Here is a 52,352-nt window from a genome sequence, read left to right as displayed (position 1 = left end):
TCAGTAGCACAGGAACAGAGCGGGACGGAGAGAGAGAGAGCAGGGACAACAACGTCACATTAGAAAGGTATAGTAATCATCCACAACTATTTTCAGTTGCAGATGATAAAGGATTCAGAAAGTTTATTCATGCAGGCCCATATGACAGAGAATGTGCATCTTCTTTTTGTTTTCATATTATAATTTATATTTAATTGTGTTGTGGTTTGCAGTGTTTTGTGTTGTTTCACTTTAAATTTGTAAAAGGAAAAAGCTAAAAATTTAACTAGTTAAAAGTTGAAATGTGACTAGTTAGTTTTTGTATTATATGATTTATTTATTACATTTTATGTGGAGTGAATAAATAAAAGTATATTTACGGTGGTCCCTACAGACAAAGCACGTACGAAACACAACAGAAGTGCTCCAGGATGCTGGGCGCAGTGTTGAGCTTTTGTTACCTAGAGGCTACACAATCCAGCAAGTACCAACAACCGGATTTGGTGTGTGGTAGTAACAGGTAAATGAACATATTTTTTAATATATATGAGTGCTTGTGTATAAATACACAAACAATACACACATGCTTTCATGCTTTCAATTGTGTAATTTAAGTGATCTGCTCTGCTTTGAAGTTCAGTTAAAGCTAGAAATGTGTTTTGGAGTTTGCACGTGCTTTGTGTCGTGGTCCTCGTGCCTCGCTGGCTCACTCTGTGTTTGGCAACATGTTTTGTGTGTTTTGTTTCCTTTGTGCTCTCTCTCCTCTGCTGGGGCGGTGCTCATTACGGGCCCCGCCCCTGGCCCACGCACCTGTGCTCACCGTCACACCTGCAGCCGATCCCAGCTGATTTGGAGCACTATTTATGACGGCGGACCTGAACCTGTATCTGTGAGTTTGAGACTATCCCTAACCTGGACGTCTTTCTCTGTGTGTAATATATATCTATATTTTTCATGTAAGATAAGTTCTTTGCTAAACAATGTGAATGGGGACAGTTTATAATTGAATTATAGTATATAATTACATAATTATTAAGGAAAATTTATTTTTCCATGTAAAATGTTTAATCTAATGAGCTCTGGGGGGGTTTGACACACTTTATACCTATTTTTTTGTTCCAAAACAGCAAAGCTGCAACCAGAATAAGATCTAGAAGACCCAGAGAACCCAGAGCAGCTACAGGTGAGATGATGGAGGAGGACGATGTAGAAGAAGGGGAATTGAGATTGGTAGCTGTTGTTGGTGGTGGTTTGGTGGCACTTGGTGAAATGGTGGTGGTGTCATAGACGTCTGCAGGAGAGATGATAAAACTGGGTCATTGAATTTATTATAAGCTCAGCAGGTTTGCTTTAAACAGGAAGTGATGTCAGTGTTCTGACCTCTGACCCTCAGAAAGCTCTGAGGAGATGATCCAAACTCATCAGTAGAACACCAGTAGAGACCTTCATCAGACTGCTGCACGTTAATGGTGATGTTTTTCTCTGATTTAGGTCCAACAGGACGTCCATTAAAGTAGAAATAAGCTGCAGCTGTGCCACCAATTTTCTTTTTACAGCGTAGTGTGACATCACTTCCTGTCCTCACAGGAAGTGCAGGGATCTCCAAGATCACTTCTTTATCTGAGGAAAAGACCCACAGAGTGATGTAGAGGTGGTATAACAGTCTGCTGTTAGTCTGATGAAATGAATGACTTCATTACCTGATACAGTGATGTTGACTTCTTCACTCTTCTCTCCAGCTTCACCTTCACACCAGTAAACTCCACTGATTGGCTCGCTTTGCTTATCAAGCAAACAGGATGAACCATTTAACCTCCCGAAGCCCCGCCCACCTGCTCCACATGACTCAGTCCCACTTCCTGTGTCCCTCTTCACTGTCCATCCATCAGAGCCCAGCTGACCGTCACATGTCAGAGACACTGAGGCTGCTGTGAAGAACTGCTGAAGGTTTGGACTGACGCTCAGAGAGACTGGAGGACAGACGGACAGTTTCTATCAGTGTTTACACTCAGTGTTTGTCCTGGACCATGGTGCACTTCATCTACTCACCTGCACAAACAGTCAGTGCAGACAGCAGCAGCACACACACACCTGCAACAGGAGGTCAGAGGTCATTTAAAGAAAGACTGAGGCTGCACAGTTTTTTTTTGTTGTTGTTTTTTTTCTCTCAGGAAACTTTTTAATCTCCTGAAGTATCTGCCACAATCTAAGCAGCTTGGAAAGAAAAGCATCTGGACTTCTTTGAGTTGCTTGAAGACGTTTCACCTCTCATCTGAGAAGCTTCTTCAGTTCTAGGATCAAACGGTGAAGAGACCCACATTTAAGCTCTGTGGGAGTTTCCCACTGAGAGGGACAATGGACCCCCTGATGATCCTCTACCTAATCACATGAGCCAAGGTGTGGTAATGGGTGTGGGTCACAATCAGCCAGGGTTTTACTGCTACTACTTTGTACGTTCTTACTTTGAGTACTTCCTAGTCTGTACTTTTTTTTACTTTAACTTGAGTTAATAAGTTGAATCAGTACTTCATCTTTTACTGGAGTATTTTTGAACAGTAGTATTTGTACTTCTACTTAATTATGGAAGGTCTGTATTTTTGCCAGATCTGTGAGCCACGCAGATTAAACTACACAAACACCACCGTGCACTGTAACAGGAACAGGAAGTTATAAAATACCACCGAGACAGCAACGCAGGTTAGCCTATCTTTTCCTGTTTTCTATACATTTTTTGATCAGATGGCAATCAACGGTAAACATCACAGTGCACAGCATTGTAAACAATGGAGAAGGAACTGTGCATGGATGAGCTTTCATTCATGTGCAGAGAAGAAAGTGTGGGACTAAGAAGCCACCCTTCAAAAGCACAGTTTTTATTTTCAGATTTGCGGCCTGTTTCACTCCCACACTGCTGCTGTTTAAAGGTCATCATGTCAATGGGAATGGGAACTTTAACAGTCAAAACCGTCTGTGGTTGTTTGAATACACTCAGTCCTCTTAATGGAAAATTGGCTGTGAATAGAGGAAGTGAAGACTAGATAAAAGAGGGGACGCAGTCAGAGGACCCTGTGCTTCATGCAGTCAGAGGCTGTGGTTTCCTGACTGAAGAGATGTTTGATGAAAAGAGGTCAAGTCTCTTTTGTTCTTTTGGTCTTCATGTTACTGACACTTAGCTGGGCAGAAGGTTTAATCGCTGACTTAGTCCAGACTATATGGTGACTTTCCTGCAGGATTCCAGGTTAAACTGCTGAGAGTCTGAACCTCTGAGAGGTTTGCAGTGATGATGAGATCGATTTAAACCGAAAAACTTTCATCATGCATGTTTGAAACCATTTTCTATCACTCTTCATACATTTCAGTTAAAACTGTGAGCTCCATTATTCAACATTAACATCACTTCTTGGTTCCTGCCCAACTTCACAGCCACCAATCCAATGAAACCAGAAAGACATAAGAAGGAGAATGAACTGTTCCTCTCGCCTTGACGAAACTTTTCAGAATTTTTACATGAACTTTAAAGTCAGTAGCTGCAAGCTTGTAACTGCTGAAAGGTTGTTTTCCTGCCATATTGTTTGTTGGAGCTGTGATAAATAAATCGATGATTTTAGTGTTTGACTCACCGAGGAGCAGAGAGACCGGTGCAGTCTTCATGTTGTCTGGATGACGACTGAACGTCAGTCTGAGCAGCAGAGAGACGCCTTCAGCTTCAGCACTTCCCCGTTAACAGTCTTCAGTATGTCACGCTGCTGCTCCATCACAAAGAGGCAGAGCAGCTTCTCCAGCAAACGTCAGTGAATGAGATGTTCCGTTGGGTAATTCAGCTCCGAATCTATAATCCTTTTAAAAAACAAATTCCCTTTTCCCACAAAATGTTAATTGAACTCACATGTAGTTATAAGGAAAAACAGACTGTATGTGTCCAAGTCCAAACTATAAATGTATATCATCACTTTAGCCCCATCTTTGTAGAAGTAGTCAGTTTAAGTCTGGTTTTACTATCTTAGAAAACATTATGAGTTGCAGCACTTTATAATAACTAAGAAGCTGTAAAATTAAAGGTGTTGAGGTGGCAGGCAGGATGTAGGACCCAAACGCAGGACCCAGAGACAGAATGATTAACTAAAGTGGCAGCTTTATTGCTGGAGAACACTCGAATAGAAATAGAAGAAAACAAAACTAGAAACTCAAAACTTAAGCCCAAACTAGTGTTACGAGTTCAAATTGGGGATGGACACAAGAGAAAAACCCACAATAGCAACACTGGTCCAGCCGGGTCGAGTCAAACGATGATTTTAATGATCACACACGTGGGAGATGGACACTGTATGCAGACAGCCTCAGATCTCAATGGTGGAGCATTGCTCAAACTCTTATAGCCTCTGGTGCCTCCACCTTATCATAAAAAGCCTAAACACTCACATGCTTTCTCTCACACAGCGTCTAAGCTACAACCTTGGCTCCCTGTTTATCTGCTCCTGCTGAGATGGGGCAGAAAACTCCAGTATATTCTGTTCTCTTCTAATCAGACAAATAAGGCGATGACTTTCTGCGAACAGTATTTCTTATAACTCAGCAGTATAATGCATCATAAAACAATATCATTCATTCACAATAAATCAGCAGTCTAATGTAATGCAAATCAGTTTAACTAATGCAATAGTTATCAGCTTCTTCTAATTCAGGGGAATAATGCAAACTAAAACTACATAATAATTCACAATCTTTAATTAGGGGTATAACATGGCATAAAATAATATTATAATCTAACACTAGAAACCCGGGAAACTAGAAAATCAAAACCAGGAAAGAGTGAACCAGAACATTACCAGAAGCACATAGAAAACAAAACACAGTACAGTTGTTAGATTTCTATTGTTGGTTGTCATTTATGCTTAGAAATATTTACTTATATATGCTTAGAGTTTTGTAATTAGTTGTAGATTGGTAGAGGTTTTGATCCTTGATAGTCTGCAAACTTTGTGTGTATTAGACAGCACTTTGGGAGCATGAGAGGTCATACCGTGTCTTATTGTTTTATGGTAGGATTAACGTAGTTGCGTCTGTTCTAGTCTAAGTGCTCTTTGTTTAGATGAACTGCAGGACTTCCTCACCGTGTTATCTAGGATGAACCATCTAGGGTGAGGGGGAGGCTACCCTCTTCCTGACCAAGGATGTTTGAACCTTTGATCAGCAGTCCACACACACACACACACACACACAGGCAAGGTACTCTTTGTGTGTATGTAGACGTCATATGTTAATGAACTTATGCATATTCATGTAACCTCAATAAAAGAACAGTGGTACGGGAGAACAGACGAGAGCAACTGGGGTCAAGCGAAGGAACGGTGCCTCCCGTGCACGAGAAACATGAAGAAGCTTGCCTACTTGTGTCTTGCTTTGCAGTGTAATTATATTGTCTTCAACGTTCCAGCGGATAGATTCAAGCTACAAACCTATCAACAGTGAGGGTACAACACAACAACTAACAGAGAAACACAGGGCTTAAATACACAAGCAGGACTACGAGAAGATGGGGAATAGGTGGTAACACATCTGGGACAAATCAGGCCTAATGACAGAAGGGAAGCAAAACCAAGCACACTGCACACAGGACAGGGACTATCAAAATAAAACAGGAAACACATGAGGCACAGACTTGATACTGAACAGAGGGAACACAGAGCACAGGGACAGGATTGACAAACTGCAACATGAGACACGACTGAACAAGAAAATCAGCATGAAGACAGAACTAAACCTTGAGTAAACATGAGGGCTACAGGAAGAAAACCCAAGTAGATTAGATTAGATTAGATTAGATTAGATGAAACTTTATTAATCCCTCGGGTGGGTTCCTCCAGGAAATTCAGTTTCCAGTAGCAAAGCACCGAAAGAAGTTGCATGTTACAGATACATTAAGGGGAATAAGAGTAAGGATATAAGCATAAATACACCACATATACACATATAGATACAGAATATACAATATGGATAAATAGGATTGCTCATTTGAGTGAGTATATTTCACCGTTGCTTTCGTATACATGAAGCGGACATACCTGAGTGGCTGTGATCTAATCCTGTTTACATAAAGTAAGCCTGCTCCCGAGCAGGTTTACGCTTACGGATCTGTTGCTATGACAGCAAGTCCCGGATGAGCTTCGGAGAACCGAACGATCCAGGATCACGTGAAATCGTCAACAATCTAATCCAGCTAATTTACGTAGCGAGGTACAAAGAACGGACCCCTGGTCTGACTGTTAGCTGAACGTGTGTGTGCAGGTGTGCGTCTCACTCTTTGTGACCAAGCTGGGAGGAGTCTGCAGGTGTACCTGGACTTAAGCCACACCCCCTACCCACCTGGCCTGTTGCCGGGTAACACTCTGCTGTTGTCTGGTGTCCAGAGTAGGCTGTCCAGGTGAGACACACATAGACAGGCTTATAAAAGTTTGGACTCTTTATTTGGACTCATTTCCAACAATGTCAGCCCCAATAAAGTTATGGATTATCTTGCATCAATAGGCTGCTGGTTTTCTTTACTCGTTTCAGGTGTTACCAGCAAAATAGTTGTTTAATCATCTGGAAATGTACCCAGATTTATTTATTTAGACAGAGATCTTGACCCCCCAATGTTCAATACAAAGTCACGCCGATGGTTACGTACCTGTGCGGTTTACCTGTGTGTGTGTTTCAGGACAGGAAGTGTGTACTGCACGTACTTACCTGTCAGCTCCATAACTGTGGTCTCCCTGGGAGACACCAGGTAAGTTTACAGGTAAAGTCTGGTTCACGTGTTTGTCGTGCTGTTGTTTATTTGTTTGTTTGATTTCTATCAGCTCGGCCCAGCCTCCTCCTCCTGCTCCCATCATGCACCTGGGTGAGTGGGCTCTGAGCAGCAAGCAGAGGTGCGCTGTGGGACAGGTCAAAGGTCACGTGGTGTGTTTCCTGTTCCTGCAACTGCAGTGGAGCTGCTCGCTGTGTGGCAGCGTGTACACACAGGTACTGCATAAAATACACACAGTGTGTACAGGATGTGTTTAGTTGCAGTTTCTCGGGTGCAGTGAAAGTACTCAGAGTGCTTCATGTGTTGTTAGCGTGTTGGTGGCGTGTTAGTGTTGGTGCAGTAAGTAAAGTGTCGTTTTGGAGGAAACTGCTCACGATTTCAGGTGTGTGTGTTTACCTGTTGCTCTCTCTCTCTCAGGGCTGCAGCAGCTCTCAGTGTCACTCGACCTCGTCAGTGTTTCAGTCCAAAGCAAAGTAAGAGCAGCTTCCTGTTGAGCTCACCTGCTGATACGTGTTAATCACCTGGATGAGTCAGGTGACAGTCACATGATCAAACCATGTGGCTCTGCTCTTCGATCAGGCTGGTGATCGATGACGGGACAGGTGAGGCTCACGTCTGCTTCTCAGCTGCTCTGGTTCCTGCTCTGCTGGGATTGGCTGATGCTCAGTGGGAGGGGCTTCAGAGAGCACTCAGGGTCAGAGGTCACATCAGAGTCTTCCCTCGTGGGCAGAGCCAGGTCAGTAGCACCTGTCAGGTGTGTATGTTTACCTGCCACAGGTGAGTCACGTGCTCATCGTCGTCTTTAAACTTTATTTTATCTTTAAAAATTTAAGATCGGGTCATGTTTTTATTCCTGAGGCTTTAACTGTGAAAGGGCACATCCTGTTTACATCCTGGTAACAGCTCCGTCTGCTCACACTTTACTGCTGAACTGGTTTGGGGGCGTGGCGTCAAACTGAGGGTTTTCTTCATATTTACAGTCGGTGTGAAAACGTCAGAAGGTTTGAGTGAAAAGAGAGAAAAAGATGTTTGTGAGGATTCACGTTGTGGATATCTGAGGTTATCAGAGTGTCAGGAAGGGAAACCTGAAGAAAGTCAAAGAGCCGCCCAGCACAGAACAAGCCTGTCAGAGCAAAGACTTCAAAGACTCTACAGGCTGCACAGGGACGCACTGTGAGCTCACAGAGCTCCACGTCTGCAGACACCTTCAGCCACACTGCTGAGGACGAAGACCTGCAGACTGAAACGTCCTGTGGTCAGAGGAGGTGAAACGAGAAGAAGATGCAGCTACAACCCAAAGAACAGCGTCCACACAGTGAAGCACGGTGGGGACGCTGTGGGGGGGCCACCACAGAGAGAAACAGGCGTCCTGCAGGACGTTTCCACAGGGCCGAGCCGTGAGTCTGCAGAGACATAACCTCTGTGTCTGTCTCAGGTGTGTGACGGGGACGCTGACGACTTCCTCCTCCACTTCCTGTTGTGTCTGTGCAGCAGTGATGTCATGATTCGGCCGCTCAGCCTCACCTGCAGGAAACACACCAACCAGAGACCAGAAGGTAACCCCACCCTCACCACCCTGACCAACCCTGACTGCAACCTTCAGAGTCGTGTGTGTGTGTTTCAGAGGTGAGGAGGTTCACTCGAGGAGACAGAGAGTTCCTGACCAGACTGGCTCCTCCCCTTCAGCTCACCTGTCTGCACCTCCACCCTGACTGAGCTCCACCTGCTTCGTTCTGACTTCATCTGTTCTACGTGTTCATACAAATAAAACTTTATTGTTCCTCCTGTCACATGGTATCTCACCTTCACTGACCCTAACGCTGGTGATCAGGGTCAGAGGTCACACGAAGCTCTCTGGGTTTAACCTCACACGAAAGGGGCGTCGCTGTCATCATCACAAAGGGGCCTATAACAGGTCATGTGACCCTTCTACAGGAAGTGATCCCTGTGGGTGGCGCCCACATCAGAGACGTTCTCAGATGGTGATTCATCAAACCTGCACCAGTAAAATCTGACAGTAGAAGGATGATGAGTGAAACTGGTTAATCTGGTGTTTGTGGCACAGAAGGTTTGACCTCCACTGTGTGACACGGGTCAGACTCCAGCTGGGCCTGCCGCTCTCAGCCTCACTCTGAGGAAGCCCACAGTCTGTCACAGTGGAAACTACACCGGGGGACCCCATCCTTGGGGTGGACCCATTTTTGTTGTAGCGTGTTTTGGGGTTTAAAAGCCACAGAGACGCGGTGCTTAGGAAAAATGCATTTCAGCTGTGCTGATGCTCCTGACACGTATAAGACTGGGGAAACCTGCATTCAGCTGGACCTGAAAAACACTATGTCCAGATAAACACAATCAACTTTTGGAGAAAAATAAAAGATTCTTCATCAGACTAACAACTAAAAACATGACACTTACCTTAACAGTATGGGCTACATCAAATATATTCAAGACCGACAACAACACTTCTCACTGCTGCTAATTTTAACAAAACTAAACAAAAAGTAGAAAAAGACAATTCACCAAGTCTTGAAAAGTAAAACTGAAAAATAGAAACACAGAATAAAGCATCCATCCAGATCTTTACCACCAACAACATAAAATCTATCTTAATTAAATGGCCAAATTCTCCAATAAATGAGCAATAATAAAGTAAGAAAAAATAAGACATTCAATTTATGGACGCTCAAATTAACAGAGCGACATTAAACGCACCTCATTGCCTGCCGTAGCGTTCTTCGCAGCTGCACTTCACCTCAAAGGTCGGTTAATACATCGGATTGAACTTAACCAAAGTCCAATTAAAGGAAAATAAATGTTTCTAACAAATACAATGAAGAAGATTAAAATAATTCACTGTCAGTTACTGTCGCTGTGAGTTTGACGAGGTCAGCTGCTTCATTTGGTTCTGCCTAAAGTTCTCTCAGTGATCCAGTGTTTATATGATAAGATACGTGTTTAATGCAGAGAGTTGGAATTACAAGTTGGTAAGAAGCTTTTTAACAAAGGTTTGATTTAAGCTTTAAGTTCAAAGGTGAAAGAAATTTCACGTTTGATGAAGGAAGATCAAGGCTAACAAGGACATGGGTCAAAGGTCAAAATAAGGTAAGGTGAGAAAATATAATAGATATATATAATCAATCAATAAGGTGAAAATATCAGATAAAAGGGTTTATTTGGTTATAAGGAATAAAGAGGTCAAAGGTCAAAACAAGAGTACTGTTAAATTAAAATTAAAGGGTCAAAGGTCAGATTAAACAGGTTACACAGAAAGGATCGGCAAAACTTAAACAAGGATAAAGAAATAATACATTAAACAAGGAAATAAATTAAAAGTCTGAGTTAATGAGAAATTAAACGTTTAAATCAGGTTAAGAGTTAAATTTGAAGCTTTTCTTAGTTAAACTAAATAAAATAATCAGAATAAACGATTGGAGGAAAAAAGCAAAGATGTTGTGATCAAATAGTTTGTACGGCAGAAAGAAAAACATGTTTCAGTAGATTGTATGTTGGAAACCACAGTAGACACAGTAGACTCAAATCATTGTTACTGAGGAATTCTGCCTTAAACAGTAAAGTGTTCTTTAACAGTGTGTGTGTGTGTGTGTCTGCAGCTGTTGTGTTGTTGCTGCATCGTTGCCTCAGGGGGAAAGTTGTGTGTGTGTTATGCAGACTAGCAGAGACTGCAGCTGTCAGCAGCCACACACACTTTCTATTCTTCAAATCAAATCACAGTGAAACATGTTCACTGACAGCTCAGCTTCAGCATCGTCTTCATGCTGTGACTGCAGCCGTTCAACTCTGTTTGTCTTTAACCCAAATCATCACAACATGCAAATATAATCATCAAAATGATGTGACTGGAAGGATGCAGCAGTCTGTGCTCCACCTTTCTCCTCCACACCTGCAGGTGGAGAACATGGATGCATGAATCTCTACAGAGTTCTTTGAATATTATCCGTCTCATCAGTTTTCAGTGAACAAAACTCCTCACAGAGCCAAAATAAGCAGTTTGTATCCAACATAACTCAGCTGGACTCTGATGCTCCGTATAACAGCCACACATGAGTCTGGATTCACTCAAAGCATTGAACAAACTTTATTGGAAATGAAGCTTTTGGACATTTGTTCTCTGATATTTGCTCTTCAGCTCGAGTCTCCATCAGTGGGAACATTTCCTGATTCAACTTTTCTTCTGTTCAAATCAAACTCCATGAGAATCAAAGTGTGAATCAGAGTCCTGATGATCAGATTCTATAGAAACATGGAGACTGTAGAGGATTTACACTCAATATGTTCATTTGTTCCCTTCAAGAAAAATCAATCATTCATCCAATAAAATCAGTCGTTGATCAGTTTGACAGGACAGATGATCAGAGGTGCAGAGTTTTTACCTCCATCATTGTTACAGGGACCGAAGTATGGGTGGAGTTTGTGAGTGAAGGAGCAGCCAGTAAAGGAGTAGATCAGAGCTGCAGCACCTACATCATAAAAGGAGACCAGACCCTCCTCATAATCCACAAACACCCCCACCTTCTCAGGACCAGGATGAAGACAGAGGGGGACTGAATACTTAGCACCAGCTATGTACTCATTTCCATTTCTCAGCATCACAGTCCAGAAACCATCCTGAGGACTCGCTGTGATTTGTCCCTTCCTGTTGATCGACTCTGTGGCCACTCCTAAAGTCCATTTAGTTTTTCCTTTAACCTGAACCTCAAAGTAAAATCTGCCTGAAGAGAAACTCTGCTCTCCTAAAACACAAACACACTTAGAAAATCTCTCTGGGTTGTCTGGAAGTTTCTTCTCCACATCACTATGATAAACTTGTTTTCCATCATCAGACAGGATGAGTTTAGGATGAGCTGTATCAGGATCCAGAGTCACATCCACCTCATGCTGCTGCACCCTCTGCAGCTCAGCCTCAAACAGCTTCTTCTTCATGGGTTTCCAGACTGTCTCCTCCAGCTGAGCCACAGCTCTCCCCACAGTCCCCTCATATGATGGTGGATGAACTCTGACCTCTGTCCAGTCCTTGCTGGGTGGAGCTTTCAGGGAGGAGAAGCTTTGGAGGAGGTGGAGGTGGTCTTCAGAGCGTGAGAGCTGCTCCACCTCAGAGCTTCTCTCCATCAGCTCAGAGATTTCCTGTTCCAGATCTTTGATGAGACCTTCAGCCTGTTTCTCTGTAGCTTCCTGTTTGTCTTCGATCTCCTTCATGAGCTCCTTCAGGCGTCTCTCAACAGACTCCATCAGAGCCGTGAGGACCTGAACACCTTCTGCTTTCTGTCTGTCTGCAGCATCTTTACTCATCTTCACCGACTCTGTGATCTCCTGAATCTTCAGTCGTCTCTTCTGGATCATCTGCTGAATCTCAGCCTCTGTCTTCTCCAGCTCTGCCTTCTTTCCTTCATATTCTTCTCTCAGAGGAACAAACTCGTGGTTCTTGTGGTCTAAAACAGAGCAGAGCATGCAGACACATGTCTGGTCGGTCTTACAGAACAGCTCCAGGAGTTTATCGTGCTTCGTGCACATCCTGCCTTCCAGGTTCTCCACAGCATCAACCAGCTGATGTCTTTTCAGACGTATCAGTGTCAGATGAGGCTCCAGGTGAGTCTGACAGTAGGAGGTCTGACACACCAGGCAGGACTTCAGGGCCTTCAGTCTGGTTCCAGTGCAGACGTCACAGGGAACTTCTCCTGGTTTGGCAGCTTGTTGCTCTGAGCTGCTGCTGCTGGCTTTCTGCTGAGCTTCACGTCTGAACTGAGCAACCATCTCAGAGAACAAAGTGTTGATCTTCAGCTGAGGTCGAGTGTAGAAAGTCTCGTTACACATGGGACACTGACAGCTCTGATTCATGTCCCAGTGCTGACTGATGCAGGTTTTGCAGAAGTTGTGTCCACATGATGTAGAGACTGGATCAGTGAACACATCCAGACAGATGGAGCACAGAAACTGATCTTCAGATCGCAGATTGCTGGCAGCAGACATGTCTGCACTCTGAGGGAGAAAGAAGAGAAACATTTGATTCAAAATTCACTTTAAATTTCATTTTTACAAAGAGAGAAACAAGCGTCAGTAGTCTGAGGAGCTTGGAGAGAAAAGCGTCTGGACTTCTTTAAGTTTCTTTTCATCACAGAAGCTTCTTCACCTCATCCTCAACACGGACCAAGGAATGAATACTGCACTTTTGGAAGAACTCCCTCCCCTGCAGCATCTTATCGTCAAAGGGACGGAGGTGGAGACGGCAAACAGCCACAGATTCCTGGGACTGCAGGTTACATCAGACCTGAGCTGGACTCTCAACACTACAGCAACTGTGAAAAAAGCCCAGCAAAGGCTTTATTTCATTCGGCTGCTCAGGAAAGCTGGCATGAACCACCACCCTCTCACCCAGGCCTGCAGAGGACTGATAGACAGCATCCTCACCGCAGGCATCACTGTCTGGTATGGAAACACTACACAGACAGAGAGGAAGGCTCTGCAGAGTCAGAAAGTCTGCAGAGAGGATTATGGGAACAACACTTGCATCCATGGACCTGCACATACAAAGCTGCACATACAATCTCAGACACAACAGAGCGGACAGCAGCATCACACACAGAACACGATTCTTCAACAGCTTCTTCCCCACAACTGTCAGACTGACGGCAAACAAAAACACACTGAACACTTAAAATAACACAGCACTACTTAACCTCACTTTGAATGTATCAGCGGTTCACTGACCATCGGGCAATACACTCACAACAGACTTGTGAAACAGATCTGTGCAACAAATGTGCAATACTGTGAGTGCGATAAGAGGTAGAGAACTACACACTCTCTGTACATTTTCTTCTTTTTCTTTGTATATAGAAAATAGTACAAATAAAATAATTCACGCGGAGTGTGAGGCATGAATTATGATCAGTTATTTTTTTAAGAATTCTAGAAATGGTTGCCAAATCATACAAAAACTCGCCCGTTTCCCCTCTCTATCAAATCTTATCTGCTCCACCCTGGCCACAGACACCATCTCATTAAGCCACCTGTTAAAACACGGGGCCGAAGAAGACCGCCACTGTAAAAGAATAAGTTTCTTTGCAGCCAGCATACCCATTGTAATTATCTGTTTTTGTGAAAAGGAAAAAGATTCGACTGATGCAAATGATCCAAGTATAGCCAATGTACCATCACGTGGTACTTTTTTCCTAAATTGGTTTGAAAACCACATAAAAAATCTGGCTCCAAAAAGCATTCAAAACAGGGCAATGCCAAAATAAATGTGCAAGGGAACCTTCACCGACTTTACATCTGTCACATAAGGGGATACAGAATTATAGATCCGGTTAAGTTTAAGTTTAGAAAAGTGTAGTCTATGAATGACTTTAAACTGGATTAGTTTATATCTGGCATTTATTGAGCCTTTCTGAATATTGGACAAACAATTTGACCATTGGTCTTCAGACAGAGGGACCCCGAGGTCTTCAGCCCATGTTTTCTTAATTCGGTCAGAATCAACTGGGATTGTAAAGCACTTAACAAACTGAGATATCAAATGTTTAAAATCTGCTTTCCGAATTATATCAAAGTAAGTATAACTTCGTGGCTTCAGTGGAAAGTCTGAAAAGTTTTGTTGAACAAAATTCCTTATTTGAAGATAACGAAAAAAAATGTGATTGAGGTAATTGAAACTTTTCTTGAAGTTGAAGGAAGGACATAAATTTGTCATCTGTATATAAGTCCTCAATGTATTTCAATCCCTTTTCCCCCCCATTCTAAAAACACCCTATCCATTTTACCTGGTTTAAACAAGTAGTTATGTATTATTGGCATTCCTACTGAAAAATCAGGTTGTTTGAGAGATTTCCTAATTTGACTTAATATCTTTAAGGAGTGTTTAACAACAAAATTACGACTGAGCGAATTGTTAAAAGAACCCGTGTTAGAAAACAATAAGCCCGGTAATGAGGCTTCAGATACTGTTGCTGCCTCTACCTGGAGCCAGATCGGAAGCTTGTCATGACAATAATCAATAGGCGAGCCCCACTGCCAGTGCAATAGAGCTCTTGAATTTGCTGCCCAATAATAATGTCTAAACACAGGGAGACCTAACCCCCCGCAGGAAGTGTTTTTTTGAAGATGAGCCATGGATATCCGAGGGGGTTTTCCTGCCCAAATGAATGAGTGAATCAATGAATCAAGCTGCTTAAAAAATTTAAGTGGCAAGTGAATAGGAAGGTTTTGAAAAAGATATAAAAATCGTGGCAAAGACACCATTCTAACTGGATTTATTCGACCGATCAGAGACAGAGGAAGCAGCTTCCATTTTCTAATATCATCTTTGAACTTATCCAGCATTTCCAGGAAATTCAATTTATAAAGGAGTTTGGGATTTTTAGAGATCTTAAGACCAAGATAGGTAAAAGACGTAGTTACTAATTTGAATGGGAGTGAGCTGAGGAACTTTGGGCATAGATTATCTGTTATTGGCATAAATTCAGATTTATCCCAATTGATCATATATCCTGATAATTTCCCAAAGTGTTTAATACAATTTAAAAGATTAGGGAATGAGATTTCTGGTTTGGAAAGGCAGATCAGTAAGTCATCTGCATAAATGTTAACAAGACTTTCCACATTCCCAAATTTAACTCCCTGTATACCTGGGTGGTTTCTTATGTTAATGGCTAGGGGCTCCAGGGCTATATCAAAAAGAAGTGGTGAGAGGGGATCCCCCTGTCTCACCCCGCGTTGTAATTGAAAGGGAGAGGATTTATCTGCATTAGTGAGAATACAGGACACCGGACACAGATAAATCATTTTAATCCAATCCCTAAAGTACTCCCCAAAACCAAATTGTTTTAGAGTCTCAAATATATAAGACCATTCAATCTGATCAAATGCTTTTTGAGCGTCCAGAGAAAGTACTGCTGTTTTAACCTCTTTTCCATAACCTAAATTAATTGTATTTAATAATAAACGGACATTATTAAATGACCATCTACCAGGAATAAAACCTGTTTGATTAGGATGTATAATTGTTGAAATAGTTTTTTTTTTCTTCCTTTTCTTTTTCTTCTTTTTTCCTTTCTTTTTTTTCTTCTCCTTTCTCCTTTCATGCTCATAAGTTCACAAATGTTAAAAACAGTAATTGTTCTTGGTTGATTTTGTATAAGCATGTTATGTTTAATTTAAATGCAAAAATAAAAAAAAATTTAAGAAAAAAAAAAAGAAAATAGTACGACTACCCTACTCCGGACTTCATTTCTATCCTTCTGCTTTTTCTGTCTTTATATTGTTAAAGTGTGATTTGACTTGGAAAGCTCTGCACAAGTATTCCACTGTGCATGGACTGTTGGTCCTGTGTGCAAATGTCAAAATAAAAATCTTGAACCTTCAGTTGTCAGAGTAACTGGTGGAGACCCAGCAACACACTCAGACACAAACTGGTTCATCTCAAACACAAACTGAACAACGTCGTGTCTGCTGTACAGTGCAGCGTCCAGATGAACAGGATCAACAGGATGAACATCTTTTTAACAGTCGTTACAAAGATGTGAAGTTGTTTGGCTGACACAGACAAACAGTATCCCACATTCTTGATTTTTAGCTCACAAACACGTCTTATAAGGACTTATTGATCCTGAAATGTTGGAGGTTTTAGCTCTTTAAACAGTAAAGTTACAGGAGGATACAGATAATTATCAGGAAAATGTCCTCGGTTTGTTAAAATGATCCCGTCCGATAACACACGAGAACAATAAATGTATCATTTTCTGTTGTAACCCACAAACTGAACGGTCACACTCATCTTTCATGTTGTCACTAAAACATCACTCCTTCCACGTCTAGTTGGTCGTGATGGAGGCGGAGTGCGTTGGGTCCGCTTTCCCTGCCCAGCCGATGTTCCTGACGCAGGGAAACAGATCCTGTTGGGGATCCCTACCTTGGCACAACACCTGCCATGGTCTTTGCACACTCACCACAGTAAATGCATCATGTTGTCAGCTTTACAGTATCATAGTCAGAGAAACTGGTCAGGCCGCTCTCTTCCAAATGTCTACACTTCACCCTTTTACTGTCAGTGGGCTCAGAGTCCATCTAATGTGTCTCATTATCTGATGCCGTCTGCAGACCAGTGTTAGACACTGAGAGGTTGATGGCTCCGTGTCAGAGCACCGGCCTTAACGAAAAAGTTATCAATCGTTCTTTTCATCTTTTCTCATTACCCACAGCTACATCCACTCCTATCACGCTGCTCACCTCTGCTGCGACGATTCAAACAGCCGGAAAGTAAATAATTTGGAGACGGTGCGTTTGTGTCACAGTGAACAGTGAACACAGAGACTTTCTAAAACAATGATGCATGTTAGTCATGTGATGCAGGCATGTGACCAATTAAACAAAGATAGTGGAGAGCATTATACAGCAGCAGTTTTGACAGTCCTATTAAAGATGAATATCAGTCTGCACATGCTCCACAGAGCTTTTCTTCAAGTTCTTTATTTCTCTCTCGCTTTTGCAACTTTGTGCTTTTGTGTTACTCGCAGCAACAACTCCACCTCATTGTTAGTCCATTTTAAAACTCGGTGCTTTTCCTCCACCTCTGCTGCGACGTTTCAAACAGCCGGAAAGTGAATAAGCAGCAGACAGAAATGAGACCGGTCGAATCGTCTTGCGTTTCACGCATGCGCAGGACTGGAACGTAAGCGTTTTCAGCCGTCTTAATGTGGACGCACAACTCTGTGAAAACGACTGAAAACACCAGTGTGGACGCGGAGCGCTGTTTTCAAATCTATCCGGGCGAGTGTGGACGTAGCCTAAGTGGCACCATGGAGAAATGAGGTGGCGCTCTAGACCCTGATGAAGTGAACAGAGTGAAGATTTGTGTAGAAGCAGGAAGTGTGATCAGCTGCACTCACCACTGTTGCTGAGAGGAACCTGATGGACTCCAGTGAATCTTCTTTTAGAGACAAACAGGACTCGACTGCAGCTCTGCTGCTGCTCTCTCACACTTTCACTTCTGCAAAATGACGTTGAGCTTCTTGTTTTTCAGGTGTTGCTCCGCCTCTTCTTGCCTCTCCCTTTACAGGAATCAGCCGGTCTGTACTCAGTGACTGTGTGCAGCGGGTGGGAGGAGTGAGGAGTGGTGTGTGGGTTCACACAGTAATGACGGCCTCAGGTGATCAGGAGAAACTCACCTGGATTTCCTTTTTCCACAGCAGACTGAGAGCTTCAGGTGGACCCTGAAGGAGGTCTCAGACACAGGTGGTAAAAGTACACACAGTGTGTACTGAAGTAGAAGTACTACTGTTAAAAATACTCCAAGTACTGTTTCAACTTCTTTACTCAAGTAAAAGTAAAAAGTACTGGCTGTGAAATGAGAGTAAAAAGAGCTGATTGAAGAACATTTCTAACACGTGTTTATACAAAGCTAACTGAACCATGTGCTGCATCAACGTGATAATAAAATAATATTATTCACTTTGTTTCTGTCTAAATTTGAATTCTAATAAATATTTTAGCTTGAAATAAGTGAAAAAAAATCTGCCAATGGAACAAGTTAAAACTCTCTATTTTTTCTCTGGTTTCAAGATTCACTGTCTTGAAAAAAGTTCATATCCAGTGGCGGACTCCCTCAGACATCAGTGCGTTGGTGGTTCTTTGTGTCCAGGGATGGGCGTCCAGGTACACACCGGCTCATTCCTTCGCGGCCGCTTATCGGAGCCTGGAGCCTGGGGCTCGCTTGGGCCACTTCGGGGGTGGGGTGCCCTCGGCCTCTCGGCCTGGGGCTCGGTCACTCAGGCACAGCTGGCTGCCGACGGAGGTCACGGGTGCGTCACTGCAACCCCCCCTGGCTTCTGCTCCGCGGCTGCTGAGTGAGCCCTCATCTGGGACTCTCCTCAGCTCTTTCTGGGACAGTGGCGCGGCTGCCCCTCTGTGGGTCTTCCTTGGTCTCTTGTGTTCTGGGGGCCTCTGGATGTCTGGAGTTTTGATCTCCTCCATACCTGCTTCATGCCCTGGAGGACGGGGCTGTGGCCCCCCCACACCCTCTAGCAGATTATTACATGAAGGAACCTTTTAAAAAGACAAGCGCGTCCATGCTCACAGGTGTACACACGGGTGCTCACACCCACAAACTACACCCTTTTTGGCTCCTAACTTAAGGTCAAGGTCAAGGTCAAATTTATTTATATAGCACATTTCAAACAGCCGATGCTACACAAAGTGCTTAACAATATAAAAATGGTATTAAAAAGCAACAATGTAATACAATAATAACAATAAAAAACAATAGGACAGTAAAAGAATTAAAACAATAACTAAACTAATTCCAATAAGACCAGAATGCAAAAATGCTTGGGTCATAGTGTGTTAAAGGCCAGGGCATAGAAATGTGTCTTTAGTAAAGATTTAAATTGCTCAAGTATTTGTGCAGATCTAATATTTAAGGGGAGACTATTCCAAAGTCTGGGACCTGCCACAGAGAAGGAGCTATCACCACGGGATTTGAGGTTAGTCCGTGGGATGGACAGCATTAGTTTTGAGCTAGACCTCGTGGTTTTTCCTGGAGCATAGGCAGAGAGGAGCTCAGACAGGTAAGGAGGGGCTCGGGTGTTAAGTGACTTAAAAACAAAACGTAAAAGTTTAAATTGGATCCTGTAGGAGACAGGAAGCCAGTGTAAAGAAGCTAAAAGTGGGGTTATATGCTCTCTCCGTTTGGTACCAGTTAGCAGGCGAGCAGCTGCATTTTGAACCATCTGAAGATGATGGATGGTGGCCTGATCTAGACCATAATACAATGAATTGCAGTAGTCCAATCTGCAAGTAAGAAAAAGGTGAATAACACGCTCAAAGACGTTAGCCGGAAGGTATGGCTTTACCTTGGCTAGCTGTCTTAACTAAAAAAAACAGGACTGAACTACTGCACTCACCTGCTTATTCAATTTAAAAGAACCATCAATATAGACACAGAGGTTTTTTACATGTGTTTTACAATACGAGGAAAGGGGCCCAGAGTGCTGTCGATATGATTAAAGTTGCCAAAAATGACAACCTCAGTTTTATTTTCATTTAGCTTTAAAACATTTAATGACAACCACTGTTTGACATCATCAAGGCAGCGTAATAAGAGCTGGGGATGGTCTGACCCTGCTTTTAAAGGTAGATAAATCTGCAAATCATCAGCAAAACAATGAAATGAAATGCTGTACCGCGAGAAGATGGAGCCCAATGGCAACAAATAGAGTGCGAACAGAGCAGGATCCAAAATAGAGCCTTGAGGTACACCGTATTTAAGAGGGGCTATTTTGGAGTTGTGGGGGCCCATACTGACATAAAAAAAAAACCTTTCTGACAGATAGGACCGAAACTACTGTAAGGCAGATCCTTTTAGGCCAGCATGAAATTCTAGCCGTGATAACAGGATGTCATGGTCGACCGTGTCAAAAGCTGCTGACAAGTCCAACAATAAAAGGGCAGCAGGGCTGCCAGAGTCCAGAGTTAAAAGAATAGCGTTAAAAATCCTTAAAAGTGCCGTCTCAGTGCTATGTAGTGGAGGCCGGAGACAGCCCTGATGTCAAAAGATCCCAAGAAGCAAGTGGTCTCACCCGAATACCTCGGTACTTCATATAAGTTCCTGTTAGGCATAGCAACAAAGAGGAATAAGGATTAATATGTGAGTGGGGCACACAAAGGAAAACTACACTGACCAACATATGCACCACCTGCATTTACTACAAGAAAGCCGATGACTCTGTGCCTCACACAGGGATCCTGGAAGTGCGCAAGATCAACTGGACTGCAAGGACCTTCATAAGTCACCATCAAGTGCATTATTTACCAAGGAGTTGCTCTGTCCTCACAGCTGTTTCTTGAAGACGTTTCATCCGAGAAGCTTCTTCAGTTCTAGGGTCGAACCGTGGAAAATCCCAGATTTAAGCCCTGTCGGAGTGTCCCCCCCAAGAGGGACAATGGCGTGAAAACGGGTGTGGGTCACAATCAGCCAAGGTTTTTGGGTGAGTTCTTTGTGAAGCCTAACGCCACCCTATCATGTGATTTCCTGAGGTCAGATGGCCCAGAATGTGAGTGGGCGTTAAGGCGTCTGGGAAGGATCTCAAAACTGGATTATAGATGGCAGATAGTTGGTATCGTAAACCACCGCCTCTGTTCAAAGATGGTCGCTCACAGTGGACATAGATGGCTTGTGAACTTTGGCATCCTCAAAAGAGTGACCTTTGTCCTTTAGATGCAGATGGACTGCTGAGTCTTGTCCTGTGGAGGTGGCTCTTCTATGCTGTGCCATACATTTATGAAGTGGCTGTTGGGATTCCTTAATCTTAGATAAGTAAAAGCCATATCTGAACCATGGCTGAATGAAGGCACCTGTGAAGCCAGAAGAAAGTGTAGAGAGCTGAACGTAAACGGAAGAAGGATGAACTTCAGGTGTCAGCAAATATTACAGTATTACTGGAATTCACATCCTGAAATGACTGCAAATTACAGACCTATTTCCAAATTGAGTTTTATCTCAAAGATTCTTGAAAAGGTAGTTTACAAGCCATGAATATCCATTTTTAGAAGAATGTTGTATTTCGGAAGTTTTTCAATCTGGTTTTAAAGCTTTGCATAGTACAGAATCTGCACTTTTAAGAGTTTTTAATAATTTTTTTTAGGAACTGCATCACATGACTGTGTTATGATCGTGCTTTTAGATTTAACAGCTGCCTTTGATACAGTGGATCATAAGATTTTAATTTGCAGGTTAGAGCAGGTGGTGCGTGTTAGGAGAACCACACTGCAGTGGTTCAGATCCTAATTGGCAGACCAAATTTTCTCTGTGAAACTTGGTGAGTTTGTATCCTCTGCTGCTTCTTTTCAATGTGGGGTTCCACAGGGTTCAGTTTTAGGCCCGCTTCTTTTCTCCTTATATCTGATACCACCCGAGTATATTTTCAGGAAACATGGGATTTCTTTCTACTGTTTTGCCGATGACTCCCAGATTTGTTTCCCACTTAAAAGATAAATGGTTTCTCAGTAGACCCTCTGCTCAGATGTCTTGATGAAATAAGGGCCTGGGTGGCTTTGAACTTTTTACATTTTAATGAGCAGAAAACAGAAGTGATGGTTTTTGGTGGCACTTCTGAGACCACTACTATGGATCTTGGTTTGCTGGCACAGTATGTTAAACCAATCACCACTAACCTGGGAGTTTAAATGGAGGCAGATGATGAAGTTGAAAGCCAGGTCAGAGCTGTTGTAAAATCTGTCTTTTTTTCATTTGAGACAACTGGCAAAAATAAAGCCCATCTTATCAGAGCAGCTTTTTGAGACAGTAATCCATGTCTTTGTTACATCTAAGATAAGAGATGAGATAAGATGTACCTTTATTAGTCCCACATGTGGGAATTTTCTAGACTCCATTATTGTAACGCACTTTATAGTGGGGTTAGTGATGCATCTGTTAGGCGTCTGCAGGTTATGAAGCACATCTTTTAACTGGAACAAAAAGGTCTGAGCACATTACCCCCATTTTAATTTCACTTGCTGGCTTCCTGTCACAAACTGGTAGTAGGAACTCAAGAGCAAAGTTTCTTTTAAACTTATGACACACACACATATTTACACAAGCACACACACACTGGTTTTGCTTACAGAAACAGTCAGACAGGTTTGTGCATGTTGATCTGGAAGATAAGTTCTCAAATGCCGCAGGTTATTCTCGCATAGTTAAAGCCAAAAGAGAGAATTGTTTTTTGTTTTAGGACCAAGTGTATGTTTGCACCAGACTTTTACCATAAGAAGTATGTAAATGAGAAAAAAGTGAACTGTAGTCCTCTCATTTCTTTTAAAACAATGACGGGACTCAAACACAAACACACTGAAACTGAAGTCCAGCTGTAATCCAGGCCAGAGTTCTGAACAGTAAGACAGTCAGTGGGTAAAATATCACAGGCAAGGGGGAGAGATGACAGACAAAATATAAAAACAGCAAAGGTAAACACACACACACATGGCATTATTATAGACAGGAGAAACGTCTTGGAAATAGTCTTTGAGCATGTAGAATCCACATCTGTCACTGGTGGGCAGATAAACTGAATCCGTTGATACAGCCATCCTTGGATGTGCATCTGAGGAGAAGGATCAGACGAAGCAGGTGGTGGTCAACCTCCCGAGCAAACCACACCTCATCCAAAGTTTGGGCATGGAGGTGGTCACCACGTACAAGCTGCTGGGTCTTCACCTTAACGATAACCTGGACTGCTCAGAAAACACTCAAACTCGGCACCAGGACCAAAGTCGACTGTGCTGACAGGCTGAAGTCTGCAGGACATTACTGAGGATGTCTGCAATCTTTTATCCAGAGCTCTGCTGTGGAGGCGGCAGCAGAGAGAGGGGCAGGTAACGGCTAAATAGCCTGGTGAAGAGGGCCAGCTCTGTCCTGGACAGTCCCCTAGACCCCATAAAGGAGGTGGGTGGGCTATTATGCACAACATCTCTCATCCCTGCATGAGACTGTGGATGGAGACTGTGGATGGAGACTGTGGAAGGAGACTGTGGACGGAGACTGTGGAAGGAGACTGTGGACGGAGACTGTGGACGGAGACAGTGGACGGAGACTGTGGATGGAGACTGTGGAAGGAGACTGTGGACGGAGACTGTGGACGGAGACTGTGGATGGAGACTGTGGATGGAGACTGTGGACGGAGACTGTGGATGGAGACTGTGGATGGAGACTGTGGATGGAGCGCTATCACAGGTCCTTCATCCCGACAGAAGCCAGGCTGTAACATTATAAACAGGATAAACACTGTTTATAAATATGTGTGTATAACTATCACTGCCTGCACTTTATGTGCACATAAAACATCTTGTGTTATTTTTCTGCATATAGTTGCACAGAATCTTTTTATTATTTATTTTTTCTATTTTTATGTGGGATCAATAAGGTCTTTGTCTATGTCTGTCTCCTCAGTTTCCCAGTGTGCCTCAGGTGTGGAGGTACTAGAGGGGGCGGAGTTTGTTCTCCTGCCCTGTGAGTTTCCCACTTTTGAAGAAAAAGAATCCACAGCTGTGTGGAGTCGCTATGACCTCAATCCCTCCACAGTGCACCTGCGTCGACGAGAAGGCGATGACCTCCAGAACCAAAATCAGAATCAGAATCAGAATCAGAAAGGGTTTTATTGCCAAATGTTGAGCAGGTTTACAACATTAGGAAATTGCTGCGGTGCTTCAGTGCAAACATAGTGTTATAAATTACGTTTAAATAGACATGAAAATAAAAATAAGAGTAAGAATTAAAAGTGCTAAGTAGATAGATATAATAATAATGGATTGGATTTATATAGCGCTTTTCAAGGCACCCAAAGCGCTTTACAATACCACTATTCATTCACTCTCACATTCACACACTGGTGGAGGCAATCTACGGTTGTAGCCACAGCTGCCCTGGGGCAGACTGACAGAAGCGAGGCTGCCATATCGCGCCATCGGCTCCTCTGGCCAACACCAGTAGGCGGTAGGGTAAAGTGTCTTGCCCAAGGACACAACGACCAGGACAGAGAGCCCGGGGATCGAACCGGCGACCTTCCGGTTACAGATACGCTTCCCAACCCCCTGAGCCACGGTCGCCCCACAATCATGTATATATATCATATATACATGATATATACATGAGTGCAGGTGGTGATCAGTGCCAAACATGGAATGATACAGTGAACACAGCGTAGGGTCATGTGTTAGTGGTGGGAACAGTCATATGGTTATTGTTCATGTGTCCGACAGCAGAGGGGAAGAAACTGTTCTTATGGCGAGAGGTTCTGGTGCGAATGGACCGGAGCCTCCTGCCTGAGGGGAGCAGGTCAAACAGACTGTGTCCAGGGTGAGAAGGGTCAGCTGTGATCTGAGCTGCACGCCCCAGTGTCCTGGAGGTGTACAGGTCCTGCAGAGATGGGAGTCTGCAGCCAATCACCTTCTCAGCAGAGCGCACAACACGCTGCAGTCTCTGTTTGTCCCTGATAGTGGCTCCAGCGTACCACACAGTGATGGAGGAGGTGAGGATGGACTCGATGATTGCAGTGTAGAATTGCATCATCGTCCGTGTTGGCAGGTTGAATTTCTTCAGCTGCCTCAGGAAGTACATCCTCTGCTGGGCTTTCTTGATGACGGAGGTGATGGTGGGCTCCCACTTCAGGTCCTGGGTGATGGTGGTACCCAGGAAGCGGAATGAGTCCACAGAGGTGATGGGGGTGTCAGTCAGGATGATGGGGGGGAGTGGGGCTGTGTGCTTCCTGAAGTCCACAATAATCTCCACTGTCTTCTGGGCATTTAGCACCAGGTTGTTGTGGCTGCACCAGGACACCAGACGTTCAACCTCCCTCCTGTAGGCAGACTCATCCCCGTCCGAGATGAGTCCAATAACAGTGGTGTCATCTGCAAACTTGATTAGCTTGACAGACTGGTGGGTGGAGGTGCAGCAGTTGGTGTACAGGGAGAAGAGCAGAGGAGAAAGAACACAGCCCTGAGGGGAGCCGGTGCTGATGGTCCGGGAGTCCGAGACATTCTTTCCCAGCCTCACATGCTGCTTCCTGTCCGTCAGGAAGTCAGTGATCCACCGGCAGATGGGATCAGGCACATTCATCTGGGAAAGCTTGCCTTGGAGATGGTCTGGAAGGATGGTGTTGAAGGCAGAGCTGAAGTCCACAAACAGGATCCTGGCGTAGGTTCCTGGGGAGTCCAGATGCTGCAGGATGAAGTGTAGGGCCATGTTGATGGCGTCATCTACAGACCTGTTGGCTCTGTATGCAAACTGCAGGGGGTCCAGGAGGCCGTGAGGGTCTTGAGATAGGAGAGAACCAGGCGCTCAAATGACTTCATGACCACAGATGTCAGAGCCACGGGTCTGTAGTCATTTAGTCCAGTGATCCTAGGTTTCTTGGGGACAGGGATTATGGTAGAGGACTTGAAGCAGGCAGGCACATGACATGCCTGCAGTGAGGAGTTGAAAATGCCAGAAAACACTGGGGCCAGCTCGTTTGCACAGTGTCTGAGGGTGGCAGGAGACACACCGTCTGGGCCGGGAGCTTTTCGAGCATTCAGACTCTTAAACTGCTTCCTCACATCTGCTTCATGAATATGAAGAGTTGTGGTGGGAGGAGGTGGTGTGAAATCCTCTTTTGTGTGGGGTGAGGAGGGGGGTGTTGTAGGTGAAGTGTTTGAAGGTGGTGATGGCTCTATGGAGGGGGGAGAGGTGGGGGAATGAGTGTCCAAAGTGCCTCTATTGTTGGGGCCGTTGGAGGTGTGAAGGCTGCCTGATGGCTCGTCAAAACGGCAGTAGAAGTCGTTAAGGGTGTTGGCTAAGAGCAAGTCATCAGTGGAGTGGGGGGTTTTAGGCTTGTAGTTGGTGATATTCCTAAAACCTTTCCACACAGAGGCCGAGTCATTCTCTGAGATCTGCTGCTGCATCTTCTCAGAGTGCTGGTGTTTTGCAATATAAATGAGCAGTTCAGCGGCCGAACATCCATGAATCCCGACGCTCTGGAAACCGGAGACCTCACTCTCACTCTGAAAAAGCTTCAGCTGTCTGACAGCGGAAGCTACACCTGCACCGTCCGTAAGTTTGGAGTAGAACTGGGTCAGTCAAGAGTGGAACTGCAGGTTCAGCGGGTCAAAGGTGGAGGTCAGTGCAAAGAGATTCAAAATCACATGGAGTGTCACAGAGTGTTAATCATTTCATGTTAACATCATGTAATGTTCATGTTTTCATTGTGTTATAAGTTCCCATCAGTGTCCCAGTGGCTCTGGGTGTCCTGGCTGTAGTTGCAGCTGTCATCGTGGGTGTTGGAGTTCACTTCAGAAGCTATTTTAAGGAAGGTATGTTGTGTGTGTGACGTGTTTGCATTGTGAATAATCTGAATCATCCCTAAACCTCAGATTTATTTTACTTGACTTGTAGTGTTTTTTCTTCTTCTTAATCTATTAGTTATGTTAATAGGTTGTTTTAATTGTCTCCTTTCTTTCAATAAAACACAAACCAGTGTTTCCCCATGTTTCATGTTCTTAAGGAATCCTCCAGCACATTTTGCAGAACAGGCTCCTCTCTCTCATTGAGGAGCCTGAGGACAAACGGCAGCTATTTGTCTAGAATACTAATTGAATTACTCTTTGCTCCCCTCACACACTTTACATGTCAAACATGGGGGCTTTGACAGACTGCGCGCACAAATCATTATTTGTTTTTCTTACTTCACAGTCTCACAGGTGGATGTGGATTCGGGGGTGGAGTCTGTTCAGCTGCCCTTTATAACCACAGGTCACCGACATGAAGATGTAACTGTAGAGTGGACTGACAGCTCCAACAGGATAGTGCACGTCTTTAAAAACGGTTCTGACCACCTTGAAAAACAGCACTGGTTTTACAGAAATCGAACAATGATGAACAAAAACCTGCAGATAGCTGTGGACCTCAGCCTGACTCTGAAATACCCGACAAACAGAGACGCACTCACCTACACCTGCACCGTCTACAGGGGGGAAAACATCCTAAAGAAGAAACAAGTGAAGCTCTACGTCAGAGGTGAGTGCTGTAGACAGAAGATGAAGATGTGAGTCATGAATTGAAGAGCTTGGTGACCACACTGATAATCTGTCCCTGAGGTGAACAGGACTTGATGAGTGAGCTACAGTAAGATCTATTAAGTTAGGTTTTTCAACCATTACTTTTTTATCAGCTCAAACTGAAGATGTGACACAAGTCCAAGAAATTGAGGAGTTTAAGAGAAATTTATGAAATGATTTAGAATGAAAATATTATAATGATAATGTTTTTGAGTCAATGTCAGCCTGAAAGCACCAGGATTTTGAGGATTAGATGTTTTCTTAAGGAAACTCACACGAGCTTCTTCTATTTCTTCTATTCCACACTAAAACAACCTCATTAAAATGCTGCACGCTTTGTCTGGGCCTGCATAGCCCAGAATAATAGCTTATTTAACAAAAGTTCATAATAATCTACATGTAGAGAGAAAATTCAAAGGAAATATTAAGTAGGCAAGCTCACATGATGGTCTATTAACGTTTCCAGTTTGGGTGTAGGAAGTGAAGATAAAGACAGATGATAAATTTCTTCCCATAATTGATTTAGACACCAAAGATAACACTGTGTCTGCTCAGTGGAGCAACAGGACAAATCCCAGGCTGCAGCCAGTCAAACATGTTTTCAGTGCAGATGTTTCACTTCATCCAAACAAAATGTTCTCAGTGCTGATGATGTTGTGTTCAGCTCATTGTGGTATTTTTTCTCCTTTCAGTCCCCCTGGTGGAGGTGGAGCAGGGGGTCGAGTCTGTACAGCTGCCCTGCAAAACCAAACTTCACCTGCTTAAAGACAGTAAAGTGGAGTGGACCTGCATTTACATCCGGACCACAAAGGTCCACGTGTCTGAGAACGGCTCTGACCAGCCTGAAGAACAAGACCACTTTTACAGAGACCGAACGAAGATGAATGAAGACCTGCTGAAAACAGGAGACCTCAGTCTGACCCTGAGATACCCCACAGACAGAGACAACGAAGTCTACACCTGCACCGTCTACAGCAGCGAGGGAAACATCCTGCTGAAGAGAGAAGTGAGGCTTCGAGTCAAAGGTCAGAAATGAATTTAAGTCAGTTATTTATACAGCACCAAATCACAACAACAACTGCGTCAAGGCACTTTATATTATAAGGTAGTTCCTTCAATAATACAGAGAAAACAGAGAAAAACCCAACAATCATATGAGCCCACTATGGGTAAGTGCTTTGGTGATAGTGGGAGGAAAAACTCAGTTTTAACAGGAAGAAACCTCCGTCAGAACCAGGACTGGGGCGGCCATTTCTGACCCATTCCAACAAAACGATGGCTGATAAACACACGTGCTGTGGTAGAGAGGCAGAGGTTATTAATGACTAATTATTACATTCAGAGAGGTGTATTAGTGTATTAACACATCATCACAACCACAATCAACACAATCATCATCTCGGCTCCTCTGACGACCTGTTTGCTGTTGCATGCTGTTGAAAGGCAGTGAGGAGAGGGGACACTCGGGCAGTGCATTTATCACGTATAATGTGTTTCCTGGATACACTGCTGCTTTTACAGCATTCAGAGATCGATGGCTCCGTGTCAGAGCTGGCTATGAACTTCAGACGGCTCAGACTTTAACTTAACAAAAAAGTTATCAGTAGTTCTTTTCATCTTTCCTTATTACCCACACCTACATCCACTCTGTCAGGCCTAGGCTGCTCACTAGGGCTGGGTATCATCACTGATTTCTATAATCCCTTTGATTCCGATTCACGAGGTCCCGATTTGATTCAATTTAGCCTCAGACAGTCAGAAATATTATAATTCTGATCATTTATCAGCACTGATACATGTGAGACTTCATCATAATTGTGAGCATCACAGCTGATGTCTTTGTGTGAAAGTAACTGAGGATAAAACAGAGAAAAACATGAAGGAGATTTTCCTGGTCTGGCGTTTTATAGCAGATAACCTTAAAAATATTCTGCAGTAGATCAAAAACTGTAGAAAACCATGAATCGACATAGCATAACTAAGGGAGGATCCAGGGTCACCTGGTCCAGCCCTAACTATATGCTTTAGCCAAAAGGAAAGTTTTAAGCCTAATCTTAAAAGTAGAGATAGTGTCTGTCTCCTGAATCCAAACTGGAAGCTGGTTCCACAGAAGAGGGGCCTGAAAACTGAAGGCTCTGCCTCCCATTCTACTTTTAAATACTCTAGGAACAACAAGTAGGCCTGCAGAGCGAGAGCGGAGTGCTCTGGGTAAACTGGTGTAAGATCCAATAAAGTGTCATCTTGTCATTATATGCTCCACTTTCTTGTAACTAGTTACCAAAATAGATTGTACTGATACAATACAATAGATTTATACACAAAATGAGTTGAGATCAGGAGTATCTGTACTTCATTGATTTGATTGATCACAATGTGTGTGTTACATGAACACACAGATTGTAGTTTTGGGTAAGTTTAAGGGTCCAAATATGTGTTTCATTCAATGATATACAGATGAATTTACACTTTTTATGTAATCTTTCTTTTTTGGATTTTTTGTTAATAAATGGTAAATGGCCTTTATTTATATAGCGCTTTACTCAGTCTCTAAGGACCCCAAAGCGCTTTACACTACATTCAGTCACCCATTCACACACACAGTCACACACTGGTGACAGCAGCTACAGTGTAGCCACAGCCGCCCTGGGGCACACCGACAGAGGCGAGGTGATAATTTGTCTCCCTTTATTAAAGTCAAACTACCATAAAAAATTAGAGACTCGTTCTTTCTTTGTGAGCAGTCCCACTCAAATCCTACTAAAGTGGACTGAAGGCAACAATTCAAAAGAAATGAAGAACAACCAATAAAATACATTATTGAATTATTATTGTACTTGTCTTGCTCTCAGCGAAGGCGGTCGCACTTTTTCTCCTCTTTTCTCCCTCTTTTCTCCCTTTTCTCCTCACTCCCTTATCTTCCCTGGGAAGATAAGGGAGTGAGGAGAGGGGACACTCGGGCGACATGACAACCCAATCCTGTGGGTTGTCATGTCTTGTGCTGTGGACATTTATGTGCTTTTTGTGCAGAGGAGTTTTTTTGTCTCCTGTTCTCGTGCTGTCCTACCATGGAAGCACAGCATGAGTAGAGGTCTCTTTTTTTCCTCTTGTACTTTCCCATTGTAGTGTATATTTCAGTGTTTTTCTGTAACGCTACCGATCTCTGACTTGTATCCTCATGTGATGTCTGTGTTGTGTGTGTAAGGTCGAGGGGGGGGGGGTCCCATTTCACTGCAGGGCAACCTGCATGTGGCGAATAAAGCTTTGATTGATTGATTAATCCTGAATTAAATGAGTGTAGTATATTTCATCTTTAGGAAATCAACACAAGCAAAGACAAATATCATAGTTTGAGCTTAAAATTGAATATTAAAGTTCTCTTTGAAATCATTGAATAAAACTGCTGCTGTGTCATGTTGTGTTCGTTGTCCTCTCAGTCTGTCAGGTGGAGGTGGAGGAGGGGGCGGAGTCTGTCCAGCTGCCCTTCACAACCACAGAAAACCTGCCTGGAGATGCTGAAGTGGAGTGGTGGCGCTATGAACCTGAACCACCGATGACTGTTCACAAATATCACGCCGGCTCTGACCAGCCTGACGCACGAGACCAGTTTTACAGAGAGCGAAACGAAATGAGAGACGACTCACTGAAAACTGGAGACCTCAGTCTGACCCTGAAACTCCCCACAGACAGAGACACTGGAAAGTACATCTGCAGAGTTGAGGGGAAAGGGATCAAGAGAAAGAAAACAGTTCTGCTGAGAGTGATGAGTCAGTGCAAATACCTATGAAATATTTCTTACAGTGTATTTGTTTATAAAATGACAATAATTAAATGTAAATATCAGACTGCAGCATAAAGAAGCTTAATAAGGTGTTTTCTAGATTCACTGCTGTCTGTACAGCTCATGTTGTGTTTGTTGTCCTCTCAGACTGTGTGGTGGAGGTGGAGGAGGGGGCGGAGTCTGTCCAGCTGCCCTTCACAACCACACAAAACCTGCCTGAAGATGCTGAAGTGGAGTGGAAACGCTATGAACCATACAGGAAGGTCCACGTGTATAAGAACGGCTCTGACCAGCCTGAAGAACAGCACCAGGTTTACAGAGACCGAACGAAGATGAATGAAGACCTGCTGAAAACTGGAGACCTCAGTCTGACCCTGAAACAGCCCACAGATGGAGACAGTGGAGAATACATCTGTAATGTCTGCAGCAAAGAAAGAAGCATTTCAAGAGAGACCACAGTGCTACTAAAGGTCAAAGGTCAGTATGAAAATATAAGTTTGTCTCTTGTTGTCTGTTCCTGGCTGACTGTCTTGTCTCTGCAGGGAGAGTTCAGGTCCAGGATCAAACAGGGGACATCAGGAACAGAAGCAGCTCCATTGATCCGACTCCTCTGATGGCTGATCAACCAGTTTGATCTGTGCTTAGTTTAGGATCAGCTTTTAGTTCAAGTTAAAATTAAAGTCCCTTTCTCATGACTACACTTTAAGAAAGGGACTGGAGCACACCAGCCTGCGTGGCAGAGTTCCAAGACTGTTGGGGGAAAAAAACCCTGGACTGATGAGTGTGTGTCATTATACACTGCATTTCAGAAAAGGAAGCTCATACCAACAGTAAAATATGGTGATAGTCTGATAGTCTGAGGCTGTTTTGCTGCCTCAGGACCTGCAAGACTTGCCTCCCTAAATGGAACCATGAATTCGGCCCTCTTAAAGAAACAATTCTTTAGGAGACTATCTGGCCATCCGCTCTCATCTGACCTGAAGCGCACTTGGTTTCTGCAGCCGGAAAATTATGCAAAACACCCAAATAAGTCAAAGTTCTTACCTGAATCTGATTTATATCCTGTGACATGACCTTAAAAAGGTGGTTCATGCTTGAAAACCCAGCAATGTGGCTAAATTACAACAATTCTGCAACAGTGAGTGGGCTGAAAATCCTCCACAGTGCTGTTAAAGATTTATTGCAGGTTGTTACAAATGCTTGGTTGCAGTTATTTATTAAATTCAGGGGCAATAGCTTTTTCTGACATGTTCATCTAGGTTTGGGTTTTTCCCCTTAATAATAAACACATTTATTTAGAAACTGCATTTTGTGTTTACTTCTGTTCTTTGGATAATATTGTAATTCAATTAATGTTTTATCACTCACCTTTGAAAGTTCAGGTCAGGGGTTAACGTGTGATAATGAGAAATAACAGAGAAAAACAAAAGGAAGGTGCAATGAGACAGGAAATCATGATTCATGGCAAATGAAATTTATCAATAATTGAAAGCCATCCTGACAGTTATTACAAATTAATATTAGCAGGTTCAGTCCCAACTGATGACCTATAAAGATCTGTGTCATTACCAAAGTGTCACAAAAGAAACATCTCATGATGGGTAAAACCAGTGAGCTGTCTCAAAACCTTCACAACCGTATTGTTGCAAAACATACTGAAGGTATTGGTTCTAAACTACTGGAGGTTCTAGTGAGCACTGTTGGGTTCTTAATGCAGAGGTGGAAAGAACATCATTTCACCATATATAATAATGATCAGAAGAGTCGTTGAAGAGCCAAGGTGCTACAGAAAAACCTGGAATCAGCAGGTATAATTGTTTCAAGAAGGCATGGCATGTAGGTCACCATCCATGGTGCCATTGCTGAAGAAAAAGCATGATGAAGAGCTTTTAAAGTTTGCTGAACATTTAGAGAAGCCAGTGAAATATGGTCTGGTCAGATGATCATATGATTGTTCGGTTTTTCTCTGTAGGGTCTACCTTACAATATAAAGGTGGTTGTTATTGTGATTGGTCGCTATATGAATAAAATTGACTGGAAATGAAAAGATGACATTTAGTCCTTGCCAAGCTCAATACAGGAAGGCTACACAGATAAAGGTCAGTAAAAATAGTGTTCAAGCTTGTGGTTTATTTTCCGGCTCTACATAAGAAACGCTTCAACCACAAGTGATGGCAGTTCACTGATCATCATTTATACATGTAAACTGGTTGTCTGTGTAAACGAACTGCTGCTACTGCTCTAATCCAGCTGAGCACTCAAGACTCAGCTATTCACACACTGCTTTCTAAGCACCCTTATCAAACACTCACGTTTGGATGGAGGCGTCAGAAGAAATTTGGGGTTCAGTATCTTGCCTAAGAATACTTCAGCATGCAGACAAGAAGACACATTTAGAAGACAACCCACTGCATCACATGAGCCTCAGTCAGCGTTCACAGTGCACAGAGAGATCCTGCTGGTTTGCTGTTTATGCATTACTAATGTAGATTTATTTTTGACATGCGTGTTTAAGGTTCGGTGCCCAAACTGACAGTGACTGATGGCAACATTTAGACTGAAAACCAAACAATGAAACTCTGAGAGACACAGGACGATTATCGACTCTGTCCACACAGTGGAAAATTTGTTCTTAATAGAGGAAACATCGTCTACATAACAGACCCAATCAGCAGGAGCGATGCTAAACACAGCAGCTGTGGTTTCCTGTTTGATGAAAACAGGTCGTCTGCCTTCATGTTCAGTCGTCATGTTACAGATACTAACTGAACTGAACCTTCAGCAGGTTTTGGACGTTTATGAGACAAATTTAAATCACAAACTTTCATCACTTTAATCCTGCAGGTTTGAAACTGTTTTCTATTATTAGAAAGATTCTTTGTGTATTTCAGGTAAAGTGTGATGCTCATATGTAAATAACATCTTGTTTTGTTTCCTGTCCAACTGGCCAGCTTTGAGATGAAACCAGTCATTTTTAACCAGGACATGTCCTTTAATGCACATATTAAACAAATATGTAGGACTGCTTTCTTCCATTTGAGCAACATCTCTAAAATTAGAAATATCCTGTCTCAGAGTGACGCTGAAAAACAAGTTCATGCATTTATTACTTCTAGGCTCAAAATCGTTTTCTGTGCCTGCCATGAACAGCTGTGTGGCAGGCAGAGGCAAGACCCAAATGCAGGACTTGGAAACAAAGGGGTCGGCTAAAAGAGGCAGCGTTATTAATGTTAGAAGATACTCAGAAAGAAACATAAAAATACAAGAAAAACAAAGAAAGAAAATTAGAGAATATAAACAGGAAACTACGAAGGAAACATAGAACTCACAGAAGAACACAGCAAAACAGGCACGAGGGAGACTGAGGACCTAAACACAGGGATGGGATTACAAACACAATGAGACAGAACACAGAGAAAACAGACAAACACAGGTACGTGAGCGGGGAGACTGAAAGAATAACAAAACACAGAGAAGAGGCTGGCACAGACTGGACACGAAGGAAATAAACATGAGCAACAAGAAATAGAGAATAAGAAATATAAATAATGACGACTCTGACAAATAAGGGAACCTGAGCTCAAGAGACACCAATATAGAACCAGAACAAAGGTCATTGAAACAAGAGAACAAATAAACACATAGTCCATAACAAACACAAAAACTAGGTCAAAGACTGAGGACCATCACAGGACACTCTGTGTCAAACATGAGTGTTCATAAGTTCAGAGTATTGATCAGTTTGAAATGATGGAAGCAGCTCCTGAAAGTGACGACTCTTCACCTCGCAGTAGACCTTTGTCAGAGTTCAAGCTGCACAGACTCAAACCAGCAGCAGGTTGATTTCTTTAGTTCCCCGTCAATCCTGGTTGCTCAGGAGGAACTTGCTCCCACAATGACATCACTGTGTGAATGAATGGGAGTGAATGAAGAAAGGAGGAAGCTGATGACTGCCTGTAAATGTTCCCATGGTGACTGACAGAGTGAGACTGTCCACAGGAAGTCTGCAGGTCTGTCCTCAGCTTCCTGTTTACACTTCTTCTGTGGTGTCTGTGGTTCCTTTAGCTTCTGTAAAAATGGGACAGTTGAGTGTGCAGTCATGGTGCAGGTCACTAGAAGGGTGAGGCATTTATTGTCCTACCAACTTTAAAACCTAATTAATGTGTATATGTATGTAACAAATATATGAAATTTTAAACCTAATTTTTAAACTGAAGCTTAAAGAGAAAAAAGTTAATGATGGATTGCATTTATATAACACTTTTCTAGGCACCCAAAGTACAGTTCCACAGTCACTCTCACACACTGGTGGAGGCAGCTACAGTTGTAGCCACAGCTGCCCGGGGACAGACTGACAGAAGCAAGGCTGCCATATCGCACCATCGGCCCCTCTGGCCATCACCAGTAGGCGGTAGGGGAAGTGTCTTGCCATAGGACACAACCACCAGGACAGAGAGAGAGCAGGAGGGATCAAACCGGCGACCTTCCACTTATAGAGGAGCTTCCCAATCCACTGAACCACAGTCGCCCCGATAGTTCAGCATGTAATAACACTGGGACATGAGTCATATAGGTGCAGCCTCCCTACCTGTGTTCTCAGGGGTCTGAGTGATGATGTCAGCATTGGTCATGTGTGTTTTTGGGATGACATCATCAAGACAAGAACATGCCAATGAGTGACTGAATATCCGGGTTTTATTTACAACTCACTGAACTTGGATTTCCCATCAACCCTGTTTGCCTGCTGAACTGAATTCAAATATATATTGTTTTCATTTAATAATAATCCTGCAGAGAAATCTTAATTCTTATGAAGACGTTGTGAGGGGCTTCATGAATCTCTCTCTGAAAAAGAACTCATTTTGTTTCACTTTAAACACTAGTCACACAAAGAGATGAAGACAAGAAACAAAGTTAAGAACATCTTTTGCTGTGTGGTAACTTTACATCTTCCTTTGTTCAGTCCTGCATCTCAGCACCGGTATCTGCTGACATGCACTCTCTCTCCTCTCAGACACTGTTTATCTCTACAGAGTCCACAACATTCAAATAGCTGCTAGACTGATCTTAAACACATAAAACACTTCATGGTTTATGTGTTTTACCTTTGATCATTTCCCACTGATCTCAACAAAGAAGCTCCGTCACAGAGAGCTTCTCTCAGCAGTTAACCACACCAGCAGCACCTGTTTTGATGTGGGTGAATGAACGCTCGACTCCGGGAAATATGAACTACTGACTCAGGTGACTTCACTATTTATGTGCTTTTACATCTGATTACTGCTACTACTGTGTATAACCCTCAGATTTACATGGCAATAAAAGAAATAATGTGGTCACTGAACTAGCTTCTCCTGCTAGTCCCAAAAACGTGACTCAAAGTGAGAGCTGACTGGGCTTTTTCAGCTGTAGCCTAAACTGTGGAAGCATCACCCTGCCCTTGTTAGTTCAGCCCACTCGCTGCCTGTCTTTAAATAATGTCTTAAAATGTGTTTTTGCTCCTCAGATTAGAGTCAGAACGCGAGCAGTACATTCTCACCTTGTACTGGTTGTTATTTTCCTAATTTTGCTGGTTTGCTGGTTTGTAGAGTATTTTTATTAAACTGTCCAACGTGTGCTTCTCCGATTTATTTTTGAAAAGATACATCTGGATTAAAAACAAACCAAATCCGCTCAGATTATTTTTAATCTTCAGTTCAGGCCGACAGCTCCTGTTACACTGTGTCATTCACACAAACCTGAATTGACTCCCATCAAACACCGATCATATCTGTTTAAGCTGCAGGATTTCCTGTCTCAGTGCCACGTCTCTCTCTGCTGACTGCCTCATGTTATAAACACTGAACTGACCAACGAAACCACAGTACAGCTTTAATTATGAAACCAGTGACAGGTTTTACTGAGGAAACAGGAACCTGAAGAGTGAACTGCACCTGCTGTCAATCCCACTTTCAAAACACTAGTTTGATAAATTTGAGAAGAAGATTCTCATTGTTTCACTGACCACATTTTACAAGCCCAATGAAAACTACTTTTGGGTTTATCTCTCATTGATGTCCCTCGCTAGAACACAGGTGAATGTGTACCTGCAGTGTTTGTCCTCAGACTGGAGTAAAGTACTTCAGGTTCGCTGGCTGGAGTCTTATTGGTCCAGGCTCTACTGGTGACCTCAGCATAGGTGACATCATTTACTGGAGCTGACTGGTATCTCCCTGCAAAGATGAAGTGATCTGAAAGAATACTAGTATTTGTGTCTGTGGAGTTTTAGTCTGAATCTACTTTCTAAGTGTTCTAAAAATAGAAACGCTGATGGAGGCTGTCTTGATGTGTCCAAGATGATGACTTTGGATGAAAATTTGAGACAGACGCCATACCTGTGCGCTTCTTCCACAGAAGATGAAGTACAAACAGAACCAGAACCAATAGCACCAGGGAACCTATAGCAGCTACAATTGGGGATATGAGGGAGGAGGGGGGAGAGGGAGAAGGGGGAGGAGAAAGAAGGGTAGAAGAAGAGGAGATATGAGTGTTTGTGAGTGACGTTATGGTTGTTGTTGCTTCTTTTGTTGTTGTAAACAAGGCTGTGGTTGAAGGACCTGCAGGAGAGATGAGGAAGCTGGTTCAGTAAATTTATCATCAGCTCAGCAGATTGGCTTTAAACAGGAAGTGATGTCAGTGATCTGACCTCTGACCCTCAGAAAGCTCTGAGGAGATGATCCAAACTCATCAGTAGAACACCAGTAGAGACCTTCATCAGACTGCTGCACGTTAATGGTGATGAGTTTCTCTGATTTAGGTCTAACAAGACGTCCATTAAAGTAGAAATAAGCTGCAGCTGTGCCACCAGTTTTCTTCTTACAGCGTAGAGTGACATCACTTCCTGTCCTCACAGGAAGTGCAGGGATCTCCAGGATCACATGTTTATCTGAAGAAAAGACCCACAGAGTGATGTAGAGGTGGTATAACAGTCTGCTGTTAGTCTGATGAAATGAATGACTTCATTACCTGATACAGTGATGTTGACTTCTTCACTCTTCTCTCCAGCTTCACCTTTACACCAGTAAACTCCACTGATTGGCTCGAACTCATCAAACAAACAGGATGAACCATTGAACCTCCCGAAGCCCCGCCCACCTGCTCCACATGACTCAGTCCTACTTCCTGTGTCCCTCTTCACCGTCCATCCATCAGAGCCCAGCTGACCTTCACATGTCAGAGACACTGAGGCTGCTGTGAAGAACTGCTGAAGGTTTGGACTGACGCTCAGAGAGACTGGAGGACAGACGGACAGTTTCTATCAGTGTTTACACTCAGTGTTTGTCCTGGACCATGGTGCACTTCATCTACTCACCTGCACAAACAGTCAGTGCAGACAGCAGCAGCACACACACACCTGCAACAGGAGGTCAGAGGTCACTGAAAGTCAGAGGTCAATGAAGGTCATAGGATATTAAAGGTGAGAGGTCACTGAAAGACATTGGACATTATGACCAGAAGGCAGTAATAGGCCTGGGAGAGCATCTTCTATGTTACCATGTTCACCCTTCACCCTGCTGTGATGGCACTTGTTTAGCCATTTGTCACATAGACTCTGGATGTTATATTTCAAAGCTGCACACTGGTTATCTGTGTAGGTCACAGTTAGGTAGTGATGGCCCGCTTGAAGCTGACGCTCCGGAGCGTGTGTCGAAAAAAACAACACACTGGTTCAGAAGCACTGTGTCGAGGCTTGCTTCGTTTGGCAAAAGTCACGTGACCAGTGACGTCCGAAGCTTCATTACGCACGTAACTGCTTCGGTACCTGATTCAAACGGATATAAGGAAGTGAATCATCCACGGGATTCGTGGAGTGTGTTGATGGTGACAGAGAGCGAAGAGGTGATCATTCCACTGACAGATATGGAGCCAGCGAGGAAGAGAGGACGTTCTGGCGTGTGGAAATATTTTGAGTTGATTTTGCTCAATTCATTTTATCTGCTGAAGTGAAAAACCTGAAATGTCCAAAATCATGTTTTCATAATGTAAATATCATTACAGCATATGACTTCAGGAACACTTCCATGTGAATTAAAGCTAATGAAGACTACAAAAATGTATTTGACACTATACGTACATGACATTGCTACAGTTTAGAAAATCATTTTGTTTATTGTTGTTAGGTGATAGTCTGCAGGACCCAGGAATACCTGCATATCTACCAGCTTGCAGTGTAGTTCCTGCACTCCACAGCCTCTTCTGTTCCATGCAAGTGGATTTTCTCCAGGGCAGGAGAAACTATTTCTAAGAAAAGAAACAGACTCAGCCAGCACACAGTAACACTAATCCTCTTTTTAACTGTAAATAACAAAAGGGCTACCTTACATAGATCATGTTTTTACTTTGCAAGTTCTTGATTAGGGGTGGGTTTTGATTATCGCCTTTCTGATTACAATCCATGCTAAATTGAATAAAGTGATATTGATTCATTACAATCCCGTGTCGATTTGTAAATTAACGTTATTATGCCTGAAACGCCAGCATCTCAGGTTAAACCTCACAACATGTCGTCAAACACCATACAGCTAAAACAGTAACTGGGAGCAGGTTTACGGATTCTGCATACAAACGTGAACACAGAGCGCGGACCCGACGCGTCAGAGTCAGATTTTGATGTGTCGTCGGGTCCGCGCTGTGTTTGCCTCTTTTTTTTTCGCTGGCTTCTGCAGCTGCAGGTTTCATAACTCTCTGTTTACATCTCTAATTAAGTCTCACATGTGTCAGCTTTCTTTTAATAGATACGAAATTATGGATATATACTGTTAAATGATCAGACTTGTAATATTTCTGACTGAGGCAAAACTTTCCAGATTCCAATCAAATTGAATCGGATCCTGTATCGAATCAAAAATGATTCTACAAATCAGTAACGATGCAGCCGTACTCAGCTTCCTAAGCATTTTCCCTTTCCAGTTCACAATCAATCCCACCCCTAGGTCAAAAATATGTATAGGACAATTGGCCTCATCTAATATTTTGTATGAACATGTCCAGCTGTCCAGTGATTAAATGACAAGTAGATGGAGGCAGGACTCCACAGCAGGGGCATACTCCATAATGTGCTGTGCATTCTCATATGTATATTATATATATTGCTCACTTATTGTATTTACCAACATCAAGGAGTTATGAGCAAAGAAAGGCCACACCATAGTGCATGTTTAAATAGGGAAAGTTTATTGATCAAAATGTATTACGCAGATACGCATTACATTTTTTTCAGCCCCCCAATCGAGAAAACAAAACCAATTACATGTTCAAAGCAACGGAACGGTGGCCCAATATCGGAGAGAACTCCACTCTTGAGTGAGCAGTGATGATTGAGCAGTCCGTTTTATTCTGCAGATTCAAGCTGCTCTTTAAAATTTTCACCACCAGATGTCACCGGAGAGGACTGTGTTGAAAAGCTTCGAGTAATGAACCGTTTTTCAATACAAGCTTCAGTGCTTCGGAAAGCTTCATTTGGCCATCACTACAGTGAGGTGTTGTGAGAAAGTTGGTGACACCCAGTTGGTGGGGAGGTCCTGGTGGTGAAGTCTTCTGTTCTCCTGTGTCAAGGGTGTAGACAACAGCTGTTGAAACACCTTCTCTTTTAACGTCTATTCAACTAAATGCTGTGCTATTTATCTTTAGTGACTGTGTACCCTCTCTCTCTCGTGCTCATAAGAATAAAAATGAATAAAAAGTTGTTGATTACTTCTACTCATGTGACAAAGTGCAGGAAGACCACGCCTGGGTGCATATTTTTGGTAATAGCCCGTCACCAGTAGTAACCATCTATTACCTATGACAAGCCACCTGGGAAGGCGAGACAAACTTTGGAGCAGACACAAGACACTTTGTTGAGAGACACTTCTGCATCGATGACGGGCTGATTTCAGTTCCCACAGAGGCTGCAGCCATCGATCGGCTTAAGCACACATGTGCAGCCGAGTCCAACCTCAAACTCCACAAAATTGCCTCAAATAGTTTCTTAGTCATGCAAGCCTACACCCGGTGTGGAGTTCTCTCCGTATGTAATAGTATCTTCAACCTCTTGTATACTCTGAGTGGAAAACAGTTAAAATATAAACATGTTTAATCAATACCTTTCATAACTTGAAATGCAAATAGAAATGATACATTTTTAAAAATGATGCAAACAACAAAGTAAAATGTTGCTATTTACCCCAAAATGCAGCAAAGGCCTCAGAGTTTTTTGCACAATCATTTCAAACTATTTACAGAACAATCAGGTGTGTTGCATCAAATAAGAAGGCACACAAAGTATTCATGCAACTCCCAAAGAATAGGTCCTGTCCACTATAAAACAGAGGAGAACACCACAAGGTCTGACAGCAGGAGCACCTGTGACATTCACTAGTATAACTCACAAAAACCCAATAACTGCATAACACACTAACTACAGCCTCCAAGTAACTCCCTGATGGATGACATGAGCAATGAACAGCTTCACTGATTTTATTAGGTTCTATTTGAGTCTCAATCTGCTGCTGTTTGAAGCTCATCACCAGAAAAACAACAAAACATACAAACTCTGAGGGAAATGACCAAAACAGTCTCCAGTCTTTTGTTAGACTCTGTGTTTATAGTGAAAAATTTGCTCTTATTAAAGGAAGTGAAGGATACATAATAGGCAGATAAGACAAACGTGTGGTGAGTGCAACTAGCAGCTGTGGTTTCCTGAACGTCGATGTTCGAAGAAACGAGGTTACTACACCGGGGGACCCCATCCTTGGGGTGGACCCATTTTTGTTTTAGCGTGTTTTGGGGTTTAAAAGCCACAGAGACGCGGTGCTTAGGAAAAATGCATTTCAGCTGTGCTGATGCTCCTGACACGTATAAGACTGGGGAAACCTGCATTCAGCTGGAACTGAAAAACACTATGTCCAGATAAACACAATCAACTTTTGGAGAAAAATAAAAGATTCTTCATCAGACTAACAACTAAAAACATGACACTTACCTTAACAGTATGGGCTACATCAAATATATTCAAGACCGACAACAACACTTCTCACTGCTGCTAATTTTAACAAAACTAAACAAAAAGTAGAAAAAGGCAATTCACCAAGTCTTGAAAAGTAAAACTGAAAAATAGAAACACAGAATAAAATAAAACATCCATCCAGATCTTTACCACCAACAACATAAAATCTATCTTAATTAAATGGCCAAATTCTCCAATAAATTAGCAATAATAAAGTAAGAAAAAATAAGACATTCAATTTATGGACGCTCAAATTAACAGAGCGACATTAAACGCACCTCATTGCCTGCCGTAGCGTTCTTCGCAGCTGCACTTCACCTCAAAGGTCGGTTAATACATCGGATTGAACTTAACCAAAGTCCAATTAAAGGAAAATAAATGTTTCTAACAAATACAATGAAGAAGATTAAAATAATTCACTGTCAGTTACTGTCGCTGTGAGTTTGACGAGGTCAGCTGCTTCATTTGGTTCTGCCTAAAGTTCTCTCAGTGATCCAGTGTTTATATGATAAGATACGTGTTTAATGCAGAGAGTTGGAATTACAAGTTGGTAAGAAGCTTTTTAACAAAGGTTTGATTTAAGCTTTAAGTTCAAAGGTGAAAGAAATTTCACCTTTGATGAAGGAAGATCAAGGCTAACAAGGACATAGGTCAAAGGTCAAAATAAGGTAAGGTGAGAAAATATAATAGATATATATAATCAATCAATAAGGTGAAAATATCAGATAAAAGGGTTTTTTGGTTATAAGGAATAAAGAGGTCAAAGGTCAAAACAAGAGTACTGTTAAATTAAAATTAAAAGGTCAAAGGTCAGATTAAACAGGTTACACAGAAAGGATCGGCAAAACTTAAACAAGGATAAAGAAATAATACATTAAACAAGGAAATAAATTAAAAGTCTGAGTTAATGAGAAATTAAACGTTTAAATCAGGTTAAGAGTTAAATTTTAAGCTTTTCTTAGTTAAACTAAATAAAATAATCAGAATAAATGATTGGAGGAAAAAAGCAAAGATGTTGTGATCAAATAGTTTGTACGGCAGAAAGAAAAACATGTTTCAGTAGATTGTATGTTGGAAACCACAGTAGACACAGTAGACTCAAATCATTGTTACTGAGGAATTCTGCCTTAAACAGTAAAGTGTTCTTTAACAGTGTGTGTGTGTCTGCAGCTGTTCTTTGTGTTGTTGCTGCATCGTTGCCTCAGGGGGAAAGTTGTGTGTGTGTTATGCAGACTAGCAGAGACTGCAGCTGTCAGCAGCCACACACACTTTCTATTCTTCAAATCAAATCACAGTGAAACATGTTCACTGACAGCTCAGCTTCAGCATCGTCTTCATGCTGTGACTGCAGCCGTTCAACTCTGTTTGTCTTTAACCCAAATCATCACAACATGCAAATATAATCATCAAAATGATGTGACTGGAAGGATGCAGCAGTCTGTGCTCCACCTTTCTCCTCCACACCTGCAGGTGGAGAACATGGATGCATGAATCTCTACAGAGTTCTTTGAATATTATCCGTCTCATCAGTTTTCAGTGAACAAAACTCCTCACAGAGCCAAAATAAGCAGTTTGTATCCAACATAACTCAGCTGGACTCTGATGCTCCGTATAACAGCCACACATGAGTCTGGATTCACTCAAAGCATTGAACAAACTTTATTGGAAATGAAGCTTTTGGACATTTGTTCTCTGATATTTGCTCTTCAGCTCGAGTCTCCATCAGTGGGAACATTTCCTGATTCAACTTTTCTTCTGTTCAAATCAAACTCCATGAGAATCAAAGTGTGAATCAGAGTCCTGATGATCAGATTCTATAGAAACATGGAGACTGTAGAGGATTTACACTCAATATGTTCATTTGTTCCCTTCAAGAAAAATCAATCATTCATCCAATAAAACCAGTCGTTGATCAGTTTGATTGACAGGACAGATGATCAGAGGTGCAGCGTTTTTACCTCCATCATTCAAACAGGGTTCGAAGAATGGGTGGAGTTTGTGAGTGAAGGAGCAGCCAGTAAAGGAGTAGATCAGAGCTGCAGCACCTACATCATAAAAGGAGACCAGACCCTCCTCATAATCCACAAACACCCCCACCTTCTCAGGACCAGGATGAAGACAGAGACGGACTGAAGGACCAGCAAGAGCTTTGTACTCATTTCCTTTTCTCAGCCACACAGTCCAGAAACCATCCTGAGGACTCACTGTGATTTTTCGCTTCCTGTTGATCGACTCTGTGGCCACTCCTAAAATCCACTCAGTCTTTCCTTTAACCTGAACCTCAAAGTAAAATCTGCCTGAAGAGAAACTCTGCTCTCCTAAAACATCAACACACAGAGAAAATCTCTCTGGGTTGTCTGGAAGTTTCTTCCTCACATCACTATGATAAACTTGTTTTCCATCATCAGACAGGATGAGATAAGGATGAGCTGTATCAGGATCCAGAGTCACATCCACCTCATGCTGCTGCACCCTCTGCAGCTCAGCCTCTAACAGCTTCTTCTTCATGGGTTTCCAGACTGTCTCCTCCAGCTGAGCCACAGCTCTCCCCACAGTCCCCTCATATGATGGTGGATGAACTCTGACCTCTGTCCAGTCCTTGCTGGGTGGAGCAGCTTTCAGGGAGGAGAAGCTTTGGAGGAGGTGGAGGTGGTCTTCAGAGCGTGAGAGCTGCTCCACCTCAGAGCTTCTCTCCATCAGCTCAGAGATTTCCTGTTCCAGATCTTTGATGAGACCTTCAGCCTGTTTCTCTGTAGCTTCCTGTTTGTCTTCGATCTCCTTCGTGAGCTCCTTCAGGCGTCTCTCAACAGACTCCATCAGAGCCGTGAGGACCTGAACACCTTCTGCTTTCTGTCTGTCTGCAGCATCTTTACTCATCTTCACCGACTCTGTGATCTCCTGAATCTTCAGTCGTCTCTTCTGGATCATCTGCTGAATCTCAGCCTCTGTCTTCTCCAGCTCTGCCTTCTTTCCTTCATATTCTTCTCTCAGAGGAACAAACTCGTGGTTCTTGTGGTCTAAAACAGGGCAGAGCATGCAGACACATGTCTGGTCGGTCTTACAGAACAGCTGCAGAAGGTTATCGTGCTTCGTGCACATCCTGCCTTCCAGGTTCTCCACAGCATCAACCAGCTGATGTCTTTTCAGGCGTTTCAGTGTCAGATGAGGCTCCAGGTGAGTGTGACAGTAGGAGGTCTGACACACCAGGCAGGACTTCAGGGCCTTCAGTCTGGTTCCAGTGCAGACGTCACAGGGAACTTCTCCTGGTTTGGCAGCTTGTTGCTCTGAGCTGCTGCTGCTGGCTTTCTGCTGAGCTTCACGTCTGAACTGAGCAACCATCTCAGAGAACAAAGTGTTGATCTTCAGCTGAGGTCGAGTGTAGAAAGTCTCTTTACACATGGGACACTGACAGCTCTGATTCATGTCCCAGTGCTGACTGATGCAGGTTTTGCAGAAGTTGTGTCCACATGGTGTAGAGACTGGATCAGTGAACACATCCAGACAGATGGAGCACAGAAACTGATCTTCAGATCGCAGATTGCTGGCAGCAGACATGTCTGTACTCTGAGGGAGAAAGAAGAGAAACATTTGATTCAAAATTCACTTTAAATTTCATTTTACAAAGAGAGAAACAAGCGTCAGTAGTCTGAGGAGCTTGGAGAGAAAAGCGTCTGGACTTCTTTGAGTTTCTTTTCATCACAGAAGCTTCTTCACCTCATCCTCAACACGGACCAAGGAATGAATACTGCACTTTTGGAAGAACTCCCTCCCCTGCAGCCTCTTATCGTCAAAGGGACGGAGGTGGAGACGGCAAACAGCCACAGATTCCTGGGACTGCAGGTTACATCAGACCTGAGCTGGACTCTCAACACTACAGCAACTGTGAAAAAAGCCCAGCAAAGGCTTTATTTCATTCGGCTGCTCAGGAAAGCTGGCATGAACCACCACCCTCTCACCCAGGCCTGCAGAGGACTGATAGACAGCATCCTCACCGCAGGCATCACTGTCTGGTATGGAAACACTACACAGACAGAGAGGAAGGCTCTGCAGAGTCAGAAAGTCTGCAGAGAGGATTATGGGAACAACACTTGCATCCATGGAGCTGCACATACAAAGCTGCACATACAATCTCAGACACAACAGAGCGGACAGCAGCATCACACACAGAACACGATTCTTCAACAGCTTCTTCCCCACAACTGTCAGACTGACGGCAAACAAAAACACACTGAACACTTAAAATAACACAGCACTACTTAACCTCACTTTGAATGTATCATCGGTTCACTGACCATCGGGCAATACACTCACAACAGACTTGTGAAACAGATCTGTGGAACAAATGTGCAATACTGTGAGTGCGATAAGAGGTAGAGAACTACACACTCTCTGTACATTTTCTTCTTTTTCTTTGTATATAGAAAATAGTACGACTACCCTACTCCGGACTTCATTTCTATCCTTCTGCTTTTTCTGTCTTTATATTGTTAAAGTGTGATTTGACTTGGAAAGCTCTGCACAAGTATTCCACTGTGCATGGACTGTTGGTCCTGTGTGCAAATGTCAAAATAAAAATCTTGAACCTTCAGTTGTCAGAGTAACTGGTGGAGACCCAGCAACACATTCAGAGACAAACTGGTTCATCTGAAACACAAACTGAACAACGTCGTGTCTGCTGTACAGTGCAGCGTCCAGATGAACAGGATCAACAGGATGAACATCTTTTTAACAGTCGTTACAAAGATGTGAAGTTGTTTGGCTGACACAGACAAACAGTATCCCACATTCTTGATTTTTAGCTCACAAACACGTCTTATAAGGACTTATTGATCCTGAAATGTTGGAGGTTTTAGCTCTTTAAACAGTAAAGTTACAGGAGGATACAGATAATTATCAGGAAAATGTCCTCGGTTTGTTAAAATGATCCCGTCCGATAACACACGAGAACAATAAATGTATAATTTTCTGTTGTAACCCACAAACTGAACGGTCACACTCATCTTTCATGTTGTCACTAAAACATCACTCCTTCCACGTCTAGTTGGTCGTGATGGAGGCGGAGTGCGTTGGGTCCGCTTTCCCTGCCCAGCCGATGTTCCTGACGCAGGGAAACAGATCCTGTTGGGGATCCCTACCTCGGCACAACACCTGCCATGGTCTTTGCACACTCACCACAGTAAATGCATCATGTTGTCAGCTTTACAGTATCATAGTCAGAGAAACTGGTCAGGCCGCTCTCTCTCCACAGAGCTTTTCTTCAAATTCTTTATTTCTCTCTCGCTTTTGCAACTTTGTGCTTTTGTGTGACTCGCAGCAACAACTCCACCTCATTGTTAGTCCATTTTAAAACTCGGTGCTTTTCCTCCACCTTTTGCCGCGACGTTTCAAACAGCCGGAAAGTGAATAAGCGGCAGACAGAAATGAGACCGGTCGAATCGTCTTGCATTTCACGCATGCGCAGGACTGGAACGTAAGCGTTTTCAGCCGTCTTAATGTGGACGCACAACTCTGTGAAAACGACTGAAAACACCAGTGTGGACGCGGAGCGCTGTTTTCAAATCTATCCGGGCGAGTGTGGACGTAGCCTAAGTGGCACCATGGAGAAATGAGGTGGCGCTCTAGACCCTGATGAAGTGAACAGAGTGAAGATTTGTGTAGAAGCAGGAAGTGTGATCAGCTGCACTCACCACTGTTGCTGAGAGAAACCTGATGGACTCCAGTGAATCTTCTTTTAGAGACAAACAGGACTCGACTGCAGCTCTGCTGCTGCTCTCTCACACTTTCACTTCTGCAAAATGACGTTGAGCTTCTTGTTTTTCAGCTGTTGCTCCGCCTCTTCCTGCCTCTCCCTTTACAGGAATCAGCCGGTCTGTACTCAGTGACTGTGTGCAGCGGGTGGGAGGAGTGAGGAGTGGTGTGTGGGTTCACACAGTAATGACGGCCTCAGGTGATCAGGAGAAACTCACCTGGATTTCCTTTTTCCACAGCAGACTGAGAGCTTCAGGTGGACCCTGAAGGAGGTCTCAGACACAGGTGATAAAAGTACACACAGTCTGTACTGAAGTAGAAGTACTACTGTTAAAAATACTCCAAGTACTGTTTCAACTTCTTTACTCAAGTAAAAGTAAAAAGTACTGGCTGTGAAATGAGAGTAAAAAGAGCTGATTGAAGAACATTTCTAACACGTGTTTATACAAAGCTAACTGAACCATGTGCTGCATCAACGTGATAATAAAATAACATTATTCACTTTGTTTCTGTCTAAATTTGAATTCTAATAAATATTTTAGCTTGAAATAAGTGAAAAAAATCTGCCAATGGAACAAGTTAAAACTCTATTTTTTCTCTGGTTTCAAGATTCACTGTCTTGAAAAAAGTTCATATCCGGTGGCGGACTCCCTCAGACATCGGTGCGTTGGTGGTTCTTTGTGTCCGGGGATGGGCGTCCAGGTACACACCGGCTCACTCCTTGGTGGGTGCTTATCGGGGCCTGGAGCCTGGGGCTCGCTCGGGCCACTTTGTGGGTGGGGTGCTTCGGTCACTCTGGCACAGCTGGCTGCCGGCGGAGCTCACGGGCGCGTCACTGCAACCCCCGCTGGCTTCTGCTCCGCGGCTGCTGAGTGAGCCCTCATCTGGGACTCTCCTCAGCTCTTTCTGGGACAGTGGCGCGGCTGCCCCTCTGTTGGTCTTCCTTGGTCTCTTGTGTTCTGGGGGCCTCTGGATGTCTGGAGTTTTGATCTCCTCCATACCTGCTTCATGCCCTGGAGGACGGGGCTGTGCCCCCCCACACCCTCTAGCAGATCATTACATGAAGGAACCTTTTAAAAACAAGCGCGTCCATGCTCACAGGTGTACACACGGGTGATCACACACACAAACTACACCCTTTTTGGCTCCTACCTTAAGGTCAAGGTCAAATTTATTTATATAGCACATTTCAAACAGCCGATGCTGCACAAAGTGCTTAACAATATAAAAATGGTATTAAAAAGCAACAATGTAATACAATAATAACAATAAAAAACAATAATAGGACAGTAAAAGAATTAAAACAATAACTAAACTAATTCAAATAAGATCAAAATGCTTGGGTCATAGTGTTTTAAAAGCCAGGGCATAGAAATGTGTCTTTAGTAAAGATTTAAATTGCTCAAGTGTTTGTGCAGATCCAATATTTAAGGGGAGACTATTCCAAAGTCTGGGACCTGCCACAGAGAAGGATCTATCACCACAGGATTTGAGGTTAGTCCGTGGGATGGACAGCATTAGTTTTGAGCTAGACCTCGTGGTTTTTCCTGGAGCATAGGCAGAGAGGAGCTCAGACAGGTAAGGAGGGGCTCGGGCGTTAAGTGACTTAAAAACAAAAAGTAAAAGTTTAAATTGGATCCTGTAGGAGACAGGAAGCCAGTGTAAAGAAGCTAAAAGTGGGGTTATATGCTCTCTCCGTTTGGTACCAGTTAGCAGGCGAGCAGCTGCATTTTGAACCATCTGAAGATGATGGATGGAGGCCTGATCTAGACCATAATACAATGAATTGCAGTAGTCCAATCTGCAAGTACAAAAAGGTGAATAACACGCTCAAAGACGTTAGCCGGAAGGTATTTCTTTACCTTGGCTAGCTGTCTTAACTAAAAAAAACAGGACTGAACTACTGCACTCACCTGCTTATTCAATTTAAAAGAACCATCAATATAGACACAGAGGTTTTTTACATGTGTTTTACAATACGAGGAAAGGGGCCCAGAGTGCTGTCGATATGATTAAAGTTGCCAAAAATGACAACCTCAGTTTTATTTTCATTTAGCTTTAAAACATTTAATGACAACCACTGTTTGACATCATCAAGGCAGCGTAATAAGAGCTGGGGATGGTCTGACCCTGCTTTTAAAGGTAGATAAATCTGCAAATCATCAGCAAAACAATGAAATGAAATGCTGAAGATGGAGCCCAATGGCAAAAAATAGACTGCGAACAGAGCAGGACCCAAAATAGAGCCTTGAGGTACACCGTATTTAAGAGGGGCTATTTTGGAGTTGTGGGGGCCCATACTGACATAAAAAAAAAACCTTTCTGACAGATAGGACCGAAACCACTGTAAGGCAGATCCTTTTAGGCCAGCATGAAATTCTAGCCGTGATAACAGGATGTCATGGTCGACCGTGTCAAAAGCTGCTGACAAGTCCAACAATAAAAGGGCAGCAGGGCTGCCAGAGTCCAGAGCTAAAAGAATAGCGTTAAAAATCCTTAAAAGTGCTGCCTCAGTGCTATGTAGGGATTTAAAACCAGATTGAAATTTTTCAGAGATCATATAAGAATCAAGGTGTGCCTGCAACTGTAGGTAGACCACTTTCTCCAAGACTTTAGAAAGAAAAGGAAGCTTTGAGATAGGCCTGTAGTTGGACAGAACAGTTGGGTCCAGGTTTTGTTTTTTAAGAAGAGGCTGAACTACAGCTTGTTTAAAGCATGATGGGACGCAGCCTGTAGCAAGGGACGTATTAATTAATCTCAGGATAAAAGGCCCAACAGTATTAAAAGTGCTTTTAAGCAAGCTCGGGGGAGACAATCAGAGGGGCAGTGTGATGATCTTAGGTTACTAACTACCGCGGTCAAGTCCTTAAGGGAGACGGGATCAAACTGCTCTAAGACAGCTGAGCACACAGGAGAAGGACTCTGATCTGAGGCAGCAGACAACGAGACAAGGGCCCTGATCAATAGGATCTTGTCATTAAAAAAATGCTAAAATATCATCGCACATACTTGGTGAAGAAGTGACTCCAGAATTATCACATAAACTAAGAAAGCGATTAAGAACGTTAAAAAGTACCTGAGGCCTGTGACTGTTTACTGACACTAAGTTTGAGACCTTAAAGCACACTGTGCGCTGTCGATCTTACGTGCTGCACAATAATGTTTAATATTTAGTATTTACTGTTATAGTCACATAGATCATCGTGATGTTGTTTATGCGATTGCTCTAGTCTTCCTCTGCTTGTTTTCTTTTTTCTTTCTCAACAGGTGATCAAGAGAAAGGAAAAAGAAAAAAAAAGGTGATGAAGCAGATTTTCATCGTGTTTTCTCTCTCTCTCTCTTTTCCTTTTTCTTTCTCTCTCCTTCTGTTAACTTTCTTCTGAACTTTTCTTCTTGTTTTTCTTTCCCGTCCCCGAGTCCAGTCTGGCCTGATTACAATAACTTATAAAAATAACTAATAAAGATCAAATAAACTATGACAATCAAGTGGACCAGTATTGCAAAAGGCCCACTTGGGAAAGTAAATCTGTTGGGCATTTGTCTTGGCCTTCAGACATAATTCTGATTGTTACAGTGCCAGACAGGACACACACACACACACACACACACACACACACACACACACACACACAAAAGATAGACCTGAAAAGCTCAATTGAAGAAGCAAGTGGTCTCACCCGAATACCTCGGTACTTCATATAAGTTCCTGTTAGGCATAGCAACAAAGAGGAATAAGGATTAATATGTGAGTGGGGCACACAAAGGAAAACTACACTGACCAACATATGCACCACCTGCATTTACTACAAGAAAGCCTATGACTCTGAGCCTCACACAGGGATCCTGGAAGTGCGCAAGATCAACTGGACTGCAAGGACCTTCATAAGTCACCATCAAGTGCATTATTTACCAAGGAGTTGCTCTGTCCTCACAGCTGTTTCTTGAAGACGTTTCATCCGAGAAGCTTGTTCAGTTCTAGGGTCGAACCGTGGAAAATCCCAGATTTAAGCCCTGTGGGAGTGTCCCCCCAAGAGGGACAATGGTGTGAAAACGGGTGTGGGTCACAATCAGCCAAGGTTTTTGGATGAGTTCATTGTGAACTTGTGCTTGTGAACTTTGGCATCCTCAAAAGAGTGACCTTTGTCCTTTAGATGCAGATGGACTGCTGAGTCTTGTCCTGTGGAGGTGGCTCTTCTATGCTGTGCCGTACATTTATGAAGTGGCTATTGGGATTCCTTAATCTTAGATAAGTAAAAGCCATATCTGAACCATGGCTGAATGAAGGCACCTGTGAAGCCAGAAGAAAGTGTAGAGAGCTGAACGTAAACGGAAGAAGGATGAACTTCAGGTGTCAGCAAATATTACAGTATTACTGGAATTCACATCCTGAAATGACTGCAAATTACAGACCTATTTCCAAATTGAGTTTTATCTCA

General features: G+C 43.1%; 6 protein-coding genes across 6 annotated transcripts in view; 2 read left to right on the top strand and 4 right to left on the bottom strand.

The window, feature by feature from the left end:
- LOC146578224 (uncharacterized) overlaps positions 1 to 3,630 on the bottom strand; it is a 4,278-nt gene extending 648 nt beyond the window's left edge. The window contains exons 1-5 of the mRNA XM_085267781.1: positions 3,600 to 3,630; positions 2,029 to 2,070; positions 1,680 to 1,949; positions 1,360 to 1,599; positions 1,085 to 1,270 (exon numbers count right to left, since the gene is read on the bottom strand). Coding sequence (XP_085123907.1) covers positions 1,085 to 1,270; positions 1,360 to 1,599; positions 1,680 to 1,949; positions 2,029 to 2,070; positions 3,600 to 3,630 — 769 coding nt within the window. The remainder of the gene's footprint in view (positions 1 to 1,084; positions 1,271 to 1,359; positions 1,600 to 1,679; positions 1,950 to 2,028; positions 2,071 to 3,599) is intronic.
- Positions 3,631 to 6,611: 2,981 nt separating this feature from the next.
- On the top strand, positions 6,612 to 8,482 carry LOC146578223 (CST complex subunit CTC1-like). Its single transcript, XM_085267780.1, has 6 exons — positions 6,612 to 6,745; positions 6,819 to 6,981; positions 7,184 to 7,239; positions 7,346 to 7,502; positions 8,202 to 8,322; positions 8,391 to 8,482. Exons 1-6 carry the CDS (start codon positions 6,612 to 6,614, stop codon positions 8,480 to 8,482), a joined length of 723 nt encoding a protein of 240 aa, XP_085123906.1.
- A 2,622-nt stretch (positions 8,483 to 11,104) lies between these two features.
- On the bottom strand, positions 11,105 to 12,751 carry LOC146578222 (E3 ubiquitin-protein ligase TRIM21-like). Its single transcript, XM_085267779.1, has one exon. The coding sequence runs from the start codon at positions 12,749 to 12,751 to the stop codon at positions 11,105 to 11,107; it is 1,647 nt and encodes a 548-aa protein (XP_085123905.1).
- A 10,868-nt stretch (positions 12,752 to 23,619) lies between these two features.
- Positions 23,620 to 31,776, top strand: LOC146578221 (uncharacterized). The gene is made up of 8 exons (XM_085268525.1): positions 23,620 to 23,905; positions 26,252 to 26,430; positions 26,535 to 26,620; positions 27,000 to 27,323; positions 28,057 to 28,389; positions 30,799 to 31,128; positions 31,290 to 31,619; positions 31,685 to 31,776. The coding sequence occupies exons 1-8, from the start codon at positions 23,708 to 23,710 to the stop codon at positions 31,774 to 31,776; spliced, it is 1,872 nt and encodes a 623-aa protein (XP_085124651.1). The 5' UTR covers positions 23,620 to 23,707.
- Positions 31,777 to 35,172: 3,396 nt separating this feature from the next.
- Positions 35,173 to 38,719, bottom strand: LOC146578220 (uncharacterized). The gene is made up of 7 exons (XM_085267777.1): positions 38,692 to 38,719; positions 38,494 to 38,535; positions 38,148 to 38,414; positions 37,828 to 38,067; positions 37,517 to 37,738; positions 37,229 to 37,354; positions 35,173 to 35,210 (listed from the first exon to the last, which is right to left on the bottom strand). Exons 1-7 carry the CDS (start codon positions 38,717 to 38,719, stop codon positions 35,173 to 35,175), a joined length of 963 nt encoding a protein of 320 aa, XP_085123903.1.
- A 5,318-nt stretch (positions 38,720 to 44,037) lies between these two features.
- Positions 44,038 to 47,909, bottom strand: LOC146578219 (E3 ubiquitin-protein ligase TRIM21-like). The gene is made up of 2 exons (XM_085268560.1): positions 47,856 to 47,909; positions 44,038 to 45,732 (listed from the first exon to the last, which is right to left on the bottom strand). The coding sequence occupies exon 2, from the start codon at positions 45,721 to 45,723 to the stop codon at positions 44,053 to 44,055; it is 1,671 nt and encodes a 556-aa protein (XP_085124686.1). The 5' UTR covers positions 45,724 to 45,732; positions 47,856 to 47,909; the 3' UTR covers positions 44,038 to 44,052.
- Positions 47,910 to 52,352: the final 4,443 nt, after the last annotated feature.

Source organism: Mchenga conophoros, linkage group LG3, assembly GCF_057382185.1.
Source record: "Mchenga conophoros isolate Kocher_MC1m ecotype Shallow Benthic linkage group LG3, M_conophoros_male_GT1.1, whole genome shotgun sequence".
Lineage (NCBI taxonomy): Eukaryota > Metazoa > Chordata > Actinopteri > Cichliformes > Cichlidae > Mchenga > Mchenga conophoros.
The sequence above is the reverse complement of the archived record's forward strand: the minus strand, read 5'-3'. Positions and strand labels throughout refer to the sequence as shown.

Bases quoted from the DNA above. Each gene is read 5' to 3' on its own strand.
- LOC146578223 (XM_085267780.1), top strand. From the start codon at position 6,612: ATGTTCAATACAAAGTCACGCCGATGGTTACGTACCTGTGCGGTTTAC. The intron at 6,982-7,183 runs GTACTGCATAAA...TCTCTCTCTCAG, and splicing joins GTGGCAGCGTGTACACACAG to GGCTGCAGCAGCTCTCAGTG. The intron at 7,240-7,345 runs GTAAGAGCAGCT...CTCTTCGATCAG, and splicing joins GTGTTTCAGTCCAAAGCAAA to GCTGGTGATCGATGACGGGA.
- LOC146578221 (XM_085268525.1), top strand. From the start codon at position 23,708: ATGTCTGTCTCCTCAGTTTCCCAGTGTGCCTCAGGTGTGGAGGTACTA. The intron at 27,324-28,056 runs GTGAGTGCTGTA...TTCTCCTTTCAG, and splicing joins AGTGAAGCTCTACGTCAGAG to TCCCCCTGGTGGAGGTGGAG. The intron at 31,129-31,289 runs GTCAGTGCAAAT...TTGTCCTCTCAG, and splicing joins AGTTCTGCTGAGAGTGATGA to ACTGTGTGGTGGAGGTGGAG.
- LOC146578219 (XM_085268560.1), bottom strand. From the start codon at position 45,723: ATGTCTGCTGCCAGCAATCTGCGATCTGAAGATCAGTTTCTGTGCTCC.
- LOC146578220 (XM_085267777.1), bottom strand. From the start codon at position 38,719: ATGGCTAAACAAGTGCCATCACAGCAGG. The intron at 38,415-38,493 runs GTGAGTAGATGA...TCTGTCCTCCAG, and splicing joins TGCACTGACTGTTTGTGCAG to TCTCTCTGAGCGTCAGTCCA. The intron at 37,739-37,827 runs GTCAGATCACTG...TCTCTCCTGCAG, and splicing joins GAGCTTTCTGAGGGTCAGAG to GTCCTTCAACCACAGCCTTG.
- LOC146578222 (XM_085267779.1), bottom strand. From the start codon at position 12,751: ATGTCTGCTGCCAGCAATCTGCGATCTGAAGATCAGTTTCTGTGCTCC.